Genomic DNA, 72,089 nt, shown 5'->3' on the forward strand with positions numbered 1-72,089 from the left:
TCCTTTTCTGAAGTTTTTCTCGACTCTGATTAGAAGGAAGCAAAAAAAAAAAATCTTTGAGCTGAAGTTATCACTTCCGCCAGCAACTGGGACAATGTGTCAATATTTCTGGTTCACACGTATGGCAAGCAGATCTGGCGATTCCATCAGTACTGGCAGCTCGCTGCTGAGCCTCCTGATGTTTTAAATAGCTTGTGCACTTTGTCCTGGCCTTCTGGAATGAAGCAAAGGAGAGGCTGGAGCTTTGCACTAGGCTGAGTGCTGCCGTTGATGAGGCACTCAGTGGTTGAATCCTCAGAAATAACAACAATTACTGTGCATGCCACAATCTGTCCTCCAAGGCAGCAAATGTATCAGCTGCTAGTTATTTTGATATCTTGGATAAAAAGCTCTTTTGAGAAATTCAAGTCCAGAAAAACATTCTTATCCTCTGCTTGTCCACACCATTCCTTCTGCCCGCTGCCCTCTCAGCTGTTTTCATTCCTATAAATGTAGCTGGTCCAGGCCTTAAGGTCCTTGTTCCAATGACCCAGGAGAAAGACGTTTCTGTTTGGGCCCTGAGTGACAATGGAAGATGCAAGAGAAGAGACACCTGGCTATGTCTCTGTGCCAAGGACAGTCTGACCTGGAACCTGCTGGACACCGATCCAGTGTAGATGGGTTGGCTGACAGCCATACGTGGTTCTGATCACTGCTGGATTTAACAGGCATTCACTGAACACCTACTGTGTGACAGACTCTGTGCTAGGACCAGGAGAGGTGGTGACAGATGTGGCTAGGAACTGCTAATCCAGCCCCCACCAAAACACAAGCTCCCTGATCAGGTACCTTAGATATCTTGCAGGGCCTGGCACATAGCAGGTGCTCAACAATCAACCTTTGGAGTGTGCATTTGTTATTTACATGCTATACTTTACTCAAGATCCTTAAAGCTCAAGGACAGAAACAGAGCTATTCAGGGGAGGAAAGGAGCACTTATTAAACCAACATGTGCCATCAGAATGTGATCAACAATTTGGGGGGTGGGGCATCCAGGCTTACATCATTTTTAAATTTGCTTCTTACACTCAACATGAAAAAGAACAAGTGCCCCTAATCCTTTTTGTCATCGGGGATGCCACAAGGACACCTACAAAAGCTCTGTATTCAACAACCAAATTCTGTTATTCTAAAATTTGTAACTTCATCCCTAAATTCTTGGGCAGCTATTATGTAAGGCTTAGGGCTGGTGCTTTCAAACAAGTTTATACATGACATGATTGATGAATGAATTTGTCCTATTGTCTGGAAATTCCTTTGTTTAACTGACGGTGATAAATTTCCTAACGGATCACCCCGACTCTGATGCTGCTTCTAGAGAAAGGCCCATTCATGGTGGCTCCGGCTGCTTACACTCACCTCCAAAGTGTTCCTCCACCAGTTTGCATCTGAACAACTCAAGGGAAAGAGGCTTTGCTGGGAAATAACGAGGTGGTATCAAAGCTCAAACGCTCTTCTGAGTCTGGGGTTTTTCTCCTACCTCATCCCTCTCAGAGCATACATATGTGGGTGAATAAAGTATGGGAGCAAAGGTAAAACCAGAAAGAAGCGGAAACCTCAGGTTAGTCTGTGTCAAGTGCCTAAGCGGGGCCTCACGTGGCTCAAGTGCCCTCCACTGGGGGACAAGGGCCACCCTTGGACTTAAAGCAGGAACTCCTGTGCCTCACTAAATCCCAGCGCCTGAGAGTGACCTTCACCTTAATTGTGCTGTCAGAGCTTCACCCACAAAGGGAGTCTCTGCCTGCCTCCCCCCACCACCTATCTCTCTAACTCTCTTCTCCAAGCCTTCCTCCTGTGTGGCATCAGGCACAGAGGAGGGGTTCTGTATGCAATTTGCTCAAGGAAGAAGTGAAGACACCTACGTACAAGCTCAATACCAGGGGACGGGGGTGTGAATTTTCAAAGCTCCATGAATCCCCCAGAACATTATTACAATTAATGATGCACATTTGGTGGAAATCTGACTTTAGGGATATTTCTGGGCTATGGGTCAGACAAACTCCCTGGTCAAGCTCTGAATCCATGGAACCCAAGAAATCTTGGTGGACCAACTACAAGATCCTGCCTAACTGAAAGTACGGATGGCGGAGAAAAAGAATTTGGGTAGGGCTTGGGGTGGGGCAGAAGGCTCTCTGCCTGGGTCAGTTTAGAGTCACAGAACTTTTGCAAAACTGATGAAAGTTGGGAACCCTCCACCCAGAAAAACCACACATCACACAGTAGACAAATCTGCTTACAATTTCAGAAGGATCAGGCACCCCGGGAAGGAAGCTTCTATAATCAGGGCCTGAAGGTAAGGCTCTGATTCTAGGTCCTAATGCCTAAGTGCCCTGCCCCAGGGCCTTCTAGCTGGTTCTGCTGTAGGAGCCACAGCTCTCCCTGTGTCAGAGGAGTCAGGAACCTGCATCTCCTGGAGCTCCCCTGGGTACTCTTTTCTCCCAGGGTGACAGGAGGTGTCCTGGGAGAAAAGGTCTCTGGGCTTTTCTCTCTTGGCTCCCAGGAGCTGGAGCAGCCCAAGCCCAGGGCACGAAGGATGGCGCCAGGCAGACCCCAGAGGAGCTGGATGCAAGGCGCGGGCTGCCGGCTTCGCAGGAGGGAAGGGCGGGGAGGTGCGGGGAGCTCCCGGCGACTCCGCCCACCCCCAGCCAGTTGGCCCTTTGGCGTCCGAGGCCAGCACCCCCGCCTGGTGCCCCAGAAAAATCCCCGGCCAGCAGGGCTTTGCAAGCGGCCCCTCCAATGCCGATGCATTTCCTTTTGACCTCTGGAGGTTTGACCCCCAACCCTGGCTGGGTCAAGCCCGCCCTCCCGGGAAAGATCGCTCTCTGGTCCCCAGGACCCCTACTGGCGGGCACCTCCGCCTGGCTGGAGCAGGTGCGGGGCTGGGGCTGGGGAGGGTTGGAGTGGGGGAAAGGATTTGGAGTGGGTGACTCAGGAGTCCGGGAGGAGGGGCTAAGAATTCAAGAAGCCTGTGTTAGAGCAGCTCGGCGCTCCGGCACAGCAGAGAGCGCTGGGAGCCAGAGGGGAGCGCAGCGGTGAGTCAGGCTGCCCTGAGCCCAGCCCGAGAGGGGCGCAGCTCGGGCACCGGCGCGGTCCGGCGTGGCTGGGCTCCCGGGGAGAGTATGCGTGGATCCCAGTGTGGCCAGATCTCTGGGTGCCCCGGAGGCTCCCGTGGGCTGAACTGCGGCCGTGAGAGGAGCGTCCCAAGTGGGTGCGGGAGCCTCGGCGGGTGGGCGAGTAGTGGGGAGCAGGGCTCTCTCAGGTCGTGGAGTTCTCGACCTCCCGATGGCCCGAAGTGCGGGAGGCCACTCTGGCGCTTGAAATCGCTGTACGGCGGTGCCAAGGACGAGCTCGAGGGCTAGAAGGGGGACGGCACTCAAGTGAGAGAGAGCGAACGAGTGTGGCGAGAGGGATGCGCGGGCTGCGAGCGCGCCGGGGCCGCAGGAGTGGTGATCTGCACGGCGGAGTGCGAGTGCAGGGCGCGCGCGGGCTGGGGTGTGTGCCTAGTCCCTCGAGTGCTACGCTGCCCCCAGGGAAGGGGATGAGCGGGGCAGGGGGCCCTAGACCTGGTGCAGGGCATGGAGCAAGGGTCTCGGGGTTCCTCCGCCGGTCGCTGGAGAACTGGGAATCCCCAGAGAGGGCCCCAGGGGTTGTTAGAGGAAGCCTGCTCGCCAAAGTACTCCATGCAAGGTCCTGCTACGTGGGTTACACGCCTCACCTCCAGCTGTCTGCTGCCAGGTGCGGGAGAAGCTAGTATGGAGGGGTGGGGCGGCAGTGCCTTGGGTCCAGGCGGCAAAGACCTAGGGGAGGGAGAGACAGGACTCCGGGTCGCGAGCGGCATCTTTGAGCCATCGTAAACAAGCGGCTTCACTCTGATTACAACTCTGCTTTTTCTTTCCAAACAACAACAACAACAACTGAGATTCTCATGGAAGGTGTTTTCTGCTTGAACTTTTCTCTTCTCTTGTGATTTGAGAGATTAAAAAAGAGCTTGCTTGCTAGGCTGGTTTTTCCAAGTTGTTCCAGGTTGGAAGTTGTAACAGTTTGTCGGATAATTTATGGGTGTTTCATGCATTAAAGGGTATTACAGTAAAGCCTTTGGGTGCTATGGGTATTAAGAAAAACTTAGTGCACGTTCCCAGCTGGAAACCAAAATAGGACTCTCCTGGGTATCTCTGCCCCCTCCGTCATCTGAGGCCAATGGAAATCCTGGAGAAAAAGCACTTGATTAATTGTCCTGGCTCCATCCTCTGGGCACACCCACTGCCAGCGCCAGACGCCTCCTCCCCCACTCACATGTATGGTCAGCTGCTTTCTCAAATTCAGAATGGCAGTGGCGGGCCCACCAGTATCTTCTATTCCGGGTCTTCAAACTTGAAGTTGTCAGTTAAGTCTGCCGGAGGGGACTACTTCTTCCTCTCAGCGCAGAGGAGGGCAGCAGCCACTGGACCCTGCCTGCCCTTCCTGTGCGGTGTCTACAGTTTGAACGTCTGAAACTTTCCCCTTCTGAAGAGCCAATGTAGAAAGGCTACACTGGATCTGCATGGGTCTCTTCTGCAGAAGTCATACATCAGCCTGGCCAGCCCAAATGTCAGTCCATTATGGGATCTGTTCCCAGAGGTTCAGCAGCAACTGAGGACTAGGGGTGGGGAGTGTGAATGGTCTGGGGGCTGGGACTGGCCCTGCTGGCCTTGAATGTGGCTCATACTTGGGTCGTTGAAGGGGGTTGGGATTACCATCGCATGCTGCCAACTCCCCGCCCACCATGATTTTCCCAACATTTTTAGGCAGGTGGGAAAAAGGGCAGTCTTGATGGGGAAAATGTTAGGAGGCACCACAAATCTCTGAGGCATGGGGACTCATGTTTTGATAGAGCTATAGGAGTACCTCAGAGGATTTTATAGCCAGCTGCTTGTGCCATGCCTGCCCCGGCAGCCATCCTACCCCAAAGCAGCCCAGGCCCAGACCCACTAGAGAAATGGCAAGCTGGGTCCCCTCAGGCAGCTATCCTCATACTGGTGACTCTTTCTGTATCCTTAACCTTTGTCAAGGAGTGAGGTTCTCAGCTTCTCCTGTTGCCCACCACATGTCTCCCCCACCCAGAGGGCTGGAGGGAGCAGGGGATGAGGCTTCACACTCTCCTCCTCCATGGAGAAATTTGTGTGGTGGCCAGGAAGGGGCCCCCAGCTGCCGACATCAGCAGGGAGGGTAGGGCATGGCAGGGCAGGGCTGGAGCCTGAGGGAAGTTTCTCATCATTACTGAGATTAAACTGATGGGAAAATGGCACAACTTTTAAATGAGTGCTGAACACGAGTGCTGCACATTCGTGGCATGCCTTGTTTCAGTGGCAACTGCCTTGGAGCCGCGGAGAAACCACTTGCTGTTCTCAGCAGGCAGTGGAAGGCTGGCTGAGGATTCATATCAAAATCTGGATATCACTGAGCAAACAATCCATGTTCACAGAGGGTTGCTCCTCCTCTGACTGGCACCTCTGATCTTGCAAACCATCAGCTAAACTGTTAGGAATCAGGCTTAGCTCATCCTGACAAACCATCTCTTGTGATGGACCAGTTTCACAGCATATGGCAGCCTCTAGCAAGTAAATGGAAATGAAAGACCCTTCTCCAACTCATTGCCAGAGACCTTGCTTCCTGACAGTGGGGAACCAGTTAACATCCTAACTCTAAATAGCAGGAAAACTGGGATGGCCCTGAAGCAGAAATGCAGCTAGAGAAACTGAGGCTTTGAAGTCACTGACCTTTCAGGTGTGCAAAGGGTGGAAGTGTCACTATTTAAGCTGAGAGGATAGACCTTTTGCCACAAAATTTAGCCAAGGCCATAATAATGAAAATGTATAATAAAAAGAGCCGATGCTTCATGATTTTTTCATTACTCTTCTCTGGGTTACTTTACATGTTTTGGAGGAGTTTCTATAGGTTGTTGGTCTCAGAATACAACACAGTGGGAATCACCTTGAAATGATCTCTTGCTATTTTGCTCCCATATTTCGGGTAAGCTTCCTGTGGTCGTCTCCTGAGTTATGAGACAGGAGGGGAAGTAGCTTTGTGACCTTGAGCGAGTCACTAAACTTCTCAGACTACTTTCCCATTCTATAGGACAAGGGTAGTGGATTAACAGTGTTTCTCAAAGGGGCTGTTGGCATCTGGGGACGATTCTTGGTGAAGGGTGACCTATTTACATAGTGCAGGAAGTTGAGTGCCCCTACCTTGCCTATTAAATGCCAGAAGTCATGGTGATTACCCCAAATCCCCTCCCCCCACATGTGGCTAAATGCTTATTAGAAGGATAATACTGCTCCCAGTTGAGAACTCCCTTGGAAATTACCAATACGGGTCTTTCAGCCCTACAGTCTGGTCATCTATTATTTAATCATTAAATTTGGGCTTCAGGTGTCCAGCCCTGGGCTTCATCCTCCAGGAGCCAGCGTATCAGGCTCCAGGAAGCCAGCTGCAGGAACCTCAGTGCTGTGGCTCTGCCAGGCATTGTCCTTTGCTTTGGTCAGTGGAACGTGACTACAACTGAACCATATGAAAAGAAAACCAGAAAGAGGAGGGAGAAGGGACAGGCGGTATTAGAGCATGGCGGCTTCCTTCTCTGCCATATGCTATTAAAAACACAGGCAGACTGCCTGCCCCGGGTGTCCACAGCATTGGGAGGAAATCCTTCTCTCCTTCACTAAATGGATCACACTCTGGCACCAGGAGGTCCCTTCCCTGAATGAGAGAACGAGGAAGCAGAACCCTCCCCAGCATCGACAACACTTAATACAACATGGGCACACGTTGGTATCAAATTAATACAACTGTGCCCAAGCTGTGAGAATAAATGAGAATCAATAATGTGACATTCGATTGAAAAAGTAGGCTAGTAATGCTGCACTGGAGGGATGGTGCTTGTAAGACTGGGTTTATTCTCAAGTAGAACAGTTCACTTATCCTTACCAAAATCTCACCAGAGAATAAAAAAATAGGACCATTTGGTTATTCATAGTGCAAAGAGCTAAAATGAATAATGTCTTTGGAGGATGTTATTGCTTGCTACTCACTCCCAAGCAGTAGAAGAGAGAAAACTACCAAAACAGTAGGGCTGGCAGAGTTTAGAATTGATTCCTAATGAGGCCAAAAAAAAAAAAAAAAAAAGGACATAGGAGACTTAAGGAGATTCCCAAATGAAGTTGAGACAGGTCTGATGATGCAATCTGTCAAGTGGGACTAGCAACAATGCTTTCTGAATTGGCCAACCTCTTTTACACGCGGAAGTCTTTTTATTAGGAGTAGTATTAGTCAGTCAGACAGTCAGGGTTTCCCTGAAAATTCCCCACCGGAGTAAGCAGATGGAGATGTTTTGGCACTGCCTGGGTGGCCTCTGCAGGTGGAAAGCTCTGCAAGTGGAACGATCTGGCTCTGAAGTCAGTGGGAACGAACAGCCCAAGCTTCCCACAGAAGCCTTTCCACATCGAGGGCAGCTACAATCCACTACTACTGGAATTGTCTCCCAATAACCACAAAGTATTTGCTCTTTGGTACAGATGGGCTGATCTTCCCATTTCCTCTGGCTGCTCTTTTGGTAGCCAAGGTTGGTGGAATATAACATCTGGCTGCATAGTGTTCACGTTCCCAAGTAAGTTCCAGGGAGCACTGTCTGCTGGGAGCCATGAGAGCTCAGCCGGGTTGGGGGGAGGGGGTTCTGTCTCAATGCCCCCCCCCCCCCCACCAGTCCCATCGCTGTGGATCAGAGATGCGGTTGAAGTCTTGGTGCCCCCGCCCCAATCACTGTGGATCGGAGTGGTAGTTAAAGTGACTTGCATTTCTCACTTGTGTAGTCTGGGGATGTGCCATCCCATGTTTGGACCTGAGCAGACCTGGCTTAGAGGTTAACATACCGTGGGACCACCTCATCCTTGTCAGTAACCAAAAGCTAAACCCCCATGTTGTTCGGGAGATGCAAGAGAGGCAGGTTCCCTTTGGATTGTGGTTTCTAAGGAAGGAGGAAACCACAAGGTTCAAGGTGGGCTCTAACTGCCCGAAGGACGCTGGACTAGGCGAGCAGGGAGGAAGGAGATGAGCACCAGAAGAGCAGAGATGCAGGAAGGCTTCTTTTGCAGCCAGTGTTTTTCTTCCATAAAACAGAGATAACAGTGATACCCGCTCTGTCGGGCTGTTGTACGCATCAAGTGGGAGGATACTGGTGGAACATCACAGGCCTGGTGCAGAGCAGGCGCTCAGCAAACACAAGTTCCCATCCCTCGTGTTCTCCCTCGGTGCCCGGAGGGGTCTGAGGAATTCCTCCCTTTATGTTTTTTAGTTCAGGTTGGACAACCTCATCTTTGCATTTTTTATGTCTCTGTATATGTAAAGCTTTGTTACACGGAGAGAAGAAATCTTCCTGGTCGTACTGAAGCTCCTCTAGGAACTTACCCCCCTGTATTTTGACCTTCTCTATTTAATGTCCTCATTTTGATAGAATTTTAACCAAACATTTCATCTTCTGAATTACTTTGGCCTCATTATATCCAAGCAAAAGGGAACTCATGGACATTTTCCTGTAATTTTCTTTCAGAGGCAAACTTCGTCTCAGACTTGTATTTCAGAAATGTTATGTAATGCTCTCTAAATAAGGCATTTCTTGAGAATGGCCATTTGTACTGGCAGCTTTAAGAGTGTTTTGGTTCCTTACCCCACATAACAACTTGTCCTCCTCCAACAGCTCGTTTCCTTAGGATTTTATGTACCTTATCAAGTTTACTAGAGAAAGAAGAGGAAGAAGTGAATTTTTCTATGGCAGCCAGGTGTTTGTGCTCTCTCACCCCAAGGGTCAGTGGCTGAACAGCAGTTGCTGAATTGCATACAACCTTTGGTTAAAGAGGGACCAGTCCTCAGCCCCCTGACCTCAGGCTGCTGGATTGATCTTCCTTCTCCCAATTAGCATCTTGGCTATTTTAGGGCTATACCCGCAACATATTGAGGTTCCCAGGCTAGGGGGTTGAATCAGAGCTGTAGCCTATACCACAGCCACAGCAATGCAGTATCTGAGCCACATCTGCAACCTATACCACAGCTCACGGCAACGCTGGATCCTTAACCCACTGAGTGAGGCCAGGGATTGAACCTACAACTTCATGGATCCTAGTCAAGTTCATTAACCGCTAAGCCATGAAGGGAACTCCTAGCATCTTAATTAATATGCTAACTAGAGGCCTGGGCACTTGGAGAGTCATAATAAGTATAAATCATGGTCTTGTCCAAGGAGCTTGCTCAAGAGTCAAAGTGGAAATGCCTCATCGGATAATGTAAATGAGATAAGGCCATAGGCTAGTGGGGGCTGCAGAAAACAAACTAGAGAGGGTCTGTCCCATCAAGAGGGAAAAGGCCATCTATTGCTTTGCAGGTCTGTAGGACCATGTGGGCAGATTTTCCAACTTTTCCGAAAGAGTCAGAATTTTGAGTTCGATTATATAGTTTCTTCACTTTTCGAAACATCCATGTGGACCAAGCAAAACCTGTCTGCTGGGGGGTTTTTTGTTGTTTGTTTGTCTGTTCGTTTGTTTTTGCATCTAGTTTGTCTCCCCTCCTGCCGCCTTCCTGCTCGAAACACTCTTGGAGCAGTTACGAGCAATATCAAAACAGGGACTATCTGTAGAAGGCTTAGCTGTGTGGCTCTCAGAGAGGTCTGGGGCAAGGTGCCCTCTAGGGAGGCTCCTGGGGAGGGGATGTCCTGCAGGTGGGTAGGACTGTAGACAAGCAACCCTCGCACAAAAGAGACCTAGCTTCAGATCCAAGCTCTGCCTCTTGTTGGCTCTGTAACCACATTACTCAATCCCTCCAAGCCTCAGTTTGCTCGTCTCTAAAAGGGGCTCATTTTACCGCTCTTGGAAGCCAGTTGTGAGGGTGAATGAGGGAGGGAGGGCTGGAGAGCACTGACTCATCCCAGAGCCTGGAACGGAGCTGGTGCCCAGTGAGCCTGAGCCCTGTCCGATGGCTGGGCGGGTGGGCTTTAGCCAACCCAGAGGGCGTTAAGGGCCAGAGGCATGAGGAAGGGCCCCTCACTGAGTTTTGTAAACAGTTGCTTTCCAAGGACTTGGGCTCCTGTTGCTTTTCCTGCCCCAGAAGAGGGACAGTATGTGTAAGCTGTTTTTCTCCCCTCCTGCCGCCTTCCTGCTTCTCTCCGAGGCCTGAGACCGTGTGCCCACTTACTCTGTCAGAATCCTACCCTTTCAAAACCTGACCTGGGCCACAGCCGAAAAACACAACTCTACTGGGTAAGAAGGAAAAGTACTCCGGGAGGCTGTATAGACACGCACGGCAAATATTCAAGGAATTCTTAGGAATAAAAAAAAGATTCGTAAATCTGGATTTTTGCATGAGGCCATCACAGGAACATGTTTTCTCAATTAGCATGCACATTGCTTGGAGTGAAGTCACCGAGTCCGCGGCTCCTCGGGGCTGACTTGTGCTGGAGCCACCTGATCTGGACCTCACTTTCCATGATCTAAAGCTGATTGAGCCAACCCTGTCCCTGCCCCCCAGCTGCTGAAACAAAATCACCCCCAAATCCTAAACCAGGGTGAAGACATATGCACTTCCCTGCAAAGCACAGAAATTTCAGATTCTGGGTGTACTCACCCCAGATTGAGAAAGACAGAACTACTCTTGATGGTGGAATGATAAGAGCCAACCACTTGCGTTGTTCTTTTCCTGGGGCATTTATTGTTAGATGGTGACTGTGCATTGCCCTGTCAGAGCAGATGTGTCCTTTAGGTTCTGAAAGCAGAGAAAATAGTTTCTTTTGAGAAAGCATGCATCAACTGCTTAAAATATTACTAGTCAGTGCCTGAGATCAGCGGTTATGTTTTCTGGATGGTTTCCTGGACTGACTCTTTCCCAAGCGAAAGGCTTTGTCTGATATTTGTAATTTCTGAAATATTTGATTAATGATGTCCCCTCACCAGAGGGATGGTCTAGGGTGCATAATTAGCAGCCTGCCTCAGAAGCAAAGATGCTGCCCAGCATCCAACGAGATCAAGCAAGTAGTTGAAAACATTTCAGGTCAACTCCCATGGTGTAGAGGAAAGGAAAATGGTTTTCAAACTGTAGGTTGAGACCCATTAGGGGGATGTGAAATCAATTAAAGTGGTACAACTCTCTCTTGCTCTCTTCAAAAGAAAATAGGAAAAAAAAAAGAAAGAGTAAAATTTTTACAAATCAACGTGCATTGCATATAGCAAGGGAAAGTATTCATGAAACTTTGGTCTTAGCTGTATATACATTTACACATACATATGTGCAAACTGGATCATGATGGAAAATGTATTTTTTCACTATGAGTCATGGTTTAAAAAGTTTAAAAGCTGCTGGCCCAGACGACAGCATGGTTTAGGAAAGGGCATAGCTCTGAAGCCAGACAAACTTGGGGTTAAGTCCCAGCTCTGTGATTCCTAGTTGTGTGATCTTGGGTAACTTAAGTTCTCTAAGCATTAGTGTCCCCATCTTGAAGGTCAGACTGATCGCTTTCTCATAGAACTATTATGTAAATTAAGTGACAAAGATGTATAAAGTGCCTGGTACTGTGCCTGCTGCCAAGGCGGCCTCAGGAAGCGAGAGCCACTGTCATCATCTGTCTTCTTCTTCCCCTCCCCTCTCCTCTTCCTTCTTGATTTTCTTTGTGACTAATCAACCTCATCAAAACTACAAGTCCCCTTTAATCCCTGAGGTTGGCTGTTTCTCTGGCCAACTAGGCAGAGAAACGACAGCAATTATGTTTTGTCTTTGTCCCCAGCCTTCCTCTACCATTTTTCTCCCATTTCATGTTTGCAGAGCCATCTTTCTGTGATCCTCTTCCCTAGACATGACCATGAATTGTCCAAGGGGCCCAAGACATGCCCTGTCACTGGAAACCATCGGAGGGGAATCATGGCCTTTGCTGGCCTTGTGACCAGGACAGATGTTTTGGTCCTAATGTGGTGGTGCAGTGACTCTGGAAGGAGCTTCTGTTCCCACAAATCACATCCTTCCTTCTCAGTATATTTTTTTAAGGACAACAGGGCTAAGATACCATTAAAATGTTGACATTGTCAAATTCTTAAGAAGTTCCTGCCCAGAGTAGAGAGCCTGACATTTTCTTGTGAGCGAGGCTCCAGGCTGCCCCAATGCAGAGGGTTTCAGTTTCTCTCCCAGTATAAGGAGCTTAAAGGCCCTTGGTGCCGTCCCTGGCGCTGACAGCTTCAGGTAAACCAAACCCCAATCCTGACTCCCGCCCTCAACCCAGCCCACAAGCTGTCACTGACCCCAGACCTCCCCTTTCCAGAGGAGGGTACGTGGAAGAGTGACCCCACACCAAGGTTCTACATCGGGGCCACAAAGGCGACATGTCCCAATTTTCTTGAGAGCCTGGCTAATGCAGCCCCGAGGACAGATCGGCGATGACAAACTGCTGCCTCTTTGTTCAGGCGGAAGCTTCACCTTTCTCCCTCCAGTTTGCCGTGCTCCCCTGGGGCTCATTCCGACGCTCTCCTTGTAAAATGCCCTCCCCCTGGGCCCCATTTCCACCACTCCCACTCAAAGAGGATTATTAGTGACATCTCCTCAAATGCTGAATTCCTGTCCAGACCAAAGATTTAACGCTCCTTTCTAAGCAGTTAAGACATCTCTATTTGAGGTTGCAGGACAGGGGCGCCTAAGGGGCAAAAGCAAACGTGGTTCTTGTATAATTTTCATCTCTCCTTCTCGCCTCTCCACTACTCATTCCACTGTTCCCTGTAAAATTAATGTCACCAGGCCAGTTATATATTTTAAATAACATTTATAGCAGAAAAAAGACATTTGTCACATCATTCCCAGTCCTTTGCTCCTTAAGCAGGTGGGTTATATTGAACCCAGCACCGGAAGCTTGACTGGACCAAAGCAAAGCATTCAAGAGGCTGTTTAGATCCATCACTGTTGCACCTGGGTTTTTTGTTTTGTTTTGTTTTGTTTTTAGGAAAAAGCAAATGCTGACTTACTTTTTCTGTGCCCGAAAGTGAAAAAAACAAAACAAAACAAAACATATTATTTCCACTCTTTCTGAAACTTGCAGTGACAAACGGAATCAATTGTCCCAGAATGCAACACACTACAAAGAAGTTCCCTATGCATGAAATGCATTACCTTTCTTTTCATCTGGGTTCAAGGCTATTGTGTCTGTCCTTTTACAGGGAAAGTGTGAAAACTTAGAAATGTTTTCATTTTCTTTTTCGAGGAGGTCAGAGACCAAAGCCTGACTCCAGATTTCATGCCCATGTGTCAGCATCTTTGTATCCTGGAAAATATTTTGGGAGTGGGGCCTTTAAGTATTGTTTTGAATTTTTCTAAGAAAGAGTGGGACATCTCAGAAAGTGGAGGGCTTAGCAAAGCAACAAATATGTTTCAAAGGTTATTTTTAAAGCATGTTTATGAATAAGCAAAAAACAAGAAGTAGTTTTAAGTGGGCCCAGTACACAGAATGTCCAGCTTCTAGTCATTTCTACTTCTTAAATGATTATGGACTTATTATAGAATTCTGACTGTCAATACTTGTGCTTGGGAAAAATTCCACAAAACTGTCTGAAGCTTATGTCTTTTATGGATTGGGAAAGTTGTTATGTAAGAAAGAAAATTGGTTAAGTCAGATATAGATTATTTATTTCAACTCAGTAATACTGAGAGCCAGGAGATTGAAGATTTATTTCTGGCTTAGCTTCTTCCTAGCTGTGCAACTGAGACAACTCACAGGGCCTCTGTTTGAGCCTCTGTTTCTTAGTCTGTAAAATGAGAATAATAATTCTGCCCCTGGACACTGGCTAGGGCTGCTGCCTTGAATATGGTTGCCAGTTGGGGAAACATGTTGGCCGGAGGTAGAAGAGGTAAGATGGGAGTGCCCTAGGCAAGGAGTGTGAGACTCCGGGGGCCAGGGCTGGCTCTGCCCTTACTGGGGTCAGGGACCTGGACAGTCACTTGCCTTGCATGAGCAATCCCAGCTTTGCTTGCCCCTCTCAAGGGCAGTAGCAGACGTGAAAGGACTCCACATAAGCCTGGGCAGAAACGAGTTGTTCCTGCCACGATGGGAACGGAGGCTGCAGACGGCACTGAGTGGGCCCCTGGGATGCTGAGGCCAAGGGCACCATTGAAAAAGTGTGAACATGGAATCAGACTCTCCAAGGCTCCAGGCTCAGGAGTGGGGCTGAAAACACATGTGATTGAGGGCAAGTTACCGTAGCTCTCGGACTTGCCGTTTCCTCAGCTATAAAATGGGACTAATAGCACCTACTTCTTAGTGTAAAGATTAAACAAAGTGACTCCTGCTAGGTCCTTGGGTTGTCCAAAACCCAGTTTTGTAGTGGTCCTTGGCGCTGATCACAAATGAGTGCCCGAGGGGCTCCCTGCTTAGGTGGTGACATGGCTGAGGACAGTCCACCAATGAATGTATCTGCAGGGCCATGAAGCTCTGATAATGTCCCTTCTCCCTCACTGGCCCTCCTCTCTGTCTCCTTTGCTGGCTTTTCCTTCTCCTGACATCTAAATATTGGGGTACCCTGGAGCTCAGTCAAGAGTCCTTTCTTTCCCCAGGCAATAAATATGATCTACAACTTCTAGAGGTCTATTTCCAATCTGGACCTCTCTCCTGGGCTCCAGGCTCTTCTCTTTTACTGTCATGTCCACTTGGAGATCTAATGGACATCTAAACTACTTTTGACCCCTGAACTTCTCTTCTCTGAGTCTTATCTTGTCTGTCCCATTTTAGATAATGACATCATTATTCTGACAGTTGCTCAGACCCCACATCTAAAAATCATCCTCAATTCAACCTTCCTCATTACCTTTTATATCCAGTCTTCAGCAAGTACTGTTGGTTTCAAAATAAACTCTGAAGCCACCAACTTCACACTATCCCACTACTGCCTCTTAGTCCAAACCACTCAGCCAGACTAACCACAGGGACCTCCTCCTGGACTCCCCGCCCCCTCTTGTTCCCCTATAACCTTTTAACCCAAGAGCAGTTACATTTTTAAATTACATTTTAAAAGTGGAAATCATGTCAGGTTATTTCCCAGCTCTCCACCACCCATTACACATAGAAGAAAATCCATATCCTTGCCATGGCCTTATTTCAGTGGTTCTTAACCCAGGAGACAATTGGCAACATCAAAAATAGCAAACATTTTCGATTGTCACAAGCGGAGGGAGTTGGGGGTGATACCGGCATCTAGTTGGTAAGAGTCCAGGATGAAGCTAAACATCCTGCAATGCACAAGACAGCCCTCAACAACAAAGACTTATCTGGCTCAAAATCTCAGTAAGGTCGAGGTGGAGCATGCCTTCCTGTGACCTGGACCCCAACCCTCCCTCCAGCATCCTGTATCACTTGCCTGCTGATCTTCTTGCGTTGTCTTCAACACACCACTCCTGCTACTATCTTAGGCCTTTCTACTTGCTATTTCCTCTATCTGGGACACTTCTACCCACAGATCTTCTTCACATGGTTAGCTTTTGTTCATCAGATGTCACCTCTTGATCATCCTAGTTTAACACATCCCCATTCCACCAGAGCCTGCAGCCAGTAGACTCTTGATTCCTTACCTTTATTTATTTCACAGTACTTCTATTATTTCTTTTCTTATTTATTATCCTTCTCTTGCACAGGAATGTAAGAAAGTGGGTAGGGACTTTATTGTATTCATCAAGTATTTCATCACATATAGGGGCTCAAAAAGTATTTGTTGAATGAATGAATGGTGGATGGTATGGCACAAATGGGACTACTATAGAAGGTCAGGAAAGAAGATGATCAGTGGAATCCAGCATGTGGGGGAAGGCTTCCTGGAGGAGGTGTGGCATGGGTTGATTTGCAAGTCTGTGGAGTCCCTGCTAAGCTAAGCTGACCCCAAATGGAGCAGGGCTTTAGAGGCTTGGCCTCGTCTGAAGCAAGAATGTACCTGAGGGCACCTCTTGTAGATTAGAGCCAGCTGTGGACTTTAACATCCAATAGGATGGAGAGCAAAGACGGAGGGCTCAGGAGTTCCGATGTGTGACTGAAGAAAAGAGTCAGGAAAGAGGTGGGTGGGAGAAAAGCAGCAGCAGGAAGGAGAACTCTAAGCTCAAGTTGGTTGGGATCAGAAGAAGAACTCAGTATAGCAGGAGGGAGGGAGCTGGGAGGGAAGAGCAGCCCTCTCCTGGGGAAACTCTCTGGGTAGCTCTTCCTGAAGGGCTGACTGAGAGGTCCTGGAGAAGGAAGTGGGGTTTCTTCTGCTATCGGTTTTCCAAGAGCCAAGTTAGAAGATGCCAAGTTGAACCCTGGGCACTAGAAAATCAGTGAGGGGTAGAATAAGACCTTTCACACAGCCAGGCAGAGACTGTGTCCTGAAGGCATGCTGGCCACATCGAGTCAGTGCTACATAAGATAATTATGAAAATTGTGGTTCCACGATAGTCTTGACTTCAAGCACTCTGACCCATTGTCAAACATTGGTCTCATGCTTCATTTAAAAAGGGCAATTTCCATAAGACCGCATGTGACAACATGCCAGGTGATGAGTGGGTGTCCCCCTGCCCGAGGTCAACCCCCTGTGCCACCTCACAGTAAGGATGTTCATGTCCAGTTCTTGAGGAGGGTGGGTTTAGATCATGGATTATTTTTCTAAGGCCTCAGGATTCCAGAGCATGTAAATGATGGAGCCTCCATGGGAGGGGAAAGTCTGGTCCTATATACACAGCTCCACTTCTCCCAACAGGTCCTGCAAGTGACAAGTATGGTCAGGGTCTGTGCCCTCAGGGCCACCTCAGGCCACTTTCTCATAACTCTGGTTCGTTTTGCTGCCTGGATACTTCTGAGTGTATGACTATAGGGGATTAGCTGGCTAACACTTTTATTGGTCTCTTAATGTAGGTTTAAAGTAATATACCTCAGCTGTAGACAGCTTACTCCAAGCTACCAAAAATATCATTATGAACATTTACAAGGTCTAAAGATGATATAATGGTGATGAAATTCAGATGTGCTGCCTTACCCTGATGTCTAATTTAGCCCTGACTCAGTCCATAGAAATATGGATTTCCCCACAGACGTGGTCTCAGAGCTGCCTGAGCCCCATGTGCCTCGTAAGACTAAGGTGATGAGTGAGTCTTGCACACATCCTCGGAAGTCATAAAACACGCCTGAGCTGACCACCTCTTCCCTGCTTCCTCAGAAAGCCGCTGACACTCAGCTTTGACTTTCTGGTCATAAAATCTGTCTGCTGATTTGTCACTGGGGCCTCTTCCATCCTGAGGTCTCCTACTTGGTTTACAGAGGTTTGATGCTCTCAAACTTCTACTCCATCAAAAGGTGATCTCTGACCCTTCATTCATACTAAGAAATACATGCCTGACAAAGGCTCGGATGGATGTTTATCCCAGGGGCAAATGCTCTCAGCAGCCATCAATCTCCCTCGGTCAGAAAGCAATGAAGCACTCATAGACAACAGAGCAAGCGAAAGGCTGGCCTTGGTCCTTCCTTCCTACTAACTGTGTGACTTTACATATGTTCTAAAACCTTTTTGATTCCCAGTTTCCTGAGCTGTAAAACTGGAATAATAAGAATACCTCGTCTTATGAGAATATATATAACAGCACAGTACTTGGCACCTAAAAGCTGTTCAACAAACAGCAGCTATTCACATTATACTATCAAAATCTTGGGAAGTAAAATTTCAGACATCAGTTAATGACTCATTGAAATCTTTTGGAGCTTAAGGCTTTTGTAAAGTGAGAAGGAAAGGGAATGGAGTTTAAAACACTAGGACAAGGAGTTCCTGTTGTGGCTCAGGGGGTTAAGAATCCAGCTAGTATCCATGAGGATGAGGGTTCCATCTCAGGTCTTGTTCAGTGGGTTAAGGATTCAGCATTGTCAGGAGCTGCAGTGTAGGTCACAGACATGGCTCGGATCTGATGTTGCTGTGGCTAGCAGCTGCTGTGGCTAGCAGCTGCTGTGGCTAGCAGCTGCAGCGCAAATTCTACCCCTAGCCTGGGAACTAAAAAGAAGAAAAACAAAACAAAACAAAACACTGGGACGAAATCCCTAGATTAGGGAGGCAGAAGTTCCGTGTCATGGTATCACTGTGATTACTGTTCAATTGTTGGGTAAGCCTCAGTTAAGCCATCTGCCAAATGGAGTAAGGTTGTAGTGATGATTAAATATAGTAATGCTTAGAGAATGGTTAACATAGCACCAGGCACATAAGAGTCAAAATGTTTAGCGTTCTTGTTACGGAGGTTGTTGTCACAACCTGTCTTTCCCACGCCAGTTCCTTTATCAGCTCTTTGCTCTGGTCAAGCTTCTATATAAACAGGTGCAAACTGGGTTCCTAAGCACTATTTCCAGATTTCGGCTGGAACAGCCCTCCCCTACCTGCAAGGGTCTGTACCTGTCACAGAGCATGTACATCCACAGCTAAAAACCACTCCCACAGTTTTCTGGGATCTGCTCCTCACTGCTACCACATGGCTTTGTTATGTGGAAAGGCAATGTCATGCTATGCACAGACAGGGGACAGCTCCTTTCCTTTTTTAAGAAGGACCTAGAGGTGGCCCACCTAGCTCTCACCTCTCATTCCTGGGATAGTCATGAAAACAAGGGAGCCATGGCCCCTGAGATAAATTTATGCAGCCATCAGCAAAAGGAAAAGGGGCCCAAAAATGAACTTCTGCCATTGGCCTTGCCAGAAAGTGCTGGCCTGGAATAGAAAAGAAATCCCAGAGACAAGGGTCCTCCAGGTTCTTCGGACTCAGGAGAAATAAATTGTAGGTTGCCTCATTTATGATCAATGCTACAAAAATGTATAAAATGTTCCGAGGATGTTTCTCCCCACGTGTTCCTAAGTAAACATATACAAATGGAAGAATATTTTGGTCCCAACAAAATTGGTGACTACTGCCAAGGTGAGGCCTGTCTTAAAGCTAACTATTCAGCAGATTCACTGGGTTTTCACTGTGCACACGGCACTGTTCTGGGTTTAGCAAGATATACAGATGTTGAAGACTTGGACCTGCCCACAAGGGGCTTATGGACTGATTGACAGTTTGTATTTTATTTTAATTCCAGTAAAGTTTTTAGCTTTGGGGGGAAAAGAATCACTGGGATGAATCTAACACCACAGGGCTGGCTATCAGATGGATCCTACTATGACCCAGTGACCTTGGACATGAAAAGGAAATGAAGACATTTCATTATGAGATTTTCTTTTCCTCTTGCTCATGCTTCTGCCATCTGCCCCTGTCTACCCTCCACACCACACATACACGTGCACACACACACACAAATGTACATACCATAGGCACCTACAACCACACACATGCACACATTCACACACAGAGCACACGAAAAAGTGGAGATACTGCTGAAGCAGCTGCCAGCATTCAAAATTTGCACTACCTTTCTGACTCAAATATTCACAGAATCCTAGCATTGAAAGAATCATGAGAAACCACAGAGTCTTTATATATATATATAAAACATTTTTAAAAGAAGGAACAAAGGCCAAAAAGCTAGCAGGTAAAGTGTCTGGTCTAAAATCAGGGTTAGCAACCAAGCCCAGCTTAGGTCTCAGTTCATTTCTTTTTTGGTCTTTCACCATTTGTTTTATAAGCACCAACTTTGTGCCAAGAGCTGTGCCAGGCACCCGTGACACAAAGTGGATAAGACCTGTACAAAGTTCCTCCTTTCTGGGCTTGCAGACTAGGCAGGAAGGCAGTGGTCGAGCATCACACAGAGGAACAGGTGGTCTCCACGCGGAGAAGTGCCCCACGTGAGAGATCCTCATGCCATTACAGGGAGTCCTAGGAGGGCAGGGAAGTCTCCTGAAGGAAGGCATGATTCATTTGAAATCTGAAAGGTAGGCAGGAGGAGAAGGAGAAGAGATGCTCCCAAGATAGATGGAAGCCCTCATTCCTCATCTGGGGAGAGGTTTCCTACAGCGTGTGCTGGAGCGGCCTTGGATAGGCTCACACCTGCACCACCGTGAGCTTCTCTCCCCAACTGCACACTCAGTGAGGTCACGCTGGTAGCTTGAAATTGGCCACAGTGAGAGTACCTACACCCCAGAAAGCAGCAGATGCTACAAATCAGGGTCCCCCGCCGCCTGCCGCCGCCCCCACTTGGAGAACTATTTTTACTAACACACCGTGGACTCCATCTATGTTCCACCTGCTTCCTAGCTGTGAGCAGCATAGATCCTGCCCTTTAAGGCCAATGTGCGTCCTCTTCCTGCAGAGACTCTACCAAGGGCCTCTTTCCAGAAAGGCACTGTCAACTTGGGCCTTGGGGCTGATAATGTCAGACCCTGGGCCATCTGGCTTCTAAGAAAGAGCCCGTTCTTGTGGTCTTCGTCACCCCCTTGCCATCTAATGATATTTATCAACCACCCACGCCTGCCCAGAGCTGTAGAGACTCTTGGCCAGGCAGATCTCAAGTCAGGCTTTGACCCCTCAGGAATTCGGGGCCTGGCTGAGGCTGCTAGGCTGACATTGTTCTTCCTTAATACAACTCGGGCTGCTCAGGGCACAAGAAGCAGGGACTGAAAGCCTAGCCCAGGGCACAAGATTAGGAGATGGCACCGCTGCTATTTTTTCCAGTCTGTTTCTAAGCACAGGAAGAAACATCAGGTGAGTACAGGTCAGAGTTCACAATATATATGATTTGGTGGAGTTTTCAAAAAACTGATTCTACTACCTTGCACCCCCCAATGTCCTCCCAGTTTTCTAAAGAGGTCTGCCAAGAGAAAAGTGGGTTTTGAGTTCTTACAAAGACTAGAAGGAAGCAAGGTGAGTAGACATCACAAACGTGGGGTTCTGCAGTGGAAGTACCTTTGTTTGCAGGGCCTGTGTGTGTGCACACATGCACGCATGTGGTGTCTGCTGTGTATGCAGAATATGGGGGAGCAAACAGTGGCTGTGGACTCTTTGGTGCCAATGAGGCAGTTGGGTAGGGCTGTGAGATGGAGAATCTTGGAGGAAAAGACTGGCCATGGGGTCTGGTTGGGAAAAGAAGCTGGATGCTCAAGATGATTCCCTCTGATGATCTCCCAGCTCCCGGATGGGAGCCCATGGGAGACCACACTTGGCCCACACAGGGGAAGGCACCCTCTGTGCTATGGAAGCTCAACCATTTACTAGCTTAACCTCTCATCAGATTCCAAGGCTGGGTGACACCAGCCGGCAAGCCTTCCAGCTGGGATACTCAGTGAGATCCAGGCCTGAATTAATATGCAGGGACTGATTTAGGGGGTCCTGTGCAGCCACCCAACATTATCTGCCCATAGCCCACTCCAGGCACCACCACTTAGGTCGACACTGAGTCTCCAGAAGGCTTCCCTTAAAAGCAAAACCCAAAAGTGATCAGGGCAGTATTGCTAACACCGAGTCTTGAATTCACTCCTCAGATTGTCAAAAAGCACAAGCAGAATGGCCGGGGCTACGCTGAGGGACAAAGGCTCTCCACAGGGAATATGGCTGGGAGACCAGCAGGTGGGCCACCAGGGTGGTAGGGACAAGGCAACGCTGAAGTGACTGCTATTTGTCAGTGCTCCATACTTACAGCATGGAGGAGATGATGAACGAGAGGGAGAGGGTGGCTGGAGGACACAGAAGATGTACCGAAAGAGGCTGGCATGGGCTGAGCCCTCCCACTAAAGCAGGCAACAAGCAGGTGGGCGTTAAGACAACCCCGGTGCCCTACAGAGAAGCTATAACCCCTCTCTGTCCCTCTCCTGATATTGCCTTTGAGTCTGAGGGTACCTACTGACCCTTCTGGCAATCCCAAGGTCCCAGTCCAGGTCCTGTGAGTCAGTGAGGAAGTCCAGAGGGGAGCCCTGTCCAGCCATCAGCAGAGGGACTGAGGGAAGTCCCCATTCTTCATTGCAGTCATGCAGATTATGTCCTGTATTGAGCATCCATCCGCTAACTCACACAAAGGCTGCAGCCTACCCCAGGAAGCCCCCTGGGGGTCTGGAAGGGAGGCCAGGAGAGAGGATGGAAAGCCCAGAGAAGGGGGAAGATGCGTACTTTGGGGACCAGGGGAGAAGCAGCCTTTGTGAGAGGGAAAGGTGAAGACCGATGCTGCCCACTTAACGTCTCCTAGAGCAGCACAGATAACTTATCCGTTTACTCTAGTGAAATGTGCATGGTCTGAAGATCAAGGGATGTTTTCCTTATTAACAATGAAACAATTAACTAGTTTATGTTATTATGCGCATTGTATAAATACTGTTTATTTATTGCCAATAACTACCCAAACATTTCAGTGATATGGGACTCCTGCCAGCCACAGGGATGCGTTTCCCATTAGACAGCACCAAGTGTTTACTCTGCTGTCACAGAGTCGCTTGACTGGGGTCTCCTGACTACGGCTCCACTCAGTGGAAGATCTTTATCAGTCCCAGGTGAAGAGAGCTCAGATAAAGTGCAAACTATTCTCTATGGTCAGATCCCAAAGTATGTGGATGACAAACACAGTGGCATTGTTTCCTTGAGTGAGTCTTGTTTTCCACAAGTGGGAGGAATTCCAGACTTGAGAATTCTGTATCCAGACTTCATAGATTTTTTTTTTTTTCCTAATTGAGACAACACAACTAATGATAAAGAACAATACCAGCCTGGCTTCCAAGCTCTGAAAGGCTGTGGCTCAAAACTTGACCTCCACAGGGATTGGACAGGCTCCAACAGCAACTACTGTCTTCTGTTGTCAAGCCGGACCACGGACTCCACAAGACCAACTTTCCATTGGTTTGTGGAGTGTGGAGACAGAGCAGTTATGCCTGCCTGCTAATGCGCTGTGGGATGGAGCCACTCTGGGCTTACTGAAATCAGATGCCCAACCGTCAGAGCTGCCCTACAAACAGATGTGGCTCCACGTAAGCACCATCATATAAGAAAATTACAGGAGCCATGACTCCACCTCTTCACCTTTGTGTAAAACTCCACTTTGACCAACTGGGGGAAAAAAAAAAAAAACCTGCCATTCTCCATTACACACTGTGAGAGGCCAAGCCCGTGTCAAAATAAAGCACTTCTAGATAGATAAAGTGGTATAAAAATGTGAACACCAAAGACAATACTAGAGGATGCACCCAAAATGTTAACATTAGTTCTCTGAGTAGTGGAATGGTAATAAAAAGCATGATATATCTGGAATTGTGCATACTTGTTCAAGAAAATTACACTCAATCCTCAAATGATATTCCACTTGTTTTAAACATATCCTGAGGGCATTCCCACTGTGGCTCAGTGGGTTACGAACCCAACTAGTATCCATGAGGATGAGGGTTCTATCCCTGGCCTTGCTCAGTGGTTAAGGATCTTGCCTTGCCATGAGCTGTGGTATAGGTTGCACGTGCTGGATTCAGCATTGCTGTGGCTGTGGCCTAGGCCAGCAGCTGCAGCTCCAACTGGACCCCTAGCCTGGGAACTTCCACATATCTCAGGTGCAGCCCTGAAAAACAAACAAGTATATATAATGTAAAGTAAAATGTGTGTGTGTGTGTGTGTGTGTGTATTCATACATATATATGAGTGTGTATATATATCCTGAGGTTATGGGAAATCCTTTTTTTTTTTTTTTAATGCAATGTCATTTGAGAAAAACGTCTTAAAATGCTGGTTAGTCCATAAATTATTTCAATTGCTCTACAGTTTAAAAGTTTAATCTAAATTATATTGACTTCCTTTGAGATTTTTTAGGTTAAAAGATGTAATCTGATGGAGTTCCCGTCGTGGTGCAGTGGTTAACGAATCCGACTAGGAACCATGAGGTTGCAGGTTCGATCCCTGGCCTTGCTCAGTGGGTTAAGGATCCGGCGTTGCTGTGAACTGTGGTGTAGGTCGCAGACGCGGCTCGGGTCCTGTGCTGCTGTGGCTCTGGCGTAGGCTGGTGGCTACAGCTCTGATTAGACCCCTAGCCTGGGAACCTCCATATGCCGTAGGAGTGGCCCAAGAAATGGCAAAAAGACAAAAAAAAAAAAGATGTAATTGGAGTAAAATAGTCTTAGAGTGAGTTTGTTGATTGGTTGGTTGATTTTTGAGATTTACCAAAGCATGTATATAGGTGTGTGTGTATATATATATTTATATATATATATAGGGTGCCTTGGTTTCCTTCTCTGTGAAAAAACAACTCTACTCATAAAGCTATAATAAGCATTAAGTGAAGTATGCCACTTAAAAAATAATTACCACAATACCTGAGACATACAGGATGTTGGATAAATATATATATATAATTTATATTTATATAAATATTTATGTAGATATATATTTACATATATTTTCTTTTAAAGATGACACCAAGATCTACCAAAAAATAGGTAGGCAATGAGAAGGCATCAGTTGTCCTCCTTTCTGAATTTACCTGAGATAGATGAGTGTGAAACAAATATCTAGGGCCCAACTCAAGTTTTCCAGCCTCCATCAGGTCTTAGATCTCATCCCAGTCCCAGTTACTCCTATAAATAATGTGTAACACGGTGAGGCAGGCATTTAAGACTGGAAGGAATTTTAGAGACAATAGGTCCAGATCATTTTATAGATAAGGAGCCAGCCCAGATGTGTGATGATTTACCCGACGTCACAGAGTAACAAAGACCATACCAGACCCTCGCCTCCTGACCATTTCCTGTTTGTGCTTCTCCTTTGACTCTGACAATGGCCTCTTGGTTTCTCTATTGGTTGATGTATAATGATACTGACTCTCCACTGGTGCCTGATACTACTCCTAATATCACTCAGCACACAGCACAGCCCTGGCTGTGTAGCAGGTATCTGATAAATGGTTTGCTCAATCCAACTCAATAATGATTTGTAGCCTCTGATGTGCCAGGTGCACGCTGGGCAGTATAAGGGATAGGAAATTAATTAAGACAGAGTCTCTGCTTTGGAAAAGCTTCCAGAGACTGACCAGGGAAGGCATAGGAGGGAATGATGGGGGTCTCAGAGTGGGTAAACTTGCTTAATTTCATCTACAGAAAAATGAGGGTCAGAAATGCAATCACATAATAAACCTCAGTGAGTTAGTTCTCCAGGCCCCTTATCTCAGACAAGCTCCAAGTCTCAAGATTTCCAAAATTTACATTTATAGCTCTTGACCTCTCGCCTTAACTCCAAATTTCTGTATCAACTGGCTACTCAAAGAATCCACTTGTGTGTCCAACAGAGATCTCAAAGTTACCATGTCTATACCTGAACTCTTGATTCTGCCCTGAAACCTGCTCCTTTCAGGTGTTCTCCAGCTCCGTAAATCACAGTTCCATCCTGCTGGATGCTAAAACCTCGGAGTTATTCCTAATTCTCCTCTTCCTCACTCCTCCACATCACAACCCATTAGGGATTCCTGTTCACTCTCTTCCTTGAACACATTCTCTCAACAGTGTCCCCCCACTTCCCCTACATTGCTATCCTAGCGCTGACAATGGCCACCTCTTGTCCAACTACTACAGGGGCTGCTTCACTGATCTCCATTCTCCTCTTGGTCCCCACTGTGCAGGCTCAGCCAGAGCGCCCCTTTTAGAATATATCAAGGCAGGTCACTTTCCTGCTCAAAGCCTTTTAGTGGCTTCTTCTTTCCTTCAGGATAAACTCCAAAGCCCTCATGAAGGCCCATAAGGTCCTATAAGAGCTGGCCCCAGGTGCCTCTCAGATCTCATCTTCCGCCACTCTTTCCAGGGACCACTCTGTCCCAGCCCCCCGGGGAATGTCTGCCTTTTTCAGCCAAACATTCCTGTTCCTGCCTCAGGACCTTTACACTGGTCATCCTCTCTGCCTAGAATGTTTCTCCCACATTTCTGCATAGCTCTCTCCCCCACTTCATTCAGATCTCATTACACATCACTTCATCAGAAAGGCTTTCCTGTCACAAATGAGCGCTTCCCCAACTTATAATGCCCAAACCCTGGCCCTGCTTTGTTCTTCTTAGCACTTATCGCCAATTGACATTTTGTGGGCTATTTGTCCTTTGTTTTCTGTTCAGCCCCACTAGAATTCCAGCGCCCTTAAAGCAGGCAACATTTCTGCCATGTCCACCACTGTTTCCCCATATCTAGAATAGCGCCTTGGCAGGTAATAGGTACTCAATATATATTTGCTAAATGAGTGAATTAACAATGTACTTTCATTCTGTGTTTCAGATTAGTTGTTTGTGTGCTGATTTTATGACTCCAACTAGACCAGTCTTATTCCCCTCTGTAATTATAGAAATTCCCAGCATGGTGCACCTGCATGGAACAGGTGCTCCTCACACGTGTAATGAATTAAATTGAACAACTGCTAAGCACTAACCACGAATTATGTGACTTATACCCAGTTCGTATCGTCTACAAGGGACACTGTGCCAAGAGGGTTTGTGAATTTTTCTGAGAGATGGTCCCAGTGTTTCATTAGCACTTAGGCGGTAACTCTGGGGAGAAGGAGCAGCACAAATGGAGCTTTGTGTGCTGGAGGAAACAGAGAGGTGCAGTCACAGCAGAGCCAGCATCCAGAGCCAGGCTCTGGGAAAAGCGGCAGAAGCAAATGTGGCCAGAGGGCTGACTGGCTGTGAGCCATAAGGGTCAAAGGTCTGTCTTGGAAGGGGAAGGGCATATCATACATCCTCCACAGCACTTGGGAGACAAACCTTGGTGCGTCAGACAAGATTTTTCGTTTTTGTTTGTTTGTTTTTGCTTTTTAGGGCCACACCCACAGCATATGGAGGTTCCCAGGCTAGGGGTCTAATTGGAGCTACAGCTGCCAGCCTACGCCACAGCTGCATCAACGCCAGATCGGAGCTGCGTGTGCGACCTACACCACAGCTCACGGCAACTCGGGATACTTAATCCACTGAATGAGGCTAAAACCCCATGGTTCCTAGTCGGATTTGTTTCCACTGCGCCACAACAGGAACTCCTGAGATTTTTTGCTCCTGTCTGATTTTGCTATGCTTCTACGGGACTTGACAACTGTGTCACTCCACTTGGGACTTGCATCCATTTGTTTGCAGTATGACCTGGGGTCTTCCTGCAATGTCATCCTCGGGCCCCATGTCCCCAGGCCCTGGCATAGATGAGGATATGCTAAAATGAGGCCCATTCCCAATAACCCACTCCTTTGGAAGGAGTCCAGATACCAAATTTGGGGCTATACATGGGGCTAGGACATGGCACAATGTATTAGGAATCATTTTACACATTTATCTTAAAGGCAAAGCTACTTGCAGAAATGGATTTAGTTCTGCCTTCAACTGTATCCTCAGGCTCAAATGTTTAAACGGAAATAATTCACAAAATGTGTCACTGTCTGCTTGTGTTTTCTCCCAATGGCAATAGAATGTTACTCAACTCCCCCATTCACCATCAATTATTTTTAAACTGCCTTGTCTTTTCCTAAAAACCCTCTGGGATCTGGAAGACTTGTTTCAAAAGTTGATTAGAAAAGGAAAACCAACTGTACAATTGAAAGATATATTAAAGTTAAAAAAAGAGAAGCTTTTAAAAGAGGTAAAGAAACTTAACAAGCATTTTTGTTTTTACCTTTTTAGTGGTTTGGTGCCCCTAAGTGATCCTTAAAATTGGAAGGTATGTAAGGAAACCCACCAAAAACAAAGCAAGTGCCAATTCACAGAAAAACATACAGCAGCTGTCCCAGATCATCTAAGGCTCCAGGGCCAGCAGTCTGCTGAGAATTTATCAAGCCCAGTTGAGCAGTTCAGGGCAAAAGACATTTACAAAATAAAAGTACAAGCCCATTGGGAATATTAAGAAAAGACTCGTCCAAATTTTTAAAAACAGTGCATCCAAGTCTTAAGCCATTGCAAAAGGCTAAAGCAGGACTCTGTTGCACTTTGCAGGATTTCCTGTGCACTTGTCTCATCTCCTCTCCTGTACTGTACATAACTTGAGGGCAAAGCTCATACTTTATGTTTGCCTAGTATTCTCTCTGATATGGAGCATAGAGTTGGACATATAGTCATCTGGTGGTTGATTAAAGACTAAACTAGATGATCCCTGAGTCCTTTTTAGTTTTGCAGCATTTCTAAGAGTCTTTCTCAAATATTGGTACAATCCTATGCCTGCAAAATTATGGTGAACCACAAAAGAATTAAATAATTCATTTGCTCTAGTTATCCAAGGGCTGCCTTAATGCCATAGAAGTAACAAAATTAATGTATACTGCCCTCCAAATAGGGGAGCCACAGCAAATCAAAGCAATTTTCTCTCTTAAGCTTATAGACACAGCTTAAGTGTTAAAACTTAATGATTCAACCTTGCTACCGGAGAACTGCCAAGTTTCTGATTTTACATATGGGACTCCTGAGACTCAAGAGAACACTTAGCGACTCACTGTAGAATTTAATACAGATTAGGGTTAGCCACAATTGGTAACACTTGGACAGTTGTTAATTTCTTGCTGGCAATTCCACTGTAAACTCCTTTCTTAAATTTCAGATTTGAACTTGGCCTTGTAATCCAGATTTTATGCACATATATTTGATTTACCTATGCTGAGCGGTTCCTAATCAAATGATCAGTAAACAGCTAGCACCTCAGATGCTTTATATATCTGAGAATTGTTCAGAACCACAGAAACTTAGTTTCATAAGTGAACAAGGAAGTGAATGTAGTGGGGGTAAGTTACATTGGGTTCTAGTATGAAATGGCAAAGTTTCTCAATCTCAACACTAACATCTCAGCCCAGATGATTCTGTGTTGCGGTAAGGGTTCTGTGCACTATGGGATGTTTAGCAGCATCTATGGCCTTCACCTGTGAGATGCCAGTAGCAAACTTCTACTCTACTATGACGCCAAAAATGTCTCCAGACATTGCCAAGTATTCCCTGGGGTGGGACTGGGGGTCAAAATCACCCCTGCTTGAGAACAACTGAAGAGAAAAGAACCCCTGGTGATTAACGTCAGTTCCAGACTATTTTTTTCATTTTGTGGATTATCCGTTAGTAGGTGACCAGAGCATGGAAACCAATGCTTACTGTGCTTTGGAGCTAGATAATTCCTTTTTTCCTAGCCTGTGTGGCCTGGGACAATTTACCTAACCTCTCAGAGTCTTAGTTTTCTTGACTGTCTGGGATGTGTAAGTGGGCCCCATGCTAACAAGCCCCAGTGTTGTTCCTGGGCACGTATTAAATGTTAGTGGTTCCCTCCTCCCACGCCTCCTACTGTTTTTCCCCCACCTTCCCACAAAGCCTGGGGTGAACACAACCAAACGATATGCACTACAAATAGCTTGGTGGTTTGTTTCCAATTTTTTCCTTCTATGGAACAGATAATCAGGAGCTGACATTATATCCAAACCGTATGTGAGCTTTGGAGGACGGAACTGCCTAAGTCAACAATAGATGAAGGAGTCCCAACCCTTTGCACTCATGCCCAAGAACTTGCAAGTATAGAGAGCATGTCCATATACATCAGAACCATTCATCAGTTTCATATTCTCCGCTCAATGCAATCAAACTGTAACTTGAGTGAACAAAGAGGCTGCTCACAGACTGAGCCCGTCCCCAACCTGCAGCCACCCAAAGCCACAGAATAAACCTGGTGACTTAGCCAGCTATACTGACTGCTCCACTGCAGAATGCAGAAGCCCAGGCTAGGCACCTTGAGGGGAACACTAGCACAGGAACAAGTCTGGTATTGCATAAACCTGAAGGGTTTACAGAACATATGGAAAGGCTTATGGGACCTTATTTTCATTATAAAGGCATTATAACAACATTACAAACCATTTGGAAAATGGGGGAGAAAGGAAAGAGATCACCCAAAGTTTTAACCCTCAATACAACTGTTTTCATTTTAGATATTTACTTCCAGGCTGGGTTCCTGAGCACATGTCATTTCTCTTGGCTGCAATGATTTCATACATGGCCTTTCCTAACCTGTTTTCTCCCCCATCCCACACTAGATTACAAGCATTTCCCTGTCTTCTTATTGTCTTCACAGTGTTCACATTTAATGACTACACAGAAGTTCTAGAAAAAGATTTTTCACCAAGTAACTAATGTACTATTCCATTATTAAAGACACTTGGCGGAGTTCCCATCATGGCTCAGTGGTTAACGAATCCGACTAAGAACCAAGAGGTGGCAAGTTCAATCCATGGCCTTTCTAAGTGGGTTAAGGATCCGGCGTTGCCATGAGCTGTGGTGTAGATTGCGGACGCGGCTCGGATCTGGCGTTGCTGTGGCTGTGGTGTAGGCCGGCGGCTACAGCTCCGATTGGACCCCTAGCCTGGGAACCTCCATATGCCGTGGGTGCAGCCCTAGAAAAGGCAAAAAGACAAAAAGACAAAAAAAGAAAAAAGAAAAAGAAACTTGGCTTCTGGTTTTGCAATTATAAATCATTTAGGGAAAAAAAGTCATGAGTGTAGCTTTTTCCCTCAAGATTATTTCTGTGAGATCAAGTCTCAAAAGTGGGATTAATAGGTGAACTCTATGGACATTTCTACAGTTTTAAATATACAGTTGTTGGAGTTCCTGTCTTGGCGCAGCAGAAACAAATCTGACTAGGAATCACGAAGTTGTGGGTTCCATCCCTGGCCTCGCTCAGTGGGTTAAGGATCTGGCATTGCCTGTAAGTCACAGATGCAGCTCAGATTTGGCGTTTCTGTGGCTGTGGTGTAGGCTGGTAGCTGCAGCTCCAATTCGACCCCTAACCTGTGAGCTTCCATATGCCCCAAGTGTGGCCCTAAAAAGACCAAAAAAATATATACAACTGTCAATTGTTTTAAAAATACATTATTCTGATTGTAAAATCTGTTCTAAGCTCATTGCAAAATATTTAGAAGATACAGGAAAGTATAAACAATAAAACATACTCATAATCCTTTAACCTGACTACTGCTAACATTTGTTATATTTCCTTTCAGTCTTTTTTTCTCATATCTATCTTTAATATATGCATCTATCTAAAATTCATTTTATAAAATGATCAAGATTAGGTTTCCTAAATGAACATATATGGTACTAGCCTCAACTAAGACAGTCAGATGAGTAATTCTAGTCAGTATGGCAAGGAGTCAAGTGCAAAGAAATGTCTGGGGGCTACCATGACCTCTTCAGTACACCCCCAGACTCCTCCATGTCACTCACCTTCTATTAAAGGCAAGCTGGAGTTCCTGTTGTGGCTCAGTGGAAATAAATCTGACTAGCATCCATGAGGACGCAGGTTTGATCCCTGGCCTTGCTCAGTGGGTTAAGGATCCAGCATTGCTGTGAGCTGCGGTGTAGGCTGGTAGCTGTAGCTCCAATTCGACCCCTAGCCTGGGAACCTCCATATGCTGTTGGTACGGCCCTAAAAAGACCAAAAAAAAAAAAAAAAACCCAACTATCTACCCTCTAGCATTCCAATCAAGGGTAGCCTGGCTGATTTCATGCAGGGCTATGTTCTAAAGCCAGTGTATGAGTAGTGAAATGTGGCCAAATTTACCCTCAAAACCCCCCTAGGAAGGCCCCATGTTGAAGAGTAACAATGCCTCAATAAATTCAACAAGCTAGTTTCCTTCCACTTTGGGAACAGACTGCGGCTCTTTCCTCAGTGGAGCACCAGATGAAGTAGTCGGCTTGCTAACAGGCCATATTGTTTAAAACATATGACTCTTTAACACTAAATCCCCACAGGCTCATAGAATGAGGCTTATGGGAACTGACACTGTGAAGGAACATATCTCCACCTCCCGGGCTTGTTTGGTGGGACTCTAGGAAGACTCACCTGCACTATTTACATTGTAATTCATTTTCTCTCTTTCTCTCCTTTCCTGCTCTCCCACCCTCCCTTCCTCCCTCCATTTCTCCTTCCCTCCCTCTATCGTTTGTTCTAATTGATTTTAATTTACACCAGTTTAATACTCTTATAATTAGAGACCATGATATTCATTCAGCCCAAATTGAACCTGGCTCACGTCAGGGAATTCTCCCTCAGCAGGCAGCACGTTCCCTTGGCTGAATATCGCTGGCAGTCTCATGTTGAGGTAGGACCCGCTTGTCCCCCATTTCTGCGCATTCATCCCGACTCTGTCTCCTGGAACAATGGAGGAGAGCTCTTCTCCCTTCCCTGTGAAAGCTTTCTGGAAATTGTGACGTCCCCAACTCACCCAGACGTTTTTATTCTGGGGTGGTTTCCAGACGCCCTCCCTCCCTGGTTTGCCACATTGAGAAGAGAAGGACTCTGGGTCCTGGGCAGGGCCTGTGGTTTCCATCAGCTCATCTACCGACTGGCTGAGCAGCAGGCACAGGGAAACGGCAGTGGCATGAGTGGAATGGCGGAAGCACATCTCCAGCACAGCCTCTCTGCAGCCCCAGCCCCGGCAGCCTGCATCCCAGATTTATGGATGGCACCTGGAGCAGCAGTGATGCGAGGCCAATGTGAAATCCAAGTACATCATCATTTATCTGTGTTTGGATTTGGTTAGGGGTTTTATTAATGACAGAGGATTTGATTAAACAAAGTTTACACTATAACCAACTCCAGCTGGATCTATGCATCAGTGGGAAGCCCCAATTCCCCTGATGTTGTCCTTTTGTCCATTTCGCTCACAATTTCCCTTCCAAGGCATTTTCTCTGAATCTGATAATAGTGAGGTGAGGTCATTTAATCACGTTTATTTCATGGGCCAGTCTGGCACACCCAGCATGGCGGCTCTGTGATGAGGGACTTTTGTGCTGAAGACGTTGTGTACTCCAGGGATATGGCCTTATCCTAACCTATGGAATGAAATCACTGTGTCATTCTGCCAAGGCAATGCTATTACTGGGTTTGGGCTAAAATTTGGAATTTTTCCAGGAAAAATCATATTCTAATAGACTGTTAATTGAAACATCATCAGGATTATCTTGTATGGTCACCAGAAGCCAGTTCAGTGAAATCTGGGTTCTTTGGGGGGAGTTGCTAATTATAAGCGGCTCTGATTACCTTTTGCTTAGGCTATTTCTTGAGAGAAATCCAGGAATCACATCTCACCAGCACAGGCTGAGGAGTGTGTCTGGTTATGATTTGTGAGGGGATTTCTTCCCCCTTACTAGAGCTGAGGCCAAGGCCATCTTCAAAGCCTTTTCTCCATCTGGGTCTCTTCCTTCCATTTCCTTCTCCCTCCCTCTTGGTTCCCCTCTTCGGCCACGCTCCTTTCCTGCTACTGCTCTTTTGCCCTTGGGGTCCCTCTCTTCACCTCTTTTTGCTTAGTCCACTCCCCTCCGTCCTTTTCTTGCCCTCTCGCCCCTCACTTTCACTGCTCTTGTTCTTCCTCCCACTCCCCTCCTCTCACATGCTTCTTACTATACTTCCACTTTTCTCATTCCATCTCTTCTGTTTCCCTCTGTGAGGACATCAGATTTCCTTAAGGGCAGGGTCACTTGAGTTTGTCGTAGTTCCTGCAGGTGTTGGGCTGGTCTGATTCCATCTGTTCAGAACACATTCATTCATGCCACAAACACTCTTCCAGCTCCAAGCTGGTGGGAAATGGGAGAGACGTTTCTCCCTCTGTTCCTGACCTGGGCCTGGCCCCAGGCTGGCCCCTAATTGGAAGCAGCAGAGCCAGCACCAGAGCCAGGGCCATCCTCAGCGCCAGCATTGCTCAGATTCCCCCAGGGTGCCCAGTGGGGACAGGGCCAAGCCACATAATTCATGGCCAGTGCATGCCCTTCTGATATGTCTGCCAAAATGTCACTGTTAGCCTGTATGTAACAGCTTTTGCTCACTTGTGGAGAGCCTTCTTATTCTTTTATTTATTTATTTGTTTATTTATTTATTTATTTATTTATTTATTGTCTTTTCTAGGGCCTCATCTGTGGCATAGGGAGGTTCCCAGGCTAGGGGTCTAATTCTTATTCTTTTATTTATTTATTTATTTATTGTCTTTTCTAGGGCCTCATCTGTGGCATAGGGAGGTTCCCAGGCTAGGGGTCTAATTGGAGCTGTAGCTGCCAGCCTATAGCTAAGCCACAGCAATGCCAGATCCGAGCTGCATCTGCAACCTACACAACCACTCACAGCAACGCTGGATCCTTAACCCACTGAGCAAGGACAGGGACTGAACCCACAACCTCATGGTTCCTAGTCGGATTTGTCGACCACTGAGCCACGATGGGAACTCCTAGAGAGCCTTCTTATGATTTGCACCTGTCCTGCTCACACTATTCTTGAGAAATTAGAGGATAGCAACTCTGCCTCTTTCAAAAAACATAGGCTGGTGGGCTAAAGAAACTGCCAGATTTTCACCCCCAAGCTTAAAATAAAAACCATTAATCTGCCGCACACATAGAAGCTTGATTCCTGATATTAAACCATTTACTCAATTCAATATGGCAAATCAGAAGGAAGTGCTTCTCTTTTGCCTGGGTGTCCTGTTTTTCTACACACACCCTCCCCCAACTGGGAAGGTGCCTTTATTTATTTATTTTGGCAGCACCCATGGTAGGTGTCCTGTTTTTCATAGTGTGAGATTCTCACTCTTCTAGGAAAAGACCGTTTCACTTGCTAACAATGAAAACAATCATGTCTTCCTTAAAAGACAAGCAAACAAAAACACTGATGGTAACTCAACCTCTTCTTCTTTGCCTTTGATTCACTCCTATTATGTATATGAAGTACTCATTGCTGAGGGCATGAAGCCTGGACAATTGAACCCTGATTGAGTGATTCACATAGTTCTGGGAAGTAGTCAACAATCCACAAATTGAATCCACTTCTGGATGCTCACCCACCAAGGACCCTTGACATTCGATCCCTCTGCATGTCTGTTCAGTGTTTACTGCTTTACCCTCTGTCCCTCAAACCAAAGTCACAGCTTGGTAATTTCTTGTTTTAGAAAGTGACAAACAGAGCAGGCAGAGAAAACACTGTATATTTTGGACTAAAAAATGAAATCATTAGGGTAGGTTTCTATTCTTGGTGACTGGAATTTTACTCTGGTTCTGATTAAGCGCAACAAAGATATTATATGTGATGTTTTCCTGTAAATGTATGAGATGGTTTTCTATTGCATGTCCATGAATGGAAATATTAACAGACTCCACTTGGCTCCATCATTCTCTGGCTTGGTCTTCACACCCAAAAAGCCAACCAACAGAGAATCACATCCCAGCCCAGGGAGTGAGTGATTCCTGTCTTGCCTGTGGTTTTTTGTTTTTTGGTTTTTCATGGTCTCAGAATAAGAGTAAATCTTATCCAGAAAATGTATGAAAGTACATGGAATAGACATGTTCCCATGTCTACAAATTGCTTGGTAAGAAACAACTGCACATTCTAAGCATCTATCTTCTGTGCTGACATTTCTGCCAGAGTAGTGGGTCCATCCAGAATCTGTTTCTTGGTGGTTAGGGTACTTCAGTGAGGGGGCATTTCAGTGTCTCTGGGCTCCCTCAAGGTTGTCAACAAAGAGAGTCTCATGACAGAAAAGTGGTGCAGAAGTCAAGATACTGTGTAAGTTAGAAAAAAAATCACCATTAGATTTTTGAAGTGATTAGGTAAATTCAAGAATAGAAAACAGAGAGTTCCTATTGTGGCTCAGTGGTAACGAACCCAACTAGTATCCATGAGGACATGGATTAGATCCCTGGCCTTGTTCAGTAGGTTAAGGATCTGGTGTTGCCGTGACCTGTGGTGTAGGTCACAGATGTGGCTCATATCCCCCGTTGCTGTGGCTGTGGTGTAGGCTGGCAGTTATAGCTCCAATTCGACCCCTAGCCTGGGAACTTCCATAGGCCATGGGTGCGACCCTAAAAAGACCAAAAAAAAAAACTCGGATCTGAGCTGAATCTTCGACCTACACCACAGCTCATGAAACTGCCAGATCCTAAACCCAATGAGCAAGGCCGGGAATTGAACCCACACCCTCATGGATACTAGTTGGGTTTGTTACCAATGAGCCATGACAGGAACTCCCCCAGTGAAAGTTTTCTTATCTCTAAACTGATCTCAGAAGATTTTTAATAGGTATTTAAAAAGATAATCTCTAGAAACCCCTTAGTAGAGTGTCTGGCACATCATACACAATAAATGTTATTTATCATGAGCGGTGGTAGTTGTATTCACTTTTAACCCATGGTTTATGCTAGTGAAGTACTTATCATATTTTAATGCATCATATTACATTACATTTAATTTTACACCTAAAATATAGGTAATTCCATCCTTATCAATGCTTCTCAGGCAGCCAAAGGAAGAGGTCTAAGGGAGCTCTTTGGCAGATTTCTATCCCACTCCTGCCCTCCCCGCTCCCAAGCCCAAACTCAAACTTCCTGTGTCTGAACAAGTACCTGAGATAAGACTCGTGCTAAGGAGCTAGCCTCTCCTGGGACACTGGTGGCCCTTAACTCCCAGGGAACTCTCCTCTTTCAAGTGGGAGCCTATCACTGCATGGAGTCCGACCAGTCCCAGGCTGCCTGCTTTGAGGCTGAGGGGAGGAGCTGGGGGAGCTTTACCTCCTGCAGGGGCCTGAACACAAAGTCCGCTTGTCTTCAGACTGTGAAGAAAGAGAAAAACTCAAAGATGGTCGGCAACACTGCACAGGCAAATGGAAGAACTGGGCCCAGGTGGAGGACTGACATTCATAAATCCTTATTTACCTTTGGAAGTGTGTATGAGTCTATATATAATGTCCTTGAACAGCCACAGATACTTCTCTTTTGAGATAATTTTATCACAGTCTAAAGTGAATAATGTTATTATCTATATTATTGGAAATACAAAGTTAACACCACCACTCAGGAGAAAAATAGAAAAAAAAACCAAAAACAGTTTCCAAGATGGGTGCTGGAAAATAATACGATGGACTATACAGACAAAAAGCAGGAATATTGAGCTCTAGACCCAGTACTGTTCGCCACTCAGTTGGAAGTTGCATGGACCTAAATAATTCACTTAACTATTTAGAAGACTCCCAGGCATGGCCCACTTCTGGCTCTGTTGATTCTATTTGACAGCCTAAGAGGAGGCCTTGGGGAACATTGGTCAGACTTCCCTGCCTGACTCCAGAAAGCTCTCTAATCCTTTGGTGGCAGTGATGATAGTGGTGATGGTAGCCACGGTGACAGTGGTACTGAGAGTGGGGGTGGTAACAGTGATGGTAAAATCGTGGGAGTGGTGATGCTGGTGGGGGGGAAGGGTGATAACAGGATGGTGGTGGTCACGTGATGGGGGAGGTAATGCGGATGGCGATGGTGGTGGAGGTGGCGGTTGTTGGGGATATTGTTGCCATGAATAAGAGGCCTGACTTGTATAAATGCTGTGACAGATCTGAGAAATGGGCAGAGGGGGGTGGGTACAAGGTACTAGGACTTTGTGATCACAGGTGTGCAGAGGATGTGCTGCTGGCCTCTGCCTGTCACGACAGCACCGAGTGCCTTTCAAGGTGCTTCCTCTCTTGAGGACAAGGAAAACAAACATGCTTAGGCAGATATACACTGTTTTACTGGCTGCACATTTTTTAGGTTTTGTCTATTGACAGTTTTTTATTTGTTTTATCTTTACTTTTTATTTATTTTTGTCCTTTATCCTAAAAAATGTTTTGAATCTATATTTTGGAAATAGAGAAATCAGATCTATGAAAAGAAGAAACAGGTAAAAAGAAAGCTGGGGCCACAAGTCCTGGACATAGATGGGTGGATGCCATGCAGGCAAAGGGAAGAGCCCCACAAAGTGAATCAAATCTGGTTTAGGCAAAGCTTAAAAGTCACTGAGGCCACACACAGTCATCACACGGATGGGTAGGTGCCGTGGAACAGAAGATGAGGGCTGGAGCCAGGCCTGGAGGCTGTGGCCCAGTGGGAGCTGGGCAGCCAGTCAAGCACTCAACTTCCTGGGGACAAAGGGTGACACTCCAGACTGGACATGGCAGGATGAGTCCCTGGAAGGCCTTGGAGGTGCAGCTCCCTTTCATAGACAGAGGCCTCATGCCAGGAACTCGGCTGATTCACAAAGCAAGGAGTGAAATGCTAACAAATGGTTTTCATTATCATTGTGCAGCCTCCACCCTCATTCTGTATGTGTGTGCTCTGCTTTTTTCTTTCTTTTTTTCATCTTTTCATGGGTTGTAACTAAACAATGAGGTGATTGCCATCCCAGTGGATTGCACAACATAACCAGCGGCTGGATCTGAGCATAGCTTTCTCCAAAGAAATTCTGGACAAGAAAATTAGGCAAGCTGGAAGTAAGGAGTTTGTTTTGCCCAGCACCTGTATATGCTTTTTAGTGTTTGGAATGAAGGTGGAATGAAGATCTGCTGAGAGCTAAGATACTTAGTTCCTCAGCAGTGCACCTGTCAGCCCAACCATGGGGTATGCTGCTTAAATAAAATACTGCATTGCCAAAGTGAAAGAAGGGCTTACCAAATGATCCAGGAATATAAATTAGGACCACTTGTTATTTACCCATATAATATAAAATAATGATTTACTTTGAATAAACCGGTGCAGCTGTGAGAAGAGTTTTCAATTCTGTTCAATAAACATTCATTAAGTGCCTACTCTGGGATAGTCCCATGGAGAAAACAAACACCCAAGACCCTCAGGAATGATCCAGCAAATGCCTTCATTTGTCCCCAGTCCCTGGATAACAGCATAAATTTGACGGTGAAGATACCTCTGTGCTGTATTATTCTTATGATCATCTTTTCCTGTAAGGCAACAATCACCCTAAGCAAAGATGCTATTAACTCTACAGGGCCTGGCAATTTTTAGTTATAGCTGGAGCAGCTTCCTGCCTCTGACTGCAACAAGGCTGAAGAAAGCGGATCGTTTCAAAAACAAATGTCTCAGTTCGTTACTCAGCATCTTTGTCAGCAAATGATTGCAGATAATCGTCCTGCAGCTGCAGACTATGTTCTATGCTTCCTCAGACGGGGCTACTGAGCATGTGCCTGGCCAGCCATTCCAAAAAGATCAGAACAGAAACAACGGCTGTGACACAAATAGGATTTCTTCCTGACAGGGCCAGACAGATGGGGACATGGGATGGACAGGGAGCATCGCTTTCTGTTCTGCACCCAGCCTGCCAGAAACCCCCTGCCTGATTATAGCTGGATGTTTTTAATGGTATGAATAAGAATAGCTAACATTTACTTGGCACCAGCTAGGTGCCAGGCACTGGGCTAAATGCTTATCTATTTAAGCCTCTTAACAACCCAAGGTGGAAGGTATAATTATTTCAACTTTTGAGAGGAGACACCGAGGTGCAGAGAGGTTAAGTCACTCGCTAAAGGTCACACAGCTGCTAAGTGGTGGGGCTGAAAAGCAAGCAGCCCCAAGCCTCAAGGCCTTGGTTGACCAGGCAGTCAAGGGAAGTGCTGACTTACTAGTGGGCTTCTCTTTACAGCTCTAATGGCCTATATTTCCATAAAACAACAACTGAGATTCTAAAATAAATAGTTTCTATTTCTTTGAACCTTAAACGTCTAAACTTACCCCTTTCGAAGCAACAGGATGAGTGGCTGAGAGCCTGCTGTCTGTCTCTCTCTTTCTGTGTGTGTGTGTGTGTGTGTGTGTGTGTGTGTGTGTGTGTGATGACCAAGTGGGGAAAATTGTCTGCCCCCAACTTTGGAACTTCTAATCACCCATAATGTTCTGGGTCCCTGGATACTATGCACTCTGTGGGTCTCCTATTAGCTCCCCAGTGCAGACTTTTGCTTTTGTCCATGATATCATGGTCAAATAAAGCCTAAAAGAAGAAACACTAGAAGATTGAGAATGTTCTGAAACATAATTGTATGAGAATTGAGTGACTTTCAGGAGGACAGCAGTTTTCATCTCCCCTGACCTTTCTCCTGAGTTAATGGAGGAGCTTAGGTGAAGCTCCTTAAAGTAAGCTTTTAAATAAATGCCCGTCAAATAGTCCCTCATTCCAGTTAACCAGCCCAATGATATTGTGACATTCCCCATCAGGCGTATATGATACGGTGCCCACTTGGGGCTGGGATAGTTAAAGCCACACACAGGAAGCAGCTAAAGCAGCCTAAAGTCCCCCCTGAAACACACACACATGGAAATAAATTCCTCATTTCCAGCTCTTATCTTAGCCTCGGGTTACCTAGGATTTGCATGCGCTACATGCCTGGGCCAAGTTAGGCTGAGTTATCTCTTTAATGTCTTGAGTCAGATTTTCTGGGTGTGAAGTCAGCAGACAAGCCAGGAAATGTCAGCGTAGAAGAGCAGGGGGGCTGTCACTCAGGGGGTGTGGAGTGGGATGGCGTCTGACATGCCCTTGGGACTCAGTGTCCCCAGGATGTGTCTGGTGCTGGCTACGTGTGATCCATGTTTTCTTGCATGCAGGGTGGTTGGGGCGCGGTTTTGCATTGAAATTGAAGTCCAGCTGCTCAAACAGAAACAGTGTCATCATCTCACAGACACTTTAGTGGGTAAGGGTGGCCTTTTAATGGGATCTTTACATTCGATCCCCATACTTGTCCCCTACCCCTCTTTAATTGAATGAGGAACTGCCTGCCTTTTTAAAAGTCCTAGAACACTGGGTGTCTGTTTAGCCAGGATTTTTCCCAGGTCTTTTTCCGGGCTATGGATCTTTAGCTTGTCTTAATTTCTGAAGTTACATCTGAATTGCATTACAGATGTATGTGTTGTAACATTGCTTGACCTGCTGCTGGGAAAATATACCACACACTGAGAGGAAAAGGCTAGTTCAAGAACAGCTGAGGACATTTAATCCTATAAAGCAAATAGAAGAAAGCCTTGAATCGGAGTTAGCATTTACTGGCAGCATTTTGTTTTCGTTCATGTATTCCATCCCAGGTGGTCACCTCAGTCTACGGTGGGCTGGAGGCTTCAGTAGGCACCGGTATTATTGGAGGTAAACTTTGATTCCAACCAAGCTGTGAGTCCCCTTTTCCCCAGTACTTCTGTCTGTTCTTAGTCCCAAGTATGGGAATGGCAGCCGGGAAGGGCCCAATGCAGAGCTGAAATGGATCTTTTTCTTGTGGTTTAAGGACCAGCCAGTTGGAACTGAGGCGATGTTTTCTTAGGGTTGCAGAGAAGTCTGAAAAACTATTGGATTGTTTTTGGAACTCCAATGTAGATTATAGATGTATCATTAGTATTACAAAGCTGATGGGCTATACTACAAGGACTGTTATTTAGTAGCACATTCTTGCAAAAATGTACTGCCCTCAACTCCATAATGGGAAGCTGCTGTGTGTTTAGATGTCTTATCTTCTACCACATTCATGTCGGTGTAATTACCCATGTTACGAAAACCTCTCTGTGGCGTCGGCATTGCACAGATCGTGAATCCACGGCTCACAAATCCAGTCGGGTAAACACCATGAAGACTGTGGCCCGTCACACACATTCACAGCAAAAGCTCTTGATTCTGAAACTCAAGGTCAACCCACTCTGATAGTTTCTTCTTTGGGCTGCCTGACTCTCTGTGGAAATGCTAGGAAGGATGGTAATTTATCCCAGAAACTCCAATAGAGCCACAGGACTGTTTCTCTTTTAGGGGAAAGAAGCAAGGCACTTTATAATTGTCAGCATCGAAACTTTCAGTCAAAAAAAAAGAACGGTTTTGCTGAACCTTAATGTCTTCCTAAGTCCTTGTTGCCAGATGCACTATTTTCCTATCGGGTGTGCCAAAACCACTAAATAGTTAACACATGCCAAATCATCTCGATATGGCCAAAACTGAATCCCCCCCCCCCAAAAAAAAAATAGAGCTCCTAGTCAGCAAACCTCATGGTCATGTTCCATACTAGAAAAGTCTGATTAGGCTAAAAATTAGGAAAACAGACTTTCAATGCAAAGGATTTCAAATTTTCTTTGTGTATAGGCTCAGAGTAAGAACTAAAAGAAAGAGGGGAGAATTAAGGGGAACAGTTACAGCAATGAAAATCATGGCAACACCATTACCAATTATTATTCTGCCCTCAACAACATGTTCTTAATGCCCAGCCTCCTTGGTGAGTTTTCCCAACTCACAGAATTCCAGCAGGTGGAGTGTAGGAGCAAGGAGGCTGCAGACCCCACCAGCTGCTCTAGCATCTTTGATGTGAGGCAAGCTGCTCTTAGGACCAGCCATTATGTCCCATGCACATGTGAGAAGTGATCCAAAAAGTGTTTTTGGTCAGGCATTCCCCCAATTTTTGATATCAAAAACATCAGCAAATAATCCCTGGGCTTAATAATAAGCTAACCTTAGCTGAAACACCAAAGAATATCTTAAGTGGCACACAAAGAGTAAAAAGAAAACCTTCCAATTCACAAATGTCAATCATACCTAAATAATTGGGGTGGGGGGCTGTCGGACAGGGGAGACAGGGACAATATCCCCCAGAGAATCTTCAAGCTATATTCTCTCACCTTCTGGTTGACCACACCTGCACTTTATATTTTATGAGTTACATTAATTTCTTAATTAATTAGGTTTTTCTTAATTGCTAGCTTATCAAAACCAGTGTCAAGTTTCCATTCATCCTGCACACCTGTGATTCTCAGCCCTGGCTTTTCTTTATGGTCATCTTGGGAGTCCGTACTTTGAAACTGACCAAAACATCATTGAGACCTTATGAAAGTAAAGGAGATGCTGAGACAAGTGTCAAGGGAAAGGGCCGTACAAACAGGCTTAACCTCAGAGGGGCTGCAGAAGAAACTTTAGCTTTAGCTGACTCAAGGCTGTTTGGTCCAGGCTCTGAAGCATAGACTAGACATAATGTTGACTGTAATATGGAAAGTTAAAGTTGAGCAGGCAGCCCACTGCAGTAGGCTGACTCTGGGTTGTCACTCCTCGCAGTCCTGGATCCCTCAACCCAGGGGGAGGCTGCAGTTGGAGGAGGGAGCCAGAGTGGGACCCTCCAAAACAGTGCTTCTCAAACTCAGGTCTGCATCAGAAAGGTTGTTAAAACTCAGATTTTGGGGTTTCACTCAGCATTGCTAGACCTATGGTAGAGCCTAAGACTTTGCATTTCTAACAAGCTCTGAGATAGTTCTAATACTACAATAGACCTCACTTTGAGAAACATGCCTGAGACCCAGAACGGGCCAGTGTTGTCTGAGTCTAGAAGGGGTACACCGGACTTCAATAATACTCTTCCTTTATGCCCTTATAAGAAGGAAGAGAACATGGTCCTGAGATGAGCTAGGATTTATTTCCATGCATTTATAAAAGTGTGAAAGCTGTCTGATTAAGTGATTACTGCATGAGAACAGACAGGGTTTTAAAAATAGGCATTTGGGTTGTTTGTTCCTAATATCTTTGCATTAAAAATTGGTAATATTTAAACTGGAATTAATTTTAGAGTCCCAGCCTTCACTGGCATGAAACTAAACAAAATGACAACAAACCTAGGAAAATCACTTAGTGTTTCAGTATTCTGGACAGGAAATCGCTCTCTCCAGTTGCAAATTACCTATACCTACACTGAACAAGAGGAGGCCAAAGGCATAGGAGATGCAAGACAGGGTCTTGAATACTGCAATCAGGCATCTAGATGTGGGTGGCAGGGGTTCCTGCATGCAAAGGTGGCTTGGCCCAGAGGTTGCATATAAACGGCCAGGGAACCTACTGTGGTTGGTCTAGAGCTGATCCCCCAAGAAGGCAGATCTGCCTAGGAGTTGTAGAATGTTTGGTTTAGATCAACCTTCTCTCGCCTTCTAATCAGTTGGATGGAGGCCATCCTTGCTTATAGTGGAATATATACAATATTTTCAAAGAGAGTCACTTCTCTGGTTGTTCTATAGGTTAAAGTGGAGGCTTTTTATGTCACACAGGAAAGTACAGTCAGCAGGAGGTCACAGTAGTGAGCCCTGCCAACCCTTAAGTACCTGCTTCTGTGTAAGGCCCATCACACACTCCTCTCACTCTCCCCCAAGACCTCCACTTAGGCCATGTCGTAGCTCTAGCCAGTTCATGAACTCTGGGGCTCTGGGATGCCTTTCCTTCCCTTCTTCCCTAATGCACTCCTATTCATCCTTAAGAAACCTACTCAGTGTTACTTCCTCTATGAAGTAACATATATGTCTCTGGCTAATCTGGCCAGGTAAAAATAATTCCTCCCTCCACTATGTCTTCCATGCCATGTCAGATAGTCATCATACTTAACACATTGTACTTTATTATTATTATTGGTCTTTTGTCATTTTAGGGCTGCACCCATGGCACATGGAAGTTCCCAGGCTAGGGGCTGAATTGGAGCTACAGCTGCTGGCCTACACCACAGAGGCAGCAACGCAGGATCCGAGTTTCGTCTGCAACCACAGCTCACAGCAATGCCAGATCCTTAACCCACTGAGTGAGGCCAGGGATCGAACCCACAACATCATGGTTCCTAGCCAGATTCGTTTCCACTGTGCCACGATGGGAACTACCCCCCTCTTTGCTTTTCATTGTATTTTAAATGTTGTTCATGTGTTTGCTTTCCTCACCTCTAGCTTATCTACTTTTGGAAGTTGTGTTATGTCTTTTTCTTTTTTTGTGTCCTCAGCATCTAGCACTGGCCAGTGCAGCACCTGTAAGTTTAGATTTTATTAATGAAATAAATGAATTCTGGTATTTAGACCAGGGAAAGCATTCCTTAAGCACTCAGTAGGGATATAGCCTAGGAAACATAAACACTCATAGAATCACGGGCAAGCAGAGCTGGAAGGGACTTCAGCTGTCATCATGCCAGTTCCTCATCCTGTGGAGAGGGAGGTTCAGAGATGCTTAAAGATACTCAGCGACTTACCCATGAATGAGAGTTAACTGGACCAGGACACAGCTCTGCAGGCTCCAGTCTAGCAATCAGTTGGGTTTAGCCAAATACCCAGCTAAAGGGCCTGTGGACCTGATCAGATCCTCTTCCCAAGAGTGATGCAACCAGACCCCGGAATGCCCACCTCCTACCATGGGGGACCTGCCATCCCCCACCTCCTATGCTCAATCCAACCCTGAGGGAGGGTCAAAATGGGCTTTTCTACAGAATCTAACTCTTTAAGGGTATTTGAGTAAGTGTTCATCTCTAAGCCTGAATGCCAATTGAGTATTGGAAGGTTTTTCCGGTATGTCTGAAGCAAAAGGGTATTTTGAGCAGAGGTCAGAAAGACGAATGCTAACATCCCAGTCCTTAATGTCATGATTTCTAGCAGCAAGAAGACCACTCCAGACCCCTTCTACTTCCTTGTCCTCCAGCCCTTCTGTGTGATCAGGGACTTGGGGGCCATGGTGGCTGCACTGACATCTGCTCCTGTAGCACAAGATGAGAGTGAGTATCACAGGAAGAAGAGGAGGGATCCATACTAGGAAAAGACATGGTGGAGAAAGGGGGTATAGACAGGAAGAATAAAGATGTTATTCTAGAACTTTTTTGGAGGGAGGAGCTACCCTACCCTATAACAAGCTCTGCAATAGACATAACAGTGAATTCATTCATAAAAAAATGTCCTGTCACCCTCCAGCTTAATGCCTTCCACTCCCCTTTCTTTGTCCATAGTTCCTCATGATATTCCTGCACACACAGTTCCTCCCTACATCTTTCCACCTCACCACCTCATTTCAAGGTCTCTTTCCTGCATGCTCAGCATCTTCGACTTGTTTCTACCTGAGGAGGTTTGCACTTGCCATTCCTTCTGCCTTCTCTTATTCCTTCTCATCCTTCAAATCTCAACTTGAAGGGCACGTCCTCAGAGAACTCTCCACTGGGCACCCTGTCTACATGGCGCCTCACTACACCCTGCAATCACCCACCGTCATCATCCCCTGCTTATCTTCAGGCAATGTAAAGAATCTGAAGATATGCTGTGTATTTACACAAGTCCATAAACTTCCTGTGAGGAGAGATCTTGTCAGTCTTATACACTGCTGGATCCCTAGTACCTAGAATAGTACTTGGCACACATTAGAAATATGTGCTCAGAAAATGTTGTTGAATGAGTGAATGAAGCATCTCCATATACAAGGTTTATAGAAGTAAAAGGAGAATAAAAACCTACCATTGCTTCTAGGGAATACAACCAAAATTTGAACAGATTTTTTTTCTCATTGCATCAGCTCCTTAGTTCCTGATTCCTAAAACGTGACTTTTGGCATAGTTCTCTGAGATTCACATCCCAATTCTGTAAAAGCTCTCTGTTATCTAGCAAGTGTCTTGTTGGCCACCATGAGTCATTCTAGATTTTCATCAAAGTACCATCTTATTCTCAGTTGTCAGGACTTTTTCTTCTGTATGATTTACCTTAGTTATACTGGTCCAGAGTCGGGTCTGCTATGTCCACATGTATAATTTACAGAATAATTCCATATTGATGCTGGATTGGGGACCTGCTGGAGCTGGACTCTGAAGTGGGACGAGAAGCACCTACATGGGGCGTAAGATCAGCCATTGACTGTGTCCAGGCAGAAACCAAGAGCTCTGGCATAAGAGTGAGAGGCAGGTAGTGCTGCAGGTCTGTGCGAGGTCAGGCCCCTGGCAATTTCGGTAGCTGGGCTCTGGCTTCTTCAGTCCTGGTGCTGGCAAGGTCCCAGCCCTGAGGGCAAAGGGGAACATCCTGTTGGTACACCCTTCCCCCTCCTGTTTGGGGCCCAGCTCCCCATCTGCTAGAGAAGGTGGCGAAATGCTCATCTAATGCCAGCTCTCTCCTCCCGCAGAGTCCTGGCCTGGGGTCGTGCAGTCCAGGGGGCTGGATGGCATGCTGGACCCAAGCTCAGCGCAGTGTCCGGGCCCAATAACGGCTTTTCCAAGGGAGCAGCTTTCTGTCCTGGCCACACTGAGGTAAGTGCTTGGGGGCATCTACCTCACCAAGGTTCCTAGTTCTAGAGCTTTCGGGAAGGCTGGAAAGACACCCCAGATTGAGGGTGGGGCAACAGCTCAGGCTGCCAGTCAGCAGGGGCCCAGGTAGCTCCTAGTGACCCAGCACACATGACCCTCCTAGCCCGTCTGGTGAGGGTATCGCCCAAGCACTCAGGCTGGCCCTGGTCACGTCAAGAGTCTGAGCGAATCACCCCTAAGGTTAACAGAACACAAGGTCTCAAGTAGACAGACAGCATCGGTCAGACCCTTCACACAGCTCCTGGTCTGTCGGAACAGGTGACCTCATGAGAGCGAAGGTCCGTGACCACTCTTCATGCCCTTGGCCATGGAGTGAGGGTGGGGAGAGCTCCAGATGTGGAGACAGAGGTCTGGCTCTGAGCTCCACTTCCACCAGGCCTCTGTCTGTGGTCAAGTTATTTACTCTTACTGTGTCTCTGTTTCCCCCTCTATAAATTGGGAAGAATAAGACCCACCTGCTGGGTGGTCGTGTTGGTTAATTTATTGGACAATTATGCCCAATAAATGATAATGCAATTATGATCTCTGCTCATTCACTTTAAGATGTGTTTCTAAGAATTCAGGCCAGTGGATTCTGGAGTAGATAATAAATCCACAGGTGCCCATACCTGCTAGTGCTTTCTGGCTGCAAATTTCTACCATGGGTATTTTAAGTGCTTTGGGATCAAGTCTTAATGATGCCTAGAAACCTGATAAACAAGATATAAAAACAATTAAATAGTCAACTGTTCCCTGGTATCTGGATTTACGGCTTCAGGAGGGTAAAATATCGCCTGTTGAATAGAATTTTAGTTTTGATGTTGGTGGTCGAGTAAACGCAGCCCAGGACCCATCAATTACAGTGTGTGTACAGCCTCAGGCCTCTCTGCTCTGGAGCAGCAGCGGCTGAGCAATGCCAAGCGCCCACATGCAGAGTCTGCCACTCACTAGCTGCACAACCCCAGGCCTCTGAGCCTCTCTAAGATTCATTTCTCTCCTGTCAGGTGCAAAGAGTGGACTGGATGAGGGTTTCTCAAATTGTGGTCCCCAAACCAGCAGCATCAGTATTTGTGGAAAATGCATATTCTCAGGCCCGACTCCAGAAACAATTAGAAACTCTGGGGGTGCCCCCCCCCTCTGGTTTAACAAGGCCTCCAGGTGATTCTAACGCACTGAAGCTCTGGACTTGATCAACTCTGATGTGCCTCCGGTTCATGCTTCCCCCTAATAAATCCAGCCTGGGAGATGCTAGCAGGGAACTGGATTTTATTCTGTCAATGCCTTTCTCTGTTGTGGCCTCAGGGATACCTCCCTGGGAGGCTGAGGGGCCATAGAATTCCTCTCTCATTCCACGCAGGCCCAACACCCAAGTGTGTCCTAGTCTTTACAGCTGAAGACAGCAGCCAGTTTACATTTCAAGCGGAGGCCAAGTGTAAAACAAGAAATGACTCCTGATCCATGTTTGCAATGTGGCGAGTGAGATGGAGGAGGAGGCGGCGGCTGGATTTCCTCAGCCACAAGGATTTCCTCTCTTGCTAACGCTTAGTGACCCTGGTTCACTGATCTAATCTCTAGCTTGAGAATCACTAACAGCTCTCTCTCGGCACCCCTCCCTTTAAGGCAGGGATTCTCTTACTCTCTCAATGCACCTCCAAAGGCATGGTCAGTTGATGGGCCTCCAAGCACCATGGAGGTGGACCAGTTGCTTAGCTCTGCACAGCAGCTTCATCACCTGTTCAGGGGGGGCCAGAACCTGTGTGAAATTGTTCACCTGGTACAGGAAATTTCTCATAGCACTGGAGTGTGTAAACTACTGGAAAGCCACAGAATGTACCACCAGCCAGGGAGAGGGCAAGAAAGCTGGGTGGACCATGAGCAGATGGAAAAAAGGCTCCCAACGGGTCCCCCACTCTTAGTCATTCACCTTCCATTCTGGTGGGAGAAGGACAAATACAGAACATTCACACATTAAACAGAAATACAGAACATTCACACATTAAACAGAACATGTTTCTTCCATGCAAGCCCCTAATTGCATCTTCCCCAGCTAATCATTCCACTCACAGGGCTCTGTTTAGTGAAGCCCCAGTGAGGACCGTCATCTCTTCAGTAGAAAGGCTTCAAAGGCTGTTTTTAAAAAAATAAATAAATAAAACTCCTCCCCTGGTTCACATCAACCAAGGAGAGAATGTTCTTTTGTAAACTGTGCTTTGTGTTTTAAATCACTAGATTAGAAAACATGCTCACTTTTTCTTTTCTTATCTTTTCTTTCTTTCTTAGATAAGAAAGACTTTTTTATTTAAAAAGGTTATGGGGCACACCATTATGAGTAGGTCAGTTTATTTTAAAAAAACCAAAACAACCTTTTAATCGAAGACCCAAATGAGAGATATATTTGCAACATTTTCAAATCTTAGAGAAACAGTTTCTCCATGATGCAAATCTCCACAGGGACTAAAGGCCACAGATACCACGTGGTACCTGGACAGTGCATTGAAGAGCAGCATTAGACTTTAAGAACTTTGTGTAGTCAATTGTGTAGGCAGAACAGAAAACTTGATCATTGCTTAAACTCAGAGCGTCAGAGCTGAAAGATACCTTAAACATCAACACTTGAATGGAGAAATCAAGCGGCACAGAAAAAAGACTTGTCCACGCACTCACTGACTCTTAGAGGTGGAGCTCCTTGCAAGAGCTAGGTCACCTGCACATGACTAAGATGAACGGGGTTTGCTTCTGCCACCAGGGACCTGGCCCTCTAGGTGGGAGAAGAGGAGAATACACTGCCCTAAGGGAGCATTAAGGAAAGGCTTTTAGAGGTGGAGGAGGGAGAGAGGTGGTCTCTTTGAAAATAGGAAATGCTCCCCAGTGGAGGTGGCATTTAAGTTGGGTGTTAAAAGCCAACAGGGGAAGTTCCCATTGTGGCTCAGCGGTAACAAGCCCGACTAGGGATAACACAGCCTTGAGGAGCTGTTTGCCTGGAATGCAAAATATGTGAAGGGAGTAGAAGAAGGGCAGGGTCTGTCTGCCAGGCTGAGCAGTCCTAGTGGCTCACTAGACAAGCGCTTGCCAGCGGATCCTTTGAGCAGGGTGATGTGATCAGAGCAGTGCTTTAGGAAGTTAAATGGGGCAGCCAGGGATGGTAGGCTTTGGAAGAAGAGCAATGATGGTCCAGGACATCCACTGGGAGGTTGTTCCATGACCTGCACCAGGAACACAGAAGCGAGAATAGGAAGTACAGTCTCAAGAGATGCTACTGAAGTGGAACAAAAAGGGCTGGATGAAGGACACAGAGGAAAGAGCAGACTCCAGTGATGAACTGAGGCTTGGAGCTGGTGAATGAAGGAATGAAAAAGGAAGATGCAGAGAAACACTTTTGGGAGGATGGCGAGAGATGCTCACAAGAGATGATTCTGTGGAACTACTTAATGAATCATCTAGTGGCCCCCAGTGGGGCAGCTGCTGTTGAGGAAAGAGGAAGAAGGCAAGGATGGTGATCCTAGTGAGGATTATGAGGATAAAGATCTTTGTTTTGGATGTCTTGCATTTAAAACGTCAACATCCACGGGGAGTTGCCCATCAGAAAGCTGGGGGTTCAGAACTGGCTTTCAAAAGAGGTGTTGGAGCAGAGATGCTGGCGTGGGCATCCACTGCACAGAAATTTCAGTTGACCCCTTCGAAGAGGGCGAGCTCACCAGAGAGACTGTAGAATGAGGTGGCACCTCTGGAAACGGGAAATAGGGAGCAGTGTGTCCTTTATTACCATCAAAACCCTACACTGCAGGCTTTTTTTCATTTCCCTATCCAAAGACTAAGTTTACTAATATAAAAGGATGAATTTCTGTTTCATTTATTCTCCCTTCACCTACCTGGTGAGAGATCATGTGTACTGAGAAGCAGAAAGAAGTGAAACAAGAAAAGGAGAAGAAGCAAAAGGGCTTTAATTAGCTGCCAACTGACTAATCAAATGGACATTCATCTGCCAGACCATTAGCCAGCAGAACCAGGGATGGTCAAAAAGCCAGATGTGTCACCGCCTCCTCTTCATGGCTGGCTGGAGAACTGGAGCAAACACAAACATTTTTTCAAAGTAACCCAAGAGAAAAGAATTTGCTGGTTTTATTCTTGGTATCTCACCAAAGAGCTGTCTATTTCCAGCTGAATAAAAGCCCATTACTGGGGAGAACGCATCACTTTAAAACAGATTAGGAATGCAGCATGTGGTCATGCGCACAAAAGCCAAGAGAAAACCAGGCATCACAGTGGGAAGGAGGCAGATGCCGAGTTGCTCTGGCCATCCCCATTCACAATCTCATTCATTCTCCGATTTTGAGGACTTACTACCAGCCTGGCACTGCACATGGCCCCAGAAATAGGTAAATTCAAAGGGCACCGCTTCTGAAGTGCTCTCAGGGACAGAGACGCATTAAATGACTATTCACAGCACGAGGAGAAGTGACAGGGTTGTGCACAAAGCGCCAGGGAAGACAAAGGGTGGAGTGACTAGCTGGGCAGGTGGATGAGACAGGCTCTGACCTCTGGGACCTTGTGGCAAGTGGGGAGACAAGCATGATTCGTTAGGCTTGAAAAGAAGCCTGACAGACATAAAACTATGTGCTCTGAAGAGACATGGCTGGAGTGCACTCCAGGAGTGAATGAGTGGCAATAACTGAAAAAAACAAAGTCCTGACCACAGGACATTGGAATGAAATAGGTATGTGAGCACCTATTCGATCCTAACAACAACCCTGTGAAAGAGTGTTTATTGCCTGCTTTTTCCATGGGGAAATCAGTGCTCAGGAAGATGAAGTGACTTTCCTCTGCTAACACATTGAGGGGTTAGGTATCCAAAGAAGGTTTCTTAACCCCAGATCCAGTGCAGGGTTCTTTTCATTACACTGATTTAGTGGGAGAGAAAACACACACACACACACACTTCTGAAGTGTGGCTGGGGTCATCTGAGAAGGTCTCAAGGAGACAGTGGTACCCATGCCAGCCCAGAAGAGTAGGCAAGGAGCAGAATGATCTGTGGGGAGAGAAATGGGGAGGGATCAAATCGGAAGTTTAACACCCTCTCTAGGGGACACCTCTAACCCTACCAGGAAGATCGGGGAAACTTCCCAGAGGGGGTGACATGTGATAGATGTGCACAGGTGTACACAGGAGCTCACCGGAAGTGAGCTCAAGAACAGAGCTAACTTCACAGCTAGTTGACCTGGAGGTGGACACTAGTGGGCAAGTACAGTGCAGTGCAGAGCCCTGTCTGGCACATGCTCAAGAGGGGCTTGTGCTGCCTTGTGGGGACAGATGATTTATGCCATTCGACCCATTCTCATCTAAGAAGATTAAATAATTTTTTTAAAAGACACACTTAAAAATGAAAGAGAAAGAGGGGTAAGGAAGGAAGGATGGAAGGGTGACTGGCTTAGTGAGGGGTCAAGTTTGGATTCTATTTTTGGTCCAAGTTTTGCGACTATAGGCCCTTAGTTAATTTTCTGTGGCTCACTTTTCTTATTTGCGATTGAGAGATGATAAACCCTAACCTAACTCCCAGACTAACAAGAAACTAGAAGTGAGCGTGTTTGAAAACATCACCCCCGCAAAGAGGAACCATTATCAGTACTGCATCTATATGTGCACACGAGTGGCTGAATAGACGGACCGGCTAGAGGTGATCCCAGAGCCGTACACTGTTTTGGCCAAACAGTGCTTTGTGGATTTTCAGTCACCAGATCTCAGAGCTGGCCCAGTGCTGCTGTCTGAAGAGGGTGTTTTCAGTGCTGAGGCTTCAAGACAAGTCCCCAGCAGCCTGCCCTCTCCCTTCCCAAGCTGTTGGGCAGGACACTGCTGGGAGGTATCAAACCGCCCTCCAGCCAGCCCGGTGCACACTCGTGAACACTTATCACCTGACCATGGCTGCCTTGCTAGTAGGTAGAGAACACAATGGGGTTCTGTAAACAGCACTGCTGAACTCATACCACACCATGGGGCAGAATTTCAGGGGCTCTGTCCCTTCCCGGAAAGGCCCACCCCCTATACGGAGTCTGAGCCCGGACAAACAGGTTGTCTGAGCCAGCCCTATTTAAGCCTGGTGTCCCAGTGCAACTGTTGTAGCAGCACCTTTCACTCTCAGAAGTGTCCTGGTTTGAACGGTCAATTCCCGGTTCCCTTGCCCTTCACCACCAGGAGAAGCCTCCTCGTCATCCTCTTGGGAGGGCAACTCCGAGGAACCCAGAAACTACCTCTGCCCAACCTGCAGCACTCCATGGAATAACCCTCATTTCTGTGTCATTCCAGGTGCATAGCGTAATGTCCATGTTGTTCTACACTCTGATCACAGCTCTTCTGATCGGCATACAGGCAGAACCGCACACCGAGAGCAATGTCCCAGCAGGACACGCCATCCCCCAAGCCCACTGGACTAAACTTCAGCATTCCCTTGACACAGCCCTCCGCAGAGCCCACAGTGCCCCAGCTGGGGCGATAGCCGCCAGGGTGGCAGGGCAGACCCGCAACATCACTGTGGACCCCAAACTTTTTAAAAAGCGGCGACTGCGTTCACCCCGAGTGCTGTTTAGCACCCAGCCCCCGCCTGTGGCCGCAGACACTCAGGATCCGGACTTGGAGGCCAGCGGCGCTGCCTCCTTCAACAGGACTCACAGGAGCAAGCGGTCGTCATCCCACCCCGTTTTCCACCGGGGGGAGTTCTCGGTGTGCGACAGCGTCAGCGTGTGGGTGGGGGACAAGACCACTGCCACGGACATCAAGGGCAAGGAGGTGATGGTGTTGGGAGAGGTGAATATCAACAACAGCGTGTTTAAACAGTACTTTTTTGAGACCAAGTGCCGGGATCCCAATCCTGTGGACAGCGGGTGCCGGGGCATCGACTCAAAGCACTGGAACTCATATTGTACCACAACCCACACCTTCGTCAAGGCGCTGACCATGGACGGCAAGCAGGCTGCCTGGCGGTTTATCCGAATCGATACGGCCTGCGTGTGCGTGCTCAGCAGGAAGGCGGGGAGAAGAGCCTGACCTGCAAGCCAGCCCCCACCTCCCCCAGCTCCCCACCCACACTCTCCTGCGCCCCTCCCTACCTCAGCCTGTAAATTATTTTAAATTATAAGGACTGCATGGTAATTTATAGTTTATACAGTTTTAAAAATCATTATTTATTAAATTTTTGGAAGCAGCCTGTGTGCCAGCCCTCCCTCATTTTGCCCAGCATGACCATCTGCCAGTCTTGGGACAGAGGCTGCAGGGAGATGGGTCCACAGCAGGCCCGGCTCCCTCTCAGGCCCTCCTGGAGCCCTCACCCTCCCAGCGCCCGCAGCCAGCCCTGCCACTTCAGGGAAGGCTAACCAGGCTCTGATATTAGCCTAAGCCCGGCGTGATTAGGAAGGGAAGTCTGTGGGATTGCAACTTTGCTCTGCATTCCAGAGCCAAAGCTACCTAATCCTTGGATTACCTGCCCCACAGCCTAGATTCTTGAGCCTTGATTGCCTCACTGGGGAAGTCTGTGGAGCTTCATCAGAAAGCAGATCCCTGCTGGGCACAGGGCTTGCCCCCAACCTCAGAGAGGCCCAGGCTGGGTCCTATCTATCTGACTCACTAGATAGACAGGAGGAGACTCGCACTGAAGACCTGTGAGGCTGGCTCGCTTTTTAGGGGGAGGTCTGCTTTTTGCTGAAAAGCGCTCTGCAAGAGTTGTAACAAAATCATCTCATGGGGCCTGTCACGGTAGATCTGATTTCATGTAAAGACTGCCTTAGCTCTAATGGCTGGCCTCGATTTATCCCCTGGCGGCTTCCTGCAGAAGGACTCCATTACCGAGAAAACATAAAGGCCTCCAACACTCTTGCCACCCATTCTCAGCCCCACAGCAACTTTCAATGGCCCCAGCATCGGCCTAGAATCAGAGCCAGGAGTTCCCATCGTGGCACAGTGGAAATGAATCTGACTAGCATCCATGAGGATGCAGGTTCGATCCCTGGCCCTGCTCAGTGGGTTAAGGATCCAGTGTTGCCATCAGCTATGGTGTAGGTCAGATCTGGCGTTGCTGTGGCTGTGGTGCAGGCCGGCAGCTACAGCCCCAGTTCAACCCTTAGCCTGGGAACCTCCATATGCTGTGGGGGCGGCCCTAAAAAGACCAAAAAAAAAAAAAAAGAATCAGAGGAGCCAGAAACCAGCCCGAAAAGTACTTTTTTATTCCTAGTTGGGTGATTTCCACCAGTGACCAAAGGTGGAAGGGGTCAAAGGACCTGCAGAGAAGATGATGGGGAGAAAAGACACAGATGAGTGAGAACCAACACAAACAGCTGGGGAAGGGGCAGAGGAGAGGTGGGCCGAGCCAGAAGGGAACACAACTCTCTGCTCCCCCTGCCAGGGGACACTAAACACGAGAAGGAGAGAGGGTCAGGGGAGCAGAGGGGAGTGAGGATGGGGAGCACAGAGCAGAAAGAGGAGGAAGGTGTGTCACCTTGACCAGCATCAGTGTCCCCGGGCCTCCAAGAAATCCAATACCCTGGATAGATTCCTTTTTTTTTTTTTTTTTAAGCTGGTGGGATGCTCATCAACACTGACTATGTGGGGAGTGTCTTAGAGAGCTGGAGGTGACAAGGGCTCCAAGGTACAGGCTAGAGCAGGACTCTACCCAACCTCAAGCTGCCACCTTCCCCTACAACTTCCTTGTGGATTTTTGTTTGTTTGTATTGTACCCAAAACACAAATTTTCTCCCTCAGACAGAACAGTTATATGAAAACGGAGATTTCACTTTCTCACCCGTTCCATTCCCCCCAGGGGAAAATGCCTACTCTAGTTTTTGTAAGGACAGGTCCAAATTGCCCCTCTGTTTAAAAAAAAAAAAAAAAAAAAGCAAATGGTGGTATTCCTCCTGTAACTCTCCCTGTCCCACCACTCTGCCCCCCACAACCCAATCCAAATAGGGAAAATTAGAAACAGAGATAGCTCTGGCATGAGAGACCTTTGATTAGGGCAAAAACATGATGAAATGGGCCCTATTTTTCCTATTAAAGCTACTGCAACTGGAGTAAAGATTTATGTACAAGAAACACCAAATGGAACATTCTGTGCTGAGATACTTGATCAGATAAAGGCTGCAGGGAGCAAGCCCTCCCACTGACCTGTGTCTGTCGATTTTTCCCTGGGCTCCAGTGCCAGTGGCCTCAGCCTTCCCGGCCCCCTCCTACAAATGTTTCTGGGGGCCCTTCTTTCGAGGGCTGGACAGGCCTGCTAGGTCCTGGATCTAGAGAGAGGGCTGCTGAGGGAGGCATTCAGGGAGTTTCCACAGGGAAGGGGAGGCTATGTTTGTGAGCAGCTACATCACCGTGCAGAGTCTGGAAAGCCACTGCCAGCCCTGCGGGACACAGGGGCATCTAAAATGTGACTTGGACCTCCAGCCCCACCCCTGCCCACTTAGAGGAAAGGCGGTGGCCTCTAGCTGCTGAGGAAGGGCTGAGGCTGAGGGTAGGGTAAGAGGAGGTCCCCCAGTCCCCACTAACACCACGGCCTCCCCAAAGGCAACATGTGCTCTAGGCCGAGCTCCGGAGTCGCAGCGTGAGAGTCTAAGTTTTCATACAACACAAGAGGATATCAGTTTGGCTGAACAGAGTCACAACAGTCCAAAAACAACCAGGAGACTGGTGGCTTCTATAGCTTGTACCCTTCCCCCAGCCAGGAGCCCTGGCTTCCAGACCCACCCAGGCTGCCCCCCAAGGCTTGCCAGGCTCACTAGGGCCCCGGACACTTGAACTTGAAAAAACAGTTCAAAACTGCCCATTTTGTGCTGCTGAGGAGCTGCAACTGCAAATCCTACAAACGTTTCCTTCACTTGCCTTACTCAGGTCTTCCTGCCCCGGGTCCCCAAAAGCCCAGATCCCTTCCCCTCAGCAGCTTCCTTTAGCAGGCTGCCCTCCAGCACTCCCACCCAGGAAAGGTGTGCAGACCCTGGCTGGTCCGCAGCCTGACCCGGCCCAGCCCTCCTAGAGGGGCTTGTGCTCCCTTCAGCTTGAGGCAAAACTTCCAGTTCTGGGAGACGAGCAGTATGGTGGCTGATCCTAGTTTATACTTCAGGTCGGTCCCTGTGACCTCCCCCTCCTTGACCAGCGCCAGCCTCCCCAAGAAGCTGCATTCCCTCCTAACAGAAAACCCACAACAGGGATACAGATGTTCAACAACCACCAAACAGCTATTTCCATGCCCACGAAACACAGGAATGTTCCTCCTAAGTCTCCCACTTTCCCCTGAACGTACCCTGCATGAGGGTCTGCCCAGACCTGGAGTGAAGAGGACAGAAGCAGAGTGTCCCCCACCCCCGCCCTGGGCCATGTGTCACCTCCCCTTGGAGAAAGGGGACAGCAGGGCAGAGGAGCAGACCTGAGTGGGAGAGTGAGCCACGGAGAACACAGAGTCCCCTCAGCAGTGACCTCAGCCTCTCTATCACAGGCCTGACAGGAGCAGCAGGAGCCCCCGGGGCCCTGAGGCTGAGGAAGCAGCCCAGTGCCATGGTCGGAACACTGGGCTTGGTGTCAGCACACCTAGCTTTCAGGCCCAGCTCCCTCATTCCTATCTGTGCAGCTTTGGCAAGCTCCTCTTTGACCTCAGTTCCTGCAGCTGTGAAAGGAAAACAATCATTCCTAGATCCCAGAGTTGTGAGTATGAAGCAAAATCATGTATTTGAAAGTACGCAGTCATGTCCTATGCGAGTGTGACGCAAAGTAATTCACTCTAAACTTAACAATTGTAGGAGAGTGACAACTGTGCTGGTGCTCAGTAGACAGTTGCTTGTTGGCAGATGTATAGACTGGGTAAAGGAAACTGGGTTAGTGAACATCACGGAATACAGGCGTGGCAGAGCCAGGCTCTGAAGGGCAAGAGCAAGAACAGCAGCTCTTTAGCCAGGTTCCGCTTGAATCTGGGCTCAGGAAGGCCATTTAAATTCCAAAGGTTCTAGTGTAATGGTTAAGAGTACAGGGCTTTGGAATCAGACAAGCAAAGTACTCCTACTAGGCTGTGTGATCTTAGGCAAGTTGCTTCATTTCTCTGAGTTTCAATGTCTTCACCTGTGAAATGGGGATAATAATAGCAATATATATGTTTTAAGTGCCCGGCACCGATGAAGTGTATAGTAAATTTTAGTTCTGAAAAGCAGAGTTGGCTGAGAAACCTTGAAAGGTGTTGGAATGAGGCTGATAGCTTTTAACAAGGCAAGGAGTTTTCGAGAATGGACAGCTTTAGAGATGTACTACCGGTTCCTTCCGTGACAAGCAATGCTGGTAATGACTGTTAGTATTTACTAAGAGCTTGCTCTGTAGCAGCAGGGTACCAAGCAGTTCATGTGGATTAGCCTCCAGCTTCTAAAACCAAGACCACCTTAGGGAGAGCCCCCGAAGCCTGTGCTTTCGGTTTGTGAGTATCACTGCCAGAGAACTGCTTTCTGGCTCTCTGGGATGTGTTGACTCCCCCAGCCTTGGCCAGCTTATAAACCATTGGCTGTGAGAGTTTCCACGTGTCAAGCACGTGGGCTCTGTTTTGCTCCAATTCACTTGGATCTGCAACTGGAAAGATCTGACCTCCTCAAAGTTCACCTGGATTTATGGAGATGGCTCAGGGGCACCAGGGCCAAAAGAAAGTTGAGCAGGCCCTCCTGCAGCAGCAGTCTGAAGAGCATCCCTCCAACCCCGAGCTGCTCCTTTATTTTTTTTTTTAAGGGCCACATCTGTGGCATATGGAGGTTCCCAGGCTAGGGCTCAAATTGGAGCTGCAGCTGCTGGCCTACACCATAGCCACAGTAACAGCAATGTGGCATCTGAACTGTGTCTTCAACCCTACACCACAGCTCACAGCAATGCTGGATCCTTAGCCCACTGAGTGAGGCCAGGAATCGAACCCAAGTCCTCATGGATACTAGTCAGATTTGTTACCACTGAGCCGCAATGGGAACTCCCCAGAGCTGCTCCTTAAAATCAACGAAGTGCTCTATGTCCCCTCAGCACTCGGCTGAATCTTGCATGTGGCATGCACTCAACCAGTGTCTTAGGGCAATTAAGAAGGAAGTTAGAGCCCATCTTTTTCTCCACCATCATCACCATCCCCACCCCATCTGTGCCTTCCCTGTGTCAGCAGTCAATGGGTTAATAGTCTAAGCTGAAGGCAAGGTCCAAGGCCAGGTCCTTCTGAAAGCCACCGCCTGGGAGTCACCCTCGTGGTTTTCCGAGGTTGGTGTCGTGATGAAGAGCATGATCTACAGTCAAACCCTGGCCTCACCACTAGCTGGGCTGAGTGATATCAGACAAATTACCTTCTCTTTCTGCATTTCGGTTTTCTTACATGGAAAATGTGGATGATGATAATAGTACCTACTTTGCTGAGTTGTAGGGCACTTAGTCCAGTGCTTGGCACATGGTAAATTATTGTGTATAAAACATATGTAAATACACAGCTCTATATACACAGATGCCACATATAGACACAATGCGCATGTGTACACACACGCACACAGACACACACACGCAAGAGCCCCTGAGAGTTAAGAAGCAGCCGGGAAGTGAACATTCCACATTCACATGCATACACACACTGACTTAAAAACAGAGCAGCAGATGAATGAGTGCCAATAAACCTTCTAAATGAAGGCCGCAGTGAGAAGAAGCAATCAGGTAGAAAGAATAAATCAGGGAAGACTTCCTGAAGGAAATAGCTTCTGAACTGCGTTTGGAAAAAGAAGTTCAGTGAAATTATTGTTTGTGCGGAGACTTCATCCAAATTTACAAACAAGGTAAAACCCAAACAGGAGGATGCCCAGCTCTGGGAGAGGGAAGAGCCACCCCTATTCTCTCACCTCCTTCTGAGCTGCAAACTGGCAAAGGAACCAGCTTCTCCTACAAATACAGACCTTGGGTAAACTCAGAATAAGCGTGTGAAATTCTGTGGGTGGACTCAAGGTCCCTGCATGCAAGCCATACAGTCTTTGCATTCGACCAAATGCTGACAAGCTGGTCCAATAGCTTCTGAATATGGGGTTTCCTTCAGCCTTATCAGCTGGGTTCCCTTGACTCTCAAAATAAGTAGGAAAAAGAGGGGCCCTCAGAGTGGGCACTGTATACCCCTGGCTCCAGGGACTTGGTTTGGAGGCCAGCACGACGCCCTGGCTGACATTTGGTGCCACAGCTAAGGGCAATCTCCGGCCTGGCGGCCTCTTCTCCTTTATCTCGCTCTCGCCATTCCTTTCACTTTGACATAACGAAAGTGCAACTTGCACACTGTCTCGAGATTGCATATGATAATTGGAAACATGTGTCCAAGCTGGCATCCCTTCAAAGGACTTTGGAACTCGGACTTGGGCCGTCTTCTGATTGCAATAGCAATCCCCAAGCTGGCTCTCCAGCCTTCACATTCTTTCAGCTGCACCTAGCGTTAACTCTTGCCAGGAGAAGGCTGCTGCGAGCAGACCTCATTCCTGAGGTTCTGCAGAGGCTGGCAGTAACGATTCCCAAGTACACAGCAAGGCTCTGGACTTGGCATCTAGACAGGAACTTTTTAGCAATTACAGCAAGACTCAGTAGGTCCATTTTCCTTTTCTGTAGAAATGGCACCTTGATGGGTTGACACCGAGGTGGGTGCCTGGGTTTTCTGGGGAGCTGCCTGGACTCTCAAGGGACATGATGCTGGTTCCTCTCTGATCCAGCAGGGTGATTTCTGCTGCAGGAAATACCAAACTGTCTTCATCTCACCAGGGAACTCCTGAGGGAAATGCAGAATCAGTGGTCCCTCTCCAAATCCAAGCTATATGACTGACAGGAGAGGCTGAGGGATCCTATTCAGTTCAGCAGGGACCAACTGTACATCTATGACATGCAGGTGCCACAGAGGTCCTGAGTAGACAGAGGATAAGGGGGGCACCTTGTCCTCCAGGCCCCTACATCTGATTTGGAGGTTGGATAGATGATTCTGGTCTTTCAGCTTTTAGTCTAGATATACCTACATACCACATTCCCACAGCACATGGAGGCAGGCTCCAACACCCCCGGTATCTGCGGCAATCACCCTGTCCCCTCACCTTGGCCTCTCCTTGCTTGTTCTTGATCTCTTCTCTATTCCCTTATCATCCCTACTGAGCTCTAAGCCCTTGGCCCTGTGCCCCTGACCCTGATCCTGCCCTGGGTTCTCCATGGAAGTGTATCTCAAAGTTTCGTGTTCACCTCAGTCACCTGGAGATCTAATTCAATATGTAGGGCGTGGGAGGCTGAGATCCTGAATTTCTAACAAGCCCCCAGGTGATGTCCACCATGCTGCTCCAGGACCACACTGTTTTTATTTTATTTTTAATCAGAGTATAGTGGATTTACAGTACTGTGCCAATTTCTGTTGTACAACAAAGTGACTCAGTCATATATATCTATATATACACACACACACGATATATATACATATCATACACACACACACACACACACATTCTTTTTTACATTATTTTCCATCACAGTCTATCCCAGAAGAAGGAGTTCCCTTTGCTATACAGTAGGACCTCATTGCTTATCCATTCTAAATGTAATAGCTTGCATCTACTAACCCCAAACTCCCAGTCCATCCCTCTCCCTCCCCCCTTGGCAACCACAGGTCTGTTCTCTATGTCTGTGAGTCTGTTTCTGTTTTGTAGATAGATTTATCTGTGGCATTTTTTTCCTATTTTGGCTGCCCCACGGCATATGGATTTCCCAGGCCAGGGATCAGATCCGAGCTGCAGTTGCAACCTAAGCCACAGCTGTGGTAACACCAGATCTTTAACCCACTGTGCTGGGCGTCCCAGCATTCCCAAGACACTGCTGATCCTGTTGCGCCACAGTGAGACTGTGCCATATTTTAGATTCCACATATAAGTGATACCATATGGTATTTGTCTGTGTCTGACTTACTTCATTTAGTATGAGAATCTCTAGTTGCATCCATGTTGCTGTGAATGGCATGATTTTGTTCTTTTTATGTCTGAGTAGTATTCCATTTTATATATGTACCTCATCTTCTTAATCCTTTCATCTGTCAAGGGACATTTGTTTCCATGTCTTGGCTATTGTGAATAGTGCTACAGTGAATACAGGGGAGTGCATGTGTCTTTTGAATTATAGTTTTGTCTGGATATATGTCCAGGAGTAGGATTTCTGGATCTATTTTTAGTTTTCTGAGGCACCTCCACACTGTTTTCCCTAGTGCTTGTACCAACCTACATCCAGGGACCACACTCTTAACTAGCAAGTTCACAGATCACACATGGCTTCCCCTTGGTCTAGACCAGAGTTCTCACTTGGGAACTTTGACCAGACTCATCTCTTTGGTTCTTAGAGTCCAAATTGGCCTTGGGTATGACAGTCCTTGCTCTGCCCCCAGCCGCTGGGAATCCAACATCTGCCTTATGCTCCTGGGTTGCTGTCCCACAAAGTTCAGTCATCCTTCCTTGATGGGGAGAAGTCAGAGAAGGGCAGTCCCCATGTGATGGAGTCTACAACCAAGTCTCAAGGAGGAGGAAAATCAGCCCAAAGGGAAACCTGGGGAGGGTGCAGGGTTGCAAGAGTCAGGCCTTGAAGGTGTATTTGGCATTGAGACAGAAAGAGAGAAAGGCACTAGCCACACAGCACCAGGCTGGTCCTACTTGTGAAAAAGTGTTAGTGACAAGCAAAGCACCACAACAGAGGCCTGATAGTGAGCCTTTCCCTCTCAAGATAAATCTGAGCAAGCTCCCTCTCCTCTCTGACCCTCAGTTTCTTCATCTTGATAACAGAGGGATGAAAAGTCACTCTCATCAGCGTCAGACATTGCAGACTGTCCTAAAATGTCCCAGAGGAGCTGTTTTTCCTGCACCCAGGACAGTTTACATAACACGTGATATAACTATTGGCAATGGCTGTGAAAATGAAAAATGTCACACTTAAATGTGTAAAACAAGTAGCTCCCATCAGTCTCAGAGTTTGTCTTCCTTCAGCTTTAAGTAAATGAATTTCATAGCCAAACCACGTCAGGAGTCATTTAAAGCATTTGAAAACCTCAAGCCAGATCTCTTGATGGCCATTATGTGGAGTTTCCACCTCTAGCTCTTACCCTTAAAGGGCAATATACAGTTTATTTACAATTTGTTATATTTGAAGAATGTCATTTAAAAATAACCAGTTCCATTCCTTAACTCTCTCTCTTTCTGGATCCACAACAATTGCTGCTGCCATTACATCTCTCTTTTATCCATTAGGTAAAGATATTACTCTTCTGAGTAAAATATCACTGACACACAGAAAAAAAAAATGAGGCTTTCAATTGACTTAAGAGAAGCTTTGCTGGAAAAAATTACGAAGAATTCAAGCTACCTAAAGTTTATCAGAACAGATGGACACTTAGTTCCCTCTGAATAATAGCTGCTGGAAACAATAAAATTATATGAATGTATAATGCATATGCCAGAAATCACATATTTGGATAATTCAGTGAAGTCCTTTGGTTTTTATCTAGGCATTTGCTCCCATGGATTTGCAGCTTCAGGTGGTAAATATAAATTTATCACTGGAAACTATTTTGTTTCAGAGATTGTTCGAAGTTTGGTTGGTTGGTTTTTCGGTGTTGTTGTTGTTGTTGTTACAACATGATTTATACAGAACAAGAGCCAGGAGATGAAAACATGGGCAAAACTCCCTCTAAATCGGTCTTGCTCACTTATTCCGGCAGCCTCTGGATCCAGTACAGGCAAGGATTCCAGCTGGGAAAGCTATCCATTTGCTGCTGATTTTCTTCCTCTGGATTTACCTTTCACTTGGGCCATTTTCCTGATTTTTCTTCACATGTTCCAGGAAGCCTTCCCTCTGTGCCTCCTGTTAGACAAGATTTCTTCTCCACTGAGAAATCACACAGGCATAAGATTCATGGCTGGGGAAAGCGATGATAGGACAGAGAGCTATGAGCAAGAGGGCCCAACATACATCAAAGGGTTTGGATGACTTGCGGTAACGGAACTCAAAACTCTACTCATTGAGAGATTTATTCTACATAGACTTTAATCATGACTTTATTGGGTTGTGGTTTGTGTGTATTTGGTGAGTCAGAGAGGCTTTTAGGAGGAAAAAGCTTTTCAATTTTCTTATTCATTATAAAAGGCTTTGTCCTACATAAAGCAATAAAGATGCAATGAAAATGGAATACCCAGATCTCCCCCAGTGGAATGAGGGGAAAGTGTCAGAAAAAAGAAGGGCAATGTTTAAATCAGAATCCTGACTGTGCCACTGAATGAAGAGGGGTCTCAGCCTGGTGACATGTGCAGACCATCTGGACTACGGTGTGGATCTGAGTACTATTTTCTCTTAACAAAGACACTATGCACTCAGGTGGCAAATAGTGATAGGTCAGGAGAACACACTGAGCATCAGCCACACAAGCTGTATGTTTATCTCTGCCCTACACTTCTGCCCCTTATTCACCAGGCCAGGGTTGGGGGGGGGGGGCGCAGGGGGGGACCTACTCCATTAGTCCACATCGATCCAAATTCCTAATCTATCTGGTTTCTTTTGCTTTTCTAAGAATTCATGTTTTGGTGGGAGAGGCAAGCATAGCAGGGTGGTTAGGAGAATAGGCTATGGAAGCAGAATACCTGGGTTCAAATCATGGCTCTCCCACTGACTGTATTAGTTAGTTCAGGCTATCATAACAAAATACCATAGACTGGCTTTAAATGACAGGAATGTATTTTGTCGCAGTTCTGGAGGCTTAGAAGTCCAAAATCAAGGTGCCAGCCAAGGGATTTCTTACTGGCTTGCAGATGGCTACCTTCTTACTGTGTCCTCACATAGTGAGAAAGACGGAGTGAGTGGTAGAGGGGGAGGAAGGTTTCTCATAAGGATACTAATCCTATGGGATCAGAGCCCCACCCTTATGACCTTGTTTAACCGTTTCCTGGGAGGCCCATTTCTGAATATAGTCACATTGAAGGTTAGGGCTTGAACGTATAACTTTTAGGGGCACACCATTCAGTCCATAGCATTAGGTATGTGACTTTGAGCAAGTTGTCTAAACTCTGTTTCTCTGTAAAATAGACAATTATATATAAGTGATAATTACGTCTACCCTATACCTTCGTGTTAAGAACTCAATATCACCTCTCTGAAGTGCTTAGCATAGTGTTAGTTGTCAGGAACTAGTTTCACTCACATAGAAGCAAATTCTAGGGATTTATTCCATTAGGGTGACTGAGAAGGATCAGAGCTTTGAGACTGATAGAGAAGAAAAGAACTGCAAACCAGTTCTGACCCTGAGAAGGGGAGGCAGAAAAGAAGACAAGAAAGTGAAGTGCTGAGAGAAGAGAATGCTCAGTCCACTGCTGGACAGCCTAGATGCTAGAAAGTTTCTCCTCATATTGAACTAAAAATCTTTCCCCAACATTTTCACCCATTTACCCAAGTATTATTCCTAGGATGTGTTCTCCAGAACAACACATGGAATTGGCCCATGCCTTTTTCCATATGACAAATTTTCAAAAATAGCTACTGTGTGCCCTACCTAAGTCTTTTATTTCCCAGAATAAACATTCCCAGGTCCTTCAATCATCCCTGTATGACAGGGTTTCCAGCCCCATTACTATCCTGGTCAGCCCTCTCTGGACACACTCTAATTTGTCCATGTTCCTCTTTAAATGTGGTGTCCAGAAGGAAACACAATACTCTAGTTGTGGACTGACCAGCACTAATTACAATGGGACTATTAACTCCTTTGATCCACATGGTATATTTCTATTAATGGAGTCTAAAATTACAAAAACTTTTTCAACTGCCACATCACTCTAGGTTTTTTTCCTTTTGAGTTTACGGTAAATTATAACTGCTTGGTTTTCTGTTTTGTTTTGTTGTTTTCTTACTATTATTAAACCAGGACTCCACCATCTCCCATTTTTGCCAGTGATTATTTTGCTTAAACACAGGCGTGTGGCTTACTGAATGGTGAGACTTAAAGTCTCTGTGGGCAGGAACTATGTCTCACTCATCATGACATTTCAGAGCCTAGCACATTGCCTGGCTCACTGATGTGTTAGCTACACCTTCCACCGGCTGCTTCCCACCATAATAAGAGCCTAAGGAATAAAGGCACCAAGAATGAACCTGGCAAATGCTTGGTCTTTTCTCCTAATTATAACATTGACCCCCAAATCCCTATAATGTCTCCCACCCTGGCAATTTGAACAGGAGCACCTCTGACCTTGGCAGGACTTTTGTGAACCCACTCAAACAAGTCCATGTGATGGCAAATACAGCAGGGAAGAAAAAGAAAAGAACACAAGAGCACTTGCTCAGCCCAGCTCCATTTATAACTGCATTATTTCTCCCACCAAGATCCCCACCCCTTCTATCTCTGGGCACCTTGTGGGGGGGGGGGGAGCTTGAGCTCCCCCTAGAGGTTATAGCATGAGACCAATAACAGACTCAATAATTTGAATGGTCACTGCTCGTGGGTTCTCTATTAATTTTAATTTCATAATCCAACATACTGAAAAATCCTCTCATCTATGAGGAAAGATCAAACCAACCTGGAGCTTTTAAAGAAAGACCAACAAATCTGACCTTAGTCCAAGAAAGTCACTGCAAACTCACTTTGTTCAAGCACTAACTCCTTCACTTTGTTTATCTGCTTGCTCCTATCAACTTTGGACCCCAGGCAGACTCCCCCGGACTTCCAAGTCCTGTATTTGCTTAACTTGGAGTTTAACTTTTTTATTCATAAATTTGTTCATCCAAGCCAAGGGCTATATAGGAGCTGGGATACACTGGTGAGAAATATGAGACATGGGAAAAGAAAAATCACTTTATAGTCTAGTGACAAAGAAAGATAGCCTACAAATTATTGAAATTGCAGCCATGATGAATGTTACAAATAGAAGTATGTGGGATCATGAGCACCACAACAGATGGATCTGACTCGGGGAAGAGAAAGTCACGTGTGAGGTGAGTGATGAGCGGGATCAACCAGGTGACGTTGAAAGCAAAGTTTCCCGGCAGAGACAATGCCTGATGCAAAAGGTCTGGTAGAGAAGAGAGCCCAGAAACTACTGGAAGTTGAAAAGAGGCCAGCATGGCTAGAACAGAACACAGAAGAGGGAGCTTGCAGGAAGATGAAGCTATGAAAGAGAGCTGCTTGGCTTGTTATCAAGACCTGCCTCCAGATTAAGTCTTGATGATCTACAACTAGTTTTCTTGAAATTTAATTGTCAAATAACTTTTAATCCACCTTTTCCATCCTGTCTTCAAGGCTTTCATGAGCTATGCTGTCAATGCCTTGAGGAAATCAAAATACATTATGTGTGTATGATGACCTCAGTTGGGGCTATCATGGATCTGAGAGATAGAACTTTGGGCACGAGTAGAGGGTTTTTATCTGTTTTCTTGTTTAATAGGGGATTTTTGAACCTACTGAAAAGCATAGGAAAGTAAAGAGGGGGAAACTATGGGTCCTAGTGAAGATTTGATGTGGGTGAGAAACGAAGTCTTTCATGAGAAACCACTAGGTGCTTCCCTGATAACCTTTCTTTAAATTATTTCACCATTCCCTAAGGATCGCATTGCTCAGGAATGCTTTTCATTTGTTCAAGACTTTTCCTTGTTGGTAAAAAATCAACTGTTGATGCAATTTTAAGCCCATTTTCCTTCATTACAGGACTATTGAACACTAGCTACAAATTTTAACCAAACAGTAACATCCTCTACTTTTATTGTTTTTTGATTTAGTCATCATTCTTTCAACAAACACATATTAAGTTCCTACCATGTGCTAGACACTGAGGATAAAAATATGACTAAGAAAAGAGTATTTGCTCTCTGAGGGCTCACAGTCAAGTGGGAAATACAGCCATGATCCAATTAGTGAGTAATGGAATAGATATGAATACGATAAATGGTAACACGATGTGAGGGAATGCTCTCAGCTCTGCCTACAGAGGCAAAGGGGACCTTTTACAGGAGGGGCATTTAAGCTGAGGTTTGGAGCACACCACAAGGACAAAGGCAGTCCCAGGCAGAGAAAGAATGAAATAGTGGGTAACTATAGGAAAGTGGCTTTGGCAGAGTCCAAGATGTGCATAGGAATCAGGAGAGAGATGAGGCTGGAAAGGCAGGTAGGAGTCACTCCTGATGAGCTTTGAACATTGTTCTCCAGAATTTAGATTTTGTCCCACAGGCAATGGTGAGCCTCTAAAGCTCCAATTTGTACTGTAGAAAGATCACGTGGACAGTCATATGGAGGATAATTTGCAATCATGAAGAGTCAAAGAGAATTTTAACGCATTTGACATCAATGACTGGTTGGTCCATATACATTTGATTATTTACATATGGCGTTACCTTGATTTATTTGACACAAATCTACACCTTAATAACAATCACAGAAAGACAGCTGGAGTTGGCTCCATTTTTCTGAAAGTGTGTTCTACAGAACAATGGTTCTGTGGGGTGTTAGTAGGTGTTAAGTGGGGGGGGATATGCGCCAATTACATTTAGTTTATTACCCATAGGGAGTACAGTGGCCTCACAAGGTAACCCAAATGAGATAAAGAAAGTGCTTCTGTGTTTCTTGAAGAAACATCAAAGAAGATATATAGGAGGTAGCTACAGACATAGAGACATGGCTACCTCTCTTTTTGTGATACTTTTCTTGGACTTGTGCTAAAATGGGCTGACAATGGTACTCTCTGGGCACACAGCTACTAATAGGAGGAAGGAAGCAGTTTCGACTTCAGCCAGGCAGCAGAAACTAATTTGTAATTCAAGAATTGGCTGTGCAGCTATCTAACTCAACTGGAGAAGGGGTTGGGTAGGTGGGTAATAGTTAGGCTGATCCAGGTAAGGAGGCAGGCTAGGTTATAAAGAGGAGTGACCAGGGGCAGAGAAGAGCAGAAAGATTCAGGATGTATGCATGTGAAACAATGACCACAGGAGAATGCTTGAGTATCAAGATAAAGAACCTGAGCCTGCATCAAGCCTGGGCCTGAAAAGAAGATCCAGGAGGAGATCAGGTCCCAAGTAAATGCAGAGACAGAGCAGGAAGTTGGCCTCAAGGTGTGGATGAAACAGAAGGATCTAGGCTTTTCTCCATGCACAGACAGAAGTAGCTCAGAGCATCTTATGAAATGTGGCTGTGGGGTACCAGAGGGTAGGGAATCTCTCTGCATTGCATCTGGAAGGCAAGGTCATCCATACACAGAAGAACTGAGACCTCCACCTGGATTATAAGTTACTGGGTAGGAATCATCTGATTCATCTTAGTTACTCCAGCATCTCAGACAGAACTTGGCACAACAGTCAGTGCTTAGATAAGATTTTCTGGGTGAACAGATTCTCTAAATTAGGCTCCCTCCACATTACCAACCTTTCTGACCTCTAGGTTCTAAAGGAAGTTCTACTTAGATACAGAATGTCTTTGTAGCGTCACCCTCCTTGTTATATACAGCCCAATGGAAAGATGTGAACACATTATGCTCGTTGGGAAGTCAACCTCCAACCTCAACAGAGAAATACCAGTTGGCAAAGGCATCCTAGTGGAACACCAAAACTGACAGAAGTTACCCTCTCCTCTCCCTTCTACTTCATCCTAACACTAGGCTGAACTACTAGGAAGCTGAGTGAGCAGGAAACACAGGCCCATAGGATGGCTTCCCAGCAAGAGGCCTTAGGAAATTTTTTTTTTGCCATTTGTTGGGCCGCTCCCGAGGCATATGGAGGTTCCCAGGCTAGGGGTCTAATCGGAGCTGTTGACGCCAGCCTACGCCAGAGCCACAGCAACTCAGGATCCAAGCCGCGTCAGCGACCTACACCACAGCTCACGGCAACGCAGGATCGTTAACCCACTGAGCAAGGGCAGGGATCAAACCCGCAACCTCATGGTTCCTAGTTGGATTCGTTAACCACTGCGCCACGATGGGAACTCCAGGAAATTTGTAATGATAATATTAACTTAGGCTTATCAACCTGCAATTTTGTTAGAGAAATTTAAACAATAGAAATGCTATATTGTGTTATTTTAAATTATTTTTGTTTTCCCAGCTTCTATAACCATGAAAGAGTTTTGGCATGATTATCTTCTCACATAAAGGGAGGGAGGGGTCTTACATATTGAATGGCACGTGGGTCCACATGGTGGGGGGTCCATTCCGGAGAGAAGCGGCATGTAATAGACAGGCAAAATGCTGGAGATCCAAGAGCACAGGAAATTTAATAGTACCCACTTTCTACTGAGCAGGGGATGGCATTTCACAGTGACTTCCACAGTGCTATCCTTCCCATGATTTGCCTACACAGGGAAGACCCAGGGAGCTGCTAAGTGCAGTTTTGCATTTTCAGGAATATGAAAAAAGGTAGAAACCAGGGTCCTTGGCAGTCAAGTTAAAAGCAAGTTGATTCTGTTGCACAATAATGTGAATGTCCTTAATGCCACTTAACTGTTCACTTAAAATGGTTAAATGGTAAATTTCATGTTATGTATATTTTACCATAATAAATTCTTTAAATGAGTCAATAGGTTAAAGGTTGGGGAAGGCAGGGATAGAAAACAGAGGAGGGTGAGAAAGGCAAGGTTCACCCAAAAACCTTTTTTATTTGGTTTTTAATTGCTACATCTGATAGTATGGTACTGTCTCCTCCAGAGCTCACTCCTGGAAACAAACCCGGGTCAACCCCTGGCTCTGCTACTCACTAGAGTGAGACTGTGGGCACATTATTACTTAATCTCTCTGTCTCTGCGTCTTCATTTAGTAAAGCAAGGACATTTATTTCTACCTACCAGGTCTGTGGGGAGGGGTAAATAAAATAAAGTGTGTATATAACTCCAAGGATAAATCCACTGGTAATAGAAACATATCTGGCACTAGTCATGGTGTGACCTCTTACGTCCTGTGTGAGCCTGAGCATGTTGCTTAGATACTTTAAGCCTCAATTCCTTCACCAATAAAGAGAGAACAGTAATGGCATCTCCACCTCCATTGGGTTATGGTGAGAAATACTGAATTCCTGATACATAGTGGCACTTAACAAATGTTAATTGTTCCTAAGAAAGTTGCTTTACACAAACTAGGCTGTTTATATTTTTTATGTATGTGTAATGCATATCTCAAAATTTACAATTATTTATTGAATGGGTATTTCTCCCACCTTGAAGACAGGGCCTAAGTCCTATTCCTCGTCACACCTCCAGTGCCTGGAAGGTAGACTGGTTGAACTGATGTTTTGAGGAGGAACTGAGTGAGTTTATTATACTGTTCTATTCTCTTCTTTCTAACCTCCTAAAGAAAACTCAATCTCTTGGCCTTGGAAAGTCACAGGCTCTCCTGGGGACTGTCTAGTTGTCAAAGAAGCTGCTTCTCACAAATCTGACCCGACAAACATGGAGAAGGGCACAGGGCAAGGCGGGAAGCAGTGCGTAAGCTCCCCAAATTGCCTCAGTCTCTGGGTCGTGTTTTTCTGCAGTCTGAGAGGTTTTGTTTTTTCTTTAAAGAAACAAAACAGTTTCCAAGGAAAACTCATTTTGTTATGGTTCAAAACCATTTCGTTTGTGATATTATTTCCTCTGCTGAGCTTTCAACTTTCTAAACTCCTCTGAGGCTGGAATAGCTCCGGGGCTGTGAGTGCTCTTGGGGGAGTAACGCATCGCTCCTCTGCAGAGCCCACCACTGGCTGCAGAGCCTGGAGATGCAACTCAAAGAAATAAATCACTATCCCCCAAATTTCTACTCAGATCCATTCAGCAGCATCCTTGCCAGTGGGCCCTTCTGAAGCTTTTTAATCATGGAACTTTCCCTGGAGAAAATGTAGGATCTGTGGCCAGACACATCACAGCTGAGGTCAGCGCTGGTGAGGTGAGCAATTCTGCATAACTTTGTGGCCAACAGTTGAGGTTGCCTTATCATATCTGAGGGGGAAATCAGTGGAATTCCACACAGTGACTATTTTCCCTCACAGATCATGATCACAGAGTGCTCCTGACTTCCTCAAACCCCTACCAATATGTTGTGCAACTTGAGGATGGCCAAAGAAAAGATCTTCCTTCATGTGATGGCTCTGCCACGGCGATATGTTCCTAAGCTGTTCTTCAAGCGACCTGGGGGCTTTTGAGGCTTTTCTTGAACAGGAAGGAAAATTCAGCCTGGGTCATAGAATTCACTGATGAAAATTCTCCCAGGTAAGAGCCACCCCTCTCCTTTGGACCAACACGGCGAGGAGCAGGGCTCATGGGCCAGTATTTTCCTTACAGCTTGACAGGTAGTTCAGACCAAGG

The 72,089-nt window shown here is 46.4% G+C and overlaps 1 protein-coding gene across 1 annotated transcript; it reads left to right on the forward strand.

Annotated features, from left to right (window-relative positions):
• Positions 1-3,032: 3,032 nt before the first annotated feature.
• On the forward strand, positions 3,033-53,981 carry NGF (nerve growth factor). Its single transcript, XM_047784930.1, has 3 exons — positions 3,033-3,071; positions 46,629-46,752; positions 53,087-53,981. The coding sequence occupies exon 3, from the start codon at positions 53,099-53,101 to the stop codon at positions 53,822-53,824; it is 726 nt and encodes a 241-aa protein (XP_047640886.1). The 5' UTR covers positions 3,033-3,071; positions 46,629-46,752; positions 53,087-53,098; the 3' UTR covers positions 53,825-53,981.
• The last annotated feature ends 18,108 nt before the right edge of the window (positions 53,982-72,089 follow it).

This window comes from Phacochoerus africanus, chromosome 6, assembly GCF_016906955.1.
Source record: "Phacochoerus africanus isolate WHEZ1 chromosome 6, ROS_Pafr_v1, whole genome shotgun sequence".
Classification (NCBI taxonomy): Eukaryota; Metazoa; Chordata; class Mammalia; order Artiodactyla; family Suidae; genus Phacochoerus; species Phacochoerus africanus.

Bases quoted from the DNA above. Each gene is read 5' to 3' on its own strand.
- NGF (XM_047784930.1), top strand. From the start codon at position 53,099: ATGTCCATGTTGTTCTACACTCTGATCACAGCTCTTCTGATCGGCATA.